The sequence below is a fragment of the Silene latifolia genome, chromosome 11 (assembly GCF_048544455.1).
Source record: "Silene latifolia isolate original U9 population chromosome 11, ASM4854445v1, whole genome shotgun sequence".
Classification (NCBI taxonomy): Eukaryota; Viridiplantae; Streptophyta; class Magnoliopsida; order Caryophyllales; family Caryophyllaceae; genus Silene; species Silene latifolia.
In genome coordinates this window covers 52690024-52762112 of record NC_133536.1, presented here as the reverse complement: position 1 = coordinate 52762112, position 72089 = coordinate 52690024, and the positions used below count along the sequence as shown (strand labels likewise).

The window sequence follows — 72089 nt, the reverse complement described above, 5'->3', positions numbered from 1 at the left end:
CAGAGCCCGACTTACAGGAACTCATGTTCAGCATACCTCAGGCGATCGACTCCCTTGTGTGGTCGATCGACCAAGCCGCTATTTCAGACGTGAATTAAAGGATCGAGAATAAGAAAGCCCAATGTATTGTAGGTTTAGGAATAAGTTGTTACGTTAGATTCCTATATAACGTAACCTGACATTAAGCTTTAGGTATTCAGTTTTTAGAGCTTTTCATCCAGTTTAAATTTATCATTAATTAGGGTTTGGTTTCGGAGTTGAATCATTCAATACAATTCCTTTCGTTCGTGCTTTTCTTCCTGCAATTCTTCTACTGGTATTCCTTTGTTCGTTATTTCAGTTTTATTGCTTTATTTCGTTTGTAGCTAGAATTGATAGATTAGTTTCCCGAAGCCATAATTATCGTTTTATCCTAATCTTTTGTTCCGTTAATTTAAGCATGAATTCAGTAGTTTATTTCGTTAATCTTGTTTTTGTTTTTACCAATAACATGAGTAGCTAAATACCTCGTGCTAGGATGTAGGGGAACTGTAGATTAGGCGGCAGTAGAATAGTACCACCTGAGTCGTGCTACGGTCGATCGACTGGCCACGAGAGGTTTTGCTTCGTTTTAATTGATTTAAATTCTATATTTGACGAATCGAGTGCACGCGACTAGTTGAATGCTTAGTAAATGACCGACCCATTAGATCGAAAGATAGGGAAAGTTGTTAGACTACCAATTAAAATGACTAAACTATGCTAAGATCGAAAGATAGGTAAAGTTTAGAATTTTAGTCACTTTTCAAGACGAGAGTCAGTACTAGTGATATTAGGGACCCGTAGCGAGATCGAAAGACGCTACTTGTTGAGAGTGGACCGAGAGGACCTCTTGTTTTCCCGCCTCATGTGTTTATTTCATACCTACTTAGTATGCTGCTGCCGAAATTGCAGTGAACCGACCATCTTAGTGCCCCTTTTATATTTGATTTTATACATTTCTTTAGTTTATTACTCATTAGTTATAGACCAATTCAAAACAACCCCCACATAATCGTTACCTTAGACTGAAATTAGACAACTAATAATTACATCTGCCTCTCTGCGGTTCGACCCTGCTACCGCTATCTATAGTTGTAGTTAGGAATTATAAATTTATCTTTGGTGCACAATGACGGGCATCAAATTTTGGCGCCGTTGTCGGGTAGGCAATTGTTCTAATTTTTTGTTGTTTTATTTTAGTCTGTTTCTTAGTTTAAGGGACATTCGTTCCTTAAGCTATTCTCATATTCTTTTTGTAGTTTCTTCTTATGCGCAGGTCACAGGGTGGTGAATTACTACCGTTCAATCCTGAGATTGAGAAGACTTTGCGCGAGTTGAGATGATCATCTAGGATATTGCCGACAGAGGAGGAGCTGAGTACTCTGTCTAGTTACTACGAGAACGAGCTCTTTGAGGAAGATCCACCTTCATCTCCCATTTCCACTTCATCAGCTGAGACCGTCACATCTCCAGATTTTCTAGAAATGGCTGAAGAAGCGACTTTAGCAAGTCACTCTGAGCCGACAGCTGCTAATCTATATAAGGGGTTCGAATTACCGGGAGCTGATAGAAAATTCGAACCGAAGCCTTCTTATATCAACTTGGTTGAGAGAAACCAATTCGGGGGAGCTGCAAATGAAGATGCAGCCAAGCATATGGAGATATTTATTGATTATTGCTGCTCTATACCCCCCCCCCCCGACCGGTGTGACCCAGGAACAGGTAAAGGAGACTATGTTTATATTCTCACTCCGTGATGTTGCAAGGGAGTGGTATAGAGACCTGGATCGAGTTGCTAATGGGATCACCGACTGGAATTCTTTGGCCTTGGCATTCTACAAGAAATATTTCTTTGCCTCGAAGACAAATGCCATTAGAGCTCAGATCACGAGCTTTAAACAAGGTCCTGACGAGAACTTTCATGAGGTGTGGGTCCGTTTCAAGAAGCTGGTGCGAACCATTCCGCATCATGGGTTTGAGAAATGGATCCTATGCAATCAGTTTTATAATGGGCTCTATGACGATCAGAGAGCTATCCTTGATGCGGCAGCTAGTGGCAGATTCTAGGAGAATATGGGGGAAACTAAGGAGTAGAATATCATTGATGACTTGGCCACCCATAAAGCTGAGTATGGAAATTCCAGGGGAAATCAAAGGAGAGCTGCTGAATCTCCTTCTGTACCTGGATTAGAGGCTCTCACGGCGAGATTTGATAAGTACGAGTTGAGGGGAGCTTCAAAAGGAGGGATTTACCATATAAATGCTGTTTCAGACGGTCCTTTCGTCTGTAAAATATGTGGAGCTGAGGGACATGTTTGAGACAATTGTCCTAATCCCTTTGAGTCTGTCTTTGCCTTTCAACATTATAGGCAGACAAACACTTACTATGAGCCGAATGTCCATCCGAATCCGAGGTGGAGCAGCCAAAATGTCTTGAATCCGACTCAACCTCCACAAAGACAAAGAAGCCCGAGCAGCAGCAGTGAGAATTATGTGCCCCCTCATAAGCAACAACAGTTCAAAAGCCTCCATATGTCCCTCGGCGGAACAAAGAATCCCAAAATTCTGAGTTTGCCGAACTGAAGAACTTGTTGCTGAAGGAGTCCTAAGCTAGAAAGGCCGGGATGAAGTTGTTGGAGAGCCAAATTGCCCAATTGGCTAGCAAGAATACCACTCGAGCTCCGGGACATTTACCGACTCAAACTGATCAAAAGGAGACCTTAAATGCAATTACCTTGAGGAGTGGGTCTACCCTTGATGGGCCCGCTATGGTTGAGGATGTCGCTGAAAAAGATGAGGCGGAACCAAGTCAAAAGAAAGCTGTAACGATTAATAACAAGAAAAAGACGATCAGCAGGTATGTCAGTCGATCGACTGACATACCTAGTCGATCGACCAGTCCGCGCAAAGAGACAGCTTCTGGAACTGTAGAACTCAGTCGATCGACTGAGCAACATGGTCGATCGACTGACCACGCTGCTGAAGGTGATTCCTTTCGTCCTCCGATGCCCGATAACTTGAGGGACCACTTGTTTCGGGGTACGATTGCCCCGAAAATGTTGAGGCAAGACCCGAATGCTGATGGGTCCGTTCCAGTTCCGAAATACGACCCTTTGTCGATTAATGGTTTACATTTGAGACGGTCTGAAGAAGGGTCAAGCTACAACAAGGAGAAGGTTGTGGACTTTCAGCCTAAGTCCACCGATGTCGGCATAAGAAATTTAGAAGAGAGTGCTAAGTTACTTCTTACAGCCCCTTATCCATAGATATTAGTGCCGACGAAGGAACAGGTATCGTTTAATAAGTTTGAAAATGTTATTCGTAGCTTAAACGTACAAGTCCCTTTTCTTGAGTTAGTCAATCAAGTGCCTGCTTATATGAAATTCATGAAGCAACTCTTATCTAAAAAGAAGTCACTTGAAACTGTGCACACTGTCGCACTCACTGAGGAGTCATGCTCTTATTTGACCCACACTGCGCCCCATAAACTAGAAGACCCGGGTAGTTTTTCAGTTCCATGTAGTATTGGCACCTTTTCTATTGAGAAGGCCTTGTGTGACCTAGGAGCCAGTATTAGTGTAATGCCCTTGAGTCTTGCTAGGAAGCTCAAATTGCCTAGGTTTACAGTTACCAACATGACAGTACAGATGGCTGACCGATCTGCGGTCCAGCCAATAGGAGTTTTAGAGGACATTCCTGTGCAAATAGGAAAGTTTTTCTTCCCTGTTGACTTCGTTGTACTAGATATGCCCGAGGATGCCCACATTCCTATTATATTGGGTAGACCATTTCTCGCACACCGCTTTGTGCGATTATAGATGTTGGTTCAGGGACTTTGACCTTTAAAGTAGGAAAACACTCTATTGTCTTTGCCCAGACTGCTAAGAAGAAAGACCTCATGTGACCGATAACTTGTAATACGATTTCTGAAAAGAAATCTTATTTTGTACTTCCTGATATACCTGTCTCTACGCCTATTCCTGTTGTAACCCCTCCGCCCCAGATTGGGAGCGAATTGGAGGAAGATTCGTCTATTTTTGACATTGCAGGAGCTGGTTTGGGGAAGGAAGAGCCGCATGTTGCTCCAGCTGTACAGGAGCCAATCGTCTCAAGAGGCGGCTTAGGATGTCTTAGCTATGGCACTGATGAGGAGCTTGAAGATGAGCCAGTCAAAGTGAGGGAGTCCGAATTGGAATTTGATGAGCTAGAGGAGGTCATTGAGTGGGAAGATGTCCGGCTTGTTGATCCGTTGAGTCCTACAGATGTCGGAGTTGAGAAGAGTGCAGCTGAGGAGATGAGCACTGTTGAGGCTACCTCTTGTAGCCAGAAGCCGACCAATTAGGCCATTCCGTGGCCATTCTTGATCAACTATTAGTTGATCACATGCTTTTTCAAACTTTCATTTTATTGCTTTTTAAGACTTTTTATTGTTTTCGTGTGCGCGAGACTTCGCATTTTAATACGTTTGCTTAGGATTTTAAACACTTTAGTCGGTTACTTTGGGTTTTGCGCAATTTTGGGCGCGTTATTATGTGCTTTTACAGGTATATATACCTTATTAGCTCAAGTTAGTGAGCTAATTCGAAGAAATCAGAAAGTTGCAAAGTTAGCTAATCCAAATCGATCGGTAGTCTGTATGGTCGATCGACCGGCCACACAAGATGCAGGAGCTTTTGTTCGACATTCTGGTCGATCGACCGGGTGAGGTGGTCGATCGATCGTTGCCCGCTCTTTGTACTGTTTTTCGACCTTTCCCCTGCTGTGTTTGGTCGTTTTGCGGACTTAAGGGAGTCTTCTCTCCTCTTTATTTTCCGCCATATTTTTGTTTTTCTTCCGTTTTAATTTTTGCACATAATTACCGCGTCCACTTTGTTTTATTGGTTTTATGCGTGGTATTTGTTGTCTTTTCAGGTACTTATTGGTAGCACTGCTAGCTACTGAAACCTCCTAGCTCACGCTGGTTTGGGGAATTCTTTTTGTTGCGCTTAAAGTCTTGTGAGTTTCCGAGTTCTTACTTCATGCCTTATGTAGCTAATTTACCCAAATTCCCGTTTTCCTGTTATTTAATTATATGATTTTGCACAATGGGGACATTGTGCGATTTGGTTTGAGGAAGGGTTTTGCGTTTCATTTCATTTGCTTGCATTCACGTTTACATTTTTTGTCTTGCATTGTTGTTTATTTTCCTTTATATATACAGAAAATTCAAAAAAAATTGAAAAAAAATCAAAAATGCACGTTTATTTTAGCATATAGGTCGAGTCGAAACGGTAGTATTTCAATGATGACATTGCATTTGCATCTGTTTATGCCTAAGCCTTGCTAATCGACATGTTATTAGTAGAATCAAATATGCATAGTCTACGAGTTTTTGTTAAATTATTTGCTGGACTTGAAACTTGACTTTGATTTTTGGCAAACTACATCACTTTCTGAGATTTAGAGCCTATAACTGGTGACATCCATGACCAGTTTATCTAGGATTGTGAGTAGTTCTCCTTATAAGACATGTTACATAAATATGCATAAATATGAACTTGATCTGCTTAATACCTGTATGCATTCGGTTTGTGGTTAGTTGACACATGTGATAGAGGTTTTCCTTTATTCATTTTGCCTATAAGCTCCACACTGCCAAAAACAGCCTTTTTGTCCCATTACTACATCCTACATTTAGCCTGCCCTTGTCAAGCTAGTAGTTTACGTTCTTGGGGTTGTTACTTCGTTTTTGGTGGCGTATGCTCATTTTGAGATGAAGTTGGGAAGTTGGAAAAAGGAAAGAAAGAAAAAAATTGGAAAGAAAAAAAAAAGAGAAAAGAAAAATGATTCGAAAAAGAAAGAAAAAGGAGAGTACTGTACTGTAGACGTGGTCGATCGACTGACCATCCCCGGTCGATCGATCGATCTTAGAAAGGAAAAGAAAAATCAATTCGCATAATTCAAAGTCTTTATTATATGGCGATTTTTGCTCCCATGTTGCATTTGTATCTTATGGGGAGTTAGTTGATTGATTACTACGGAGATTGTGAGTTTTGTGCTTGCTAATAGCACCGGTTCCATCGAATATTTTGAGCAAGAAGTTGGATATTGTCATATGGTTTTGTTAGGGTACTAGCTTGATCACCTGTACCTCCACCTTCCCATAAATGTTTTGCCTCTTCCTGCCTATTACCTCACATATCCTTATTTACCTCGGCATGTGTCATGGTCATTTGTTTGGTTGGAATGCGTATGTACCGTTGTAGAGATCATTTTTATATTATATTGCAGGCATGTTCTTATAGGTCGTAGTTAGGTGAGAGTCACTACAAAGTAAATTCTTTCTATCTTTTACATATACTCACCTGTATTTATTAATTGATTTGAGCGACCCGTGAGAGTCCATATTGATAAGTCTCTATCGTTGACGGTTCAGCAGTTTTTGACAACTTCATAACTCGTTTGCATGATTCACATTTCTAATTGATTGTTGGTTGTTGCATTAAATTGGTTTAGGCCTTACAGTTTGCATTTCGCTCTGAGAATGAACTCGTTCCATTAGGTTTTAGGATTGAGTCTAGTTCTTGCTTGGGGACAAGCAAGGGTTTGGTTTGGGGAAGTTTGATGCGTGTCTTAAATATGATGTTTTACACCCCATTTTACACGCATTTCAGAGCTCATTTGTGTAGTTTATGCTACTATTTGCCCCATTTCATCTACTTTCGTATTTTTATGTAATATTGCATATTTATGTGGAAATGAGTAGATATTGAGCTAAATCCGTCCCTGAGTACCTTGCATCTTCATGCTCGAGAGTTGAACTTGGTTAGCGTTTCGAAGCTTGAAAGACAACTTTATGAAGAATTAAAAGCGGATTATCAGCTACTCTAGTCGATCGACTGGATCCTATGGTCGATCGACCAGAGCCCGACTTACAGAAACTCCTGTTCAGCATACCTCAGTCGATCGACTGCCTTGTGTGGTCGATTGACCAAGCCGCTATTTCAGACGTGAATTAAAGGATCGAGAATAAGAAAGCCCAATGTATTGTAGGTTTAGGAATAAGTTGTTACGTTAGATTCCTATATAACGTAACCTGACATTAAGCTTTAGGCATTCAGTTTTTAGAGCTTTTCATCCAGTTTAAATTTATCATTAATTAGGGTTTGGTTTCGGAGTTTAATCATTCAATACAATTCCTTTCGTTCATGCTTTTCTTCCTGCAATTCTTCTACTAGTATTCCTTTGTTCATTATTTCAGTTTTATTGTTTTATTTCGCTTGTAGCTAGAATTGATAGATTAGTTTCCCGAAGCCATAATTATCGTTTTATGCTAATGTTTTGTTCCGTTAATTTAAGCATGAATTCAGTAGTCTATTTCGTTAATCTTGTTGTTGTTTTTACCAATAACATGAGTAGCTAAATACCTCGTGCTAGGATGTAGGGGAACTGTAGATTAGGCGGCAGTAGAATAGTACGACCTGAGTCGCGCTACGGTCGATCGACCGCACACCCTGGTCGATCGACTGGCCACGTGAGGTTTTGTTTCGTTTTAATTGATTTAAATTCTATATTTGACGAATCGAGTGCACGCGACTAGTTGAATGCTTAGTAAATGACCGACCCATTAGATCGAAAGATAGGGAAAGTTGTTAGACTACCAATTAAAATGACTAAACTATGCTAAGATCGAAAGATAGGTAAAGTTTAGATTTTTAGTCACTTTTCAGGACGAGAGTCAGTACTAGTGATATTAGGGACCCGTAGCGAGATCGAAAGACGCTACTTGTTGAGAGTGGACCGAGAGGACCTCTTGTTTTCCCGCCTCATGTGTTTATTTAAGACCTACTTAGTATGCTGCTGCCGAAACTGCAGTGAACCGACCATCTTAGTACCCCTTTTATATTTGATTTTATACATTTCTTTAGTTTATTGCTCATTAGTTATAGACCAATTCAAAACAACCCCCACATAATCGTTACCTTAGACTGAAATTAGACAACTAATAATTACATCTGCCTCTCTGTGGTTCGACCCTGCTACCGCTATCTATAGTTGTAGGTAGGAATTATAAATTTATCTTTGGTGCACAACGACAGACATCAGTCATACAGTTCATAACCAACTTGATAAATTGTGCTGGGAAGCCTAGTGTTTTCAATAGATCACCCACAAAAGCCCATTCAACCGAATCATAAGCTTTTTGCAAATCAATCTTCATGAGCACTCTAGGAGAACATGTCTTCCTTTTGTACAATATAACCAAGTCCTGACAGATAAGAATGTTTCCCACTATATCCCTTCCTTTGATGAAGGCTCCTTGTAAAGGACTCACAATATCAGGTAAAATTGTACTCAGTCTATTACAGATAACCTTGGAAATACACTTGTATAAGGTATTGCAACAAGTAATAGGCCGGTACTGCATCACATTATCAGGAATAACTAAATTGGGCACCAGAGTAATTATGGTATTATTACTCTGCTTAGGTAAATTTCCAGTTTGGTACACATTTTTCACAGCATTAATGATTGACTGCCCAGTGATATGCCATGTATCCTTGTAGAATTGACTACTAAACCCATCAGGTCCAGGAGCCTTGTCCCCTGGTATATCAAACATAGCAGCCTTTAATTTCTGAATCAGTTAAAGGAGCCAACAGGGAAGTAATATGTTGTGGCTCCAAACATTCCCAGCTCTAACAATACCTTCATTCAACCTCTGCACAGGTTTGGATGACCCCACAATATGCTGATAGTATAGCTCAAAAGTTTTTTTAATATCCTTATAGGAAGTACATAGATTATTATGCATATCTCTAATCTGGTACACCCTATTCCTGGCCCTTCTCCTCTTAATACTTGTATGGAAATAGGCAGAGTTCTCATACCCATCCTTTATCGATTTCTCTTTAGATTTCTGGTTAAGAAACTTGGCTCTAGCTTCCCTCAGAAACCTCAGTTCCTGAGAACATTCTTTCTCAGCAATAATAAGGTCCTGATTTAAAGAACCAGTACTTAGAAGAGTCTGAAAATGTTTTAAAGACAATTCAGTGACATGAGTAAGGTTCTCCACATCACTGAATTGATCTCGATTGAGCTTTTTTAGATCTTTCTTCAGCATTTTCAACTCAGTCACTACTTGGAACATAGGAGTTCCCTTTATAGTACCAGACTAACAACTCTTCACAATCTGATCAAAGTCAGGGGCCATAGACCACATGTTGATGTACTTAAAAGGGATATTCCTGTTAATAAGCTGCTCCTCAAAATGAATCACACAAGGGCAATGATCAAATAGCCCTTCAGGTAAGAAATTAGCATACCCCCCAGGATACTGATCAAGCCACTCATCATTTATAAAGGCCCTATCAATCCTGCTATAGACCTTGTCACCAACCTCATGCTTGTTTGTCCAAGTAAAAAAAGAGCCAGTTGCTTTCATATCATGCATATTACTATCATGTAGAAATTTTTGCATAGGAAGGATGTCAGATCTAGACACACTAGTACCTCCAATTCTTTCAGCCACACTGCAAATAGCATTGAAATCACCACATACAAGCCATGGTGCATTAACTCTTAGATGAATACTTCTAAGCTCCATCCATAAACTCTCTCTTTCAGCTGCTTTATTAAACCCATACACAACGGTGAAAAACAAAATTTTATTTCTGACTTTGTCTATCACTTTAGTATGAATGAGCTGAGCAGCCACACTTTTAATGTCAACATCAAAAAAATTAGGATCCCAAATGAGCCAAATTATTCCTCCCTTATGACATCTAATGTTAGTGCAAACACACCAGATATCACAGAGATTATTCTTAACTTTATTCCAATTACTACTACTAATCTTTGTTTCTAACAAACCAAATAATCCCAACTTATTATGATTCAAGAACCATTTTATTTCATTTTGTTTGTTAGGATTATTCATACCCCTTACATTCCAGAAACCGCAGCTACCCATTTTCAATCCTACTGCTACTGGTTTCACCTTTTTCAGTACTTCTATTCAACACAAAATTAGCTTTCTGCCTTTGGATGGAATGACTGAGGGCATCCATAAAAGAGAATCCTCCTAGAGTAACCACACGAGGCCCCTCACTATCATTCCCCATCATTCGAGACAGGATTCTTTTGGGCAATGAAACATCCACTTCAGCTAGTTTGGATCTCACCACAGGCGTGTCAACCTCAGTCACAATCTTAGGGGTGGCAATAGGTTTAGACTGATGAGTCCTCACCTTCCCTGGCACCACCTTAGTTTGCACAGGCACAAGGGCCTGAACCTTTGGTTTCCACACCTTTTTGGGCTCCACACGAGGTTTACCTTTCCTGCACTGGTCTGCAACATGACCCATGCCTTTATAAGCAGAACAAGACAAAGGCAACCAGTCATATTAAACCCTAACAATCTGCAATTTACCAATTTCATCCAGAAATTGAATATCCTTTGGGAAATTCTAACCAATATCAACTTCCACCATGGTACGTGAAAGCCCAAAAACATTTTGTGGGAGGTGGCATCATCGCTTTTGATGTATCTACCAATCTCACCACTTACTTTCCCCAGGCAACCTGCACCCAAAACTTGACATCTAAACCATACATCTTAATCCATATAGGAACCTTTTGGACACCGTGTTTAATTAATTCAGAATCAGGTTTTCATTCCTTAATTATAACCGGTTTATTGTCAAAAATCAAATGACCATTATTCAAAACCAGTTGTTGTTGTTCCTTTGTCTTAAATCTTACTAGAAAAATGCCATTCGGTAAGAACGAAAGCTTATCAACACTATATCCATACCGTACTCTCTTCACTAAGCCAGTAATTACCTTGCTTGGAGGGTTTGCACCCAGTATGTAACAGAAAACAGAGGATGACCGGTATTCGATCTCACCTTCAACATCCGCTTTATCCAGTTGGAGAATCGGTTTCGGAGCTGTAGTTTCCTCCACCAATTCCACCTGTTCTTCCTCATCTTCAACAATACTATCGAGATCAGCTCATACTCCAGAGTAGAAAAACTAAGTTTACGATTATGCTTAAGGGATTCAATATTTAGATGAATTCCATTATTATTATTTGATTGAGAATTAGTAGCTACATTTTTTTGGGATTTTTGTGATGAATTAGTCGTAGGATTCTTTGCAACAACCTTGAAATGTGTCATTGCTTGTGGTTCAAGCTTGTTTTTAGAAAAAAGGGAGAATTTTCTCTCACTTCTTTCTCTCTCATCCTTTTTAGAAGTTCTACGGTTTTTATTTTCAACGATAGTGTTTTTGAACTATTATACAACCATTGTTTAAATCGCGTAATTTGCTAAATGATATAGACAACTATTGAACTTCGATAAAAAAAATGTAAAAAGCTATACTTTATTTATGTATACAATTAAACATTTTAAAAAACAAACAAGGGATATATTATACAATTATTGTATCCTTTAATTTCTATTTACATTATTGTTTTTATAAAACTAGGTTCTTTGTTTAACTTCTTCAGTCTGCATCTGAAAGCGACATATGTTCAATTTCAGGAACCCAGTTCATGTCCTGTGGCCGTGTAGTACTCAGCTTTTAGGTTTGTGTAGTTGCGCTGTATCAGTTGCATCTCGTAGTAGTTGAAAACAAGGGCATCGAATCCATATAAGTTTCTTAGAAATTTTATAGCTTTTCTTGCACAATTTTGATTAGATTGTCCTACAAGTTTTGAAGATTTTCCGATAATTTTTAATTTCTCGGAACACGAGCAACTAATGATTTACGGTTCTGTCATTCTTCATGTATTTTAATGGTTCTACTCTTTGTATGTTGTAAAACCTTCATCTTCATGTCTTCCGTCTTTCTTGTGCTCCGCATCATCATCTTACCTCCATCAAAAGTAATTCATTAACACTATCAACCGAAATTAATTACCATATTATTTGATTGACACCATATTATTTCATTCATCTATTTCAATCATTTGTACTTACCATTTCATTTTTTTTTCATTTTATATGTTTTTATCATTTTAGTTTTTAGTTTACTTTGTCTGCTTATTTTCAACATTATTCAACTTCAATCACCATAGTCTATACAGCCCGGATTTATTAGTTCTGACGAATTGCCGAGACACATTTACCTGCTAAATCGAACAAAAAACAAATAAACATTAGGTGAGATCATCCAAATCTATTTCCTGATTTCTTTTTTAAATAATGTTTTTTTTAGGAGTAGAGAAAATTGTGCTTATAAGTTTATATGAGTTTCGGAGTTTTCATAGTTATTGATTTCTTAGCAGAATTGTCTTACAAATATGCTTATCAAGTATTCGATGATTTGCCATGCACAACGAAAAATCAAATGCTATTTATATCTTTTTGGGTCCATTTTACACATAGCTTTAGGTAATTCAAAATTTTACGTATACGATGCTCAATGTTGTTATAAAAATAAAGTGTTATGTAGCTTCTTTTACATATATTGAGCTGCCGAAAATCGTTGTTAACTATGGTTAACAGCTAAATGTCCTTTTTTTTGCTTTAAAACATGCTAATCAATCAAGTCTTTCATACTGTTTACTACTCACATATCTGAATTTCAATTGTGGTTGTATTGGTAGACTTGACCTGGCATGTTGCTGAGTAGTTATTTCGTTGCTAAATATAAAGCTACTTATGTCAATACTTTAGCTTATTGTTTCACATATGAACCATTGATATTGTCATGTAGTACTCACAAGATTATAATAAAGATAACTTTGATTGGTAATTACGTTAAACTTGCATGTGCTTAGGAAATCAGCATCTCAAGTCTTGTACCCGTCATAAGCGTGTGACGGATATATTGCTATAAAAGACAATGTAGATATACATTTAGCAAAGACAGGAAGTATAATACTCCCTCCATTTCTTTTATTTTACCCCATGAATTTGTGTGTTGTCTGTGCAAATTATATAAAGGAATGTATATCGACGATACGGGCAAAATGTATACGGTGGAAGAGACGGATGATACAATAACAGGGAAGGAGGAAGCTTAGTGATTATCATTTTGTAAAGCAAATAAAAATCATTCACCTCTAAATCATCTTTAACAACGGTTTTCGGTAGTTCAATATGTAAGAAAAAATGCACAACAATTCCTTGATATACCAATATTGAAACCGTGTCTATTTTCGCTATTTTTCATTAGTATATTAACTTATTATCAACTTTTCGCAAAACAAACAAATTACTGCAGGAAGGAGCACAATGGGAGTACATCAGTAAACTCATAAATTAAAGGAACAGTCACAAATACAAGCACCACAATAAAAGGAAAACACGCACGCAAACACACACACAAACACACAGCAAGATAGACCAAGAAAACAACCCGACTCGAGTGACTTGATCCAAGACACGAACGAAGGAAGCACAAATTACCAGACAAACACACCCTCCAGCTTATTCATCCTTCAAGCAAAGTATACGAAAGACATAGCAATTGATTTTTTTTTTGTCAATTCATCAAACATTTAGTGAGCATATTTGTAGGACAAATTACGCTAAGAAATCAATAAGTACGAAAATTCCGAAATTCATATAATCTTATAAGCTTAACTTTTTTGAAATTCCCAAAAAAAATTCTCAGGTAATAGATTTGGAAAAACATAACCTCAGCTGCTGTGCATTTTATCTTGTTCGAATCAAAAGGTATATGTATGCTTCGACAATCAACTGGAATTGAAAGCAACAAAATAAGCAATCCGGTCTGTATAGTGTTCTAAGCTGAATAATGTAACAGAAAAATAAGCTCAGAAAGTGAATAAACGAAAAACCGAAAATTATAGGAACAGAAAGAATGTTAAGGGAGTGTGCCAACTAAATTGTGAGGATGAGAGAGAAAGCTTAGAGAGAGAAACCTCCCTTTGCGTTTCTGTTAGTTTAGCTTAATCTTCAAGCAATGGTTAGATCTAAAAAAAAACAATAAAAATCCTCAAAATTCAACGATTTCACATCAAAAAAACACAAAAAATTCAAAAAAATCAGATGATTTCAGTCTGAATTCATCATCTAAGAAAGGAAAATCACACCACAGACAGTTGCAATTTTCTTCACAAGAACTTGAAGATGACTTAGAGATGATACTAGAGGAGGAAGAAATTGATCATGATGAACCAGTCCTGCAAATTCCAGCAACAACAAGCGTCCAACCAACGATCCAAATTACTAAGGAGGATGTTGTCGGGGAGATAAAGTTCTGGTCATCCTCTGTTTTCTGTTACGTGCTTGGTGCGAATCCTCCGAGTTCAGTACTCACTGGTTTTATCAACCGCGTATGGAAAGCTCAGGGTATTGATAAAATTTCTTTTATGCCTAATGGTATTTTTCTAGTCAGATTTAAAACTAAAGAGCAACAACAATTTGTGTTAAACAATGGACATTTACTTTTCGATAACAACCCTGTTATTGTTAAGGAATGGACACAGGATACTGAGTTAATCAAGCATGATGTCAAATGAATTCCAATTTGGATGAAATTATATGGCTTAGATGTCAAGTATTGAGGATTAGAGTGCCTGAAGAAATTAAGTGGAGTGGTAGGCAGGTTCATTAAATGTGATGATGCTACCTTTCACAGGAATTTCTTAGGGTTTGCTAGAATAATGATTGAGGTGGATATTGGACAAGAGTTCCCTGATGTTATTACTTTTATTAATGAACATGGAATGTCTAAACAGCTTAAGGTAGTGTATGGCTGGCTCCCTTTGTAGTGCACTGCTTGTAAGGGTTTAGGACATCTGACTGCAAACTGTAGGAAGGGAATGACTAAACCTGTGGCTAGGAAACTCTGGAAACCAAAGGTAGCATCTGCGTATAAGCAGCAGAAATCTGCTCCTAAACCAGTACATAAAGCACCTGTACAGGTTCCTGTGCAGGACCCTATCCCTAGGACTCCCAAGACCACTGAGGTAGTTATGACTCCGGTTGTTGTGCCTACAATCCCATTGGTGGAGAGCTCCCTCCCTAGGAGATTCTTAACTAGGCTGATGAGGAATGATAGGGGTGAAAAGAGGACATTTATATCAAGTGTTCTCACACCAGGAGGAGTGTCTATTATGGAATCATTATCACAATCGTTGCAGAAAATAAGATTGGGGATAACTGAGAATAGATTGTTTGAAAAAGGTGGTTCTAGCAAGTCTTACGTGGACAATGGATAGGTGTTGCATATGGAATGTTAGAGGAATTAATAACCCTACAAAACAACAAGAAATAAAGAGAAGCTTATTATTAAATAAAGTGGGGTTATGTGGTTTGTTCGAAACTAAAATAAGAAGTAGTAATGGAAATAAAGTAAGGAATAGCTTAGGTGATCAGTGGGCTATTTGCACTAATAATAATTTACATAGAGGGGGACGCATTTGGCTTCTGTGGGAGCCTAATGCTTATGATATTAATATTCTGGATGTCCAGATTCAGAGTATTCATTTTCAGGTGATTGATAAAATTAGAAGGCAAAAGTTTTGGATGACTGTTGTGTATGGATTGAACAAAGCTGCTGAGAGGATTCCTTTATGGGAGAGCTTAAGAAATTATCATAGTATGATTAAGGGTCCCTGGATTGTTGCTGGGGATTTTAACTCTGTGATGGCAATTAATGAAAGGATAGGTGGGGCTCCTATTTCTCATGCTGAGATAAGGCCTATGCTGCAGACTATTCAGGACTGTCAGTTGTCTAATCTCAGTGCAAAGGGGGCTTTCTTCACCTGGAATAACAAGCATAAGCATCATTCAAAAGTTTATAGTAGATTGGATAGAGTGTTCATTAATGCTGACTGGATGGACATCTTTTCTGATAGTTATGTTCATTTTCTACCTGAGGGAATGTTTGACCACTGCCCAGGTCTCATTTACCTTGAGGAAGAAAGACAAAAGAAAGGGAGTTCGTTTAAGTATTACAATATGTGGTCATTGGCCCCTAATTACAATGATATTGTTAGGACTGCTTGGCATCAACTAGTGCAGGGCACTCCTATGTTTAGAGTAGTCCAGAAGTTGAGAGGATTAAAAGCTGGGTTAAGAATGTTGAACATGGAGCATTTTGCTGACATTGAAAACCTCATTCATGTAGCTGAGTTGTCTCTGAATCATTTCCAACAATTGTTGATTGATGACCCATTAAATGAGGATGTGTGTAACTCTGAGAGAGAGTGTGCAAGGGATTTAGAGGATCTACTGAAGGCCAGGGATCAATATTTGAAACAGAAAGCTAAGGGAGATTGGATGCAGTATGGAGATGATAACATGGCCTACTTCCATGCTAGCATTAAACATAGAAGGGCTAAAAATAGAGTGTATCAGGTGAGGGATATTAACAACCAATTATGCTTTATCCCTGAAACCATCCAGAAAGCCTTTGAGGAGTATTATAAGATTATGTTAGGATCCTCAAAAAATGTGAAGTCTCTCAACAAGAGGATTGTCAAGTATGGGAATTGTTTAACTCCTTAGCACTGTTCTCTCCTGACTGCTCCTGTCACTGGGGAAGAAGTCAGGCTTGCTATGTTTAGCATCCCAGGAACAAAAGCCCCAGGGCCTGATGGGTATAGTAGTCAGTTCTTTAAGGACAACTGGAGTGTTATTGGAGCTGATGTTCTATCTGCTATTCAGAGTGCCTTCCAGACTGGGAAAGTTTTGAATAAATGCAATGCCACTATCATTACTCTAATCCCAAAGGTTCCTATACCTGAGAATGTTATGCAATTTAGGCCTATAGCTTGTTGTAACACGATATATAAATGCCTCTCAAAAGTGAAATGTAACAGATTAGGTAAGGTTTTAACTCATATTATCAATCCCTCTCAAAGTGCTTTTGTGAAGGGAAGGGATATTGTTGGGAACATTCTGATTTGTCAGGAATTGGTTAGATTGTACAAGAGAAAGAGTTGATCTCCCAGAATTTTGATGAAACTGGACCTACAAAAGCCTTATGACTCTGTGGAATGGGCGTTTGTAGAAGATATGTTGAGAGCTACTGGTTTCCCTGATCAGTTTACCCAGCTCCTGGTTCAGTGCTTCACCACTCCCTAAATCTCTTTGTCTATAAATGGAGAAAGTTTTGGATATTTTAGAGGCAAAAGAGGACTTAGACAGGGGGATCCTCTTTCCCCCCTGCTTTTCACTCTTTGTCTAGAATATCTCAGTAGAATTCTCTTAGTGACTCAAAAGCATAGCAAGTTCAAATTTCATCCACTTTGCAACAGAATTAATTTGTCCCATTTGTGCTTTGCTGATGATCTCATCCTCTTTTGCAAAGGGGATAGAGCTTCTGTAGGACTGATGCTACAAGCTTTCAAGCTGTTCTCAAATTCTTCTGGTCTATCCATGAATTGCAGCAAGTCAAGCTTATATTATAATGGTATTGATGCTCAGTTGGTGACTGAAATTGAGAGAGCCACTAGTATGAAAAAAGGAACTGTTCCATTCAAATACTTGGGGGTAACAGTTTCCCAAAAACGATTGTCAGTTATGGACTGCAATGTCCTGGTGGATAAGATTGTTGACAGGATAAGGAGTTTAGGGTCTAGGAAGCTTTCTTATGCTGGACGGCTTGTCCTGATAAAAGCTGTGCTCAGTTCCTTGCACAGTTATTGGTCTAGGATTTTTATCCTTCCCAAAACTGTTATTGGCAAACTGGAGGCTATTTCCAGATCATTCTTATGGTATGACAATGATAACAAGGAGAGTCCAATGCTGGTTTCCTGGGAGACAGTCTGCAGAGCAAGAAATCAGGGGGGCCTAGGACTAAGAGACTTTCATGCTTGGAATCTTGCTGCCATAGGAAAATATGCTTGATGGGTGGCCAAAAAGACTGATCATCTTTGGGTAAAATGGGTGCATGCCATCAACATCAAGAATACCTGTTGGAATGACTATGAACCTGGAAGTGGCAGCAGCTGGGTTTGGCGTAAAATATGTCAGGACAAACATTTACTTAAAGATCACATATTCAAAGCTGATGTAGAGCATTATAACAGTCAGATAGGATATCAGTTGCTGAAACCATAGATGGACAAGGTAACCTGGTATCCATGGGTGCTAAATCAGTGGATCATCCCTAAACAGTCTTTCTTGTGTTGGTTGATTGCTCATCAGAGATTAACAACATAAGATAGGCTGGTTAGGATGCACATCATTCAGAGTAATAGGTGTTTCCTGTGTGGATTACAGGAAGAGTCCCATGAGCATCTCTTCTTTTCCTGTGTTTTCAGTCAAAGATGCAGAGATTTGGTTGCTAATTGGTGTTTGATTGAGCTTCCATGTCTAGAGGTGATCCAGTGGTGGGTACATTTACGTAAGCATAGTGCTTGCTAGAAGAAAATCATTGCTGTGATTTTAGCAAGCTTAATGTACAACATTTGGAATGCACGAAATGTCAGCAGGGTGGATGGTTATGTCAGCAGGCCTGGTTGCATTCTGCAACGGGTTAAGAATGAGGTGAACATGAGAATAGGGCAGTTACAGCTCAAAAGTAGAAATGCTAGTGCTCTAATTTGGATTGATTACATTAGACAACATTGACTTTTATGAGTTTGTATGAAATGAATACTTTGTAATTGTATGGGAAACCATTGATTCTAATGAGAAGCTTACCTTTACCCAAAAAAAAAAAAGAAAGAATGTTAAAAAGAGAATTAAATGATAAAGTACTAATAATTGAAATTGCTGAATGAAATAATAAGGCGGTTAATTTCGGTTGATAATGTGAAACAATTACTTGTGACTGAGGTAAGCTGATGAAGATGATGCTGATGCGCAGCAGAATAAAACGAAAAAGGCATAAAAGTTTGAGGTTTTAAGATACAGGGAGAAGAAGAATTTAAAAAAAAAAAAAAAAAAAAAAAAGTGGCAAAAATGTAAATAGTGACGTCATCAGGGGACAGAAGCACACTAAAATATGTGTCACAACATCATCCCATTTTTGTATAAGGTATAGATTAGCCCATTCACTATAAATACTACCGCATATACATGGGTAGGGCAACAAAAATAGACAGAGGGGATTCACAAAAAATACACCGAGAGATCATACCAATCCCAAAATATTTATACTCTTATACTCCGTCTCAAATAACTATCCCAGTTTCAAATTAAACCATTCACATAAATTGTCCCAGTTTTCATATAAGCGCATAGGAGTCATTAATTTACGACAAAGTCGAAATTCATTAATAGTCAACATCCACATAAGCCTGAGGGTACCAAATCAAATAAGTTTTCTTTACTCTTTTATTTCATCTTTTTTTTATTTTCTCTATTTTATTGTCTTTTTCGTATAATTATATATAAACTAACCTCGTCACTTGTCTTGTAAATAATTGTATAAAATTTATTGTTTCTAAATTTCTTTTGTTTGTCTTTTTATCGTCAAATATATAATATTACAAATAAATAGTAGAGGCCGTCAGTTTGATGGGCGGTCCAGGTGCCTAACACCTTCCCTGACCGTACCTTTACCCCGGAATTCGCAATCTTTGGTTCAGACCGGAGTGACGGATCAGTCCCCATTCCAGGGATCAAAAGGGACTTTTTCCGTTAAAACTGTTTTTGTATGTTTTTTTATAAAACCTACTGGCGACTCCATATTATTAATTATTTTCAAAAAAGGAGATTTTTTCAGGAATCTCACAGTGACAACTCCGCTGGGGACTTACTAAACGAGTAAGACTTGAAAATTATTTATGATATTATGTATTTGACGTTAATTTTCTTTCGGTTTTGAAAGAAACAATATGACCTTCTATCTCCATAATCACCAACACGCTTTTCTAATATTGTTGTCATTAAGACATAGTGCGCATTGAAATTTGTAGAAATCAATTTGCTTTTTTTTTATGGATTTTTTTTAGATAAAGATGTACTATTATAAAAGCAGAAATGGAAATTACATAGGATTCAGATACACAAACCAACTAGAGAACAAACACAGGCCAGTAGAGGGGCCTAAGTTACTTGAAACCCATGATACCATGGTAAAATTAGAAACGAAAGAAGACGATAGACGACGTTTCTTGACTAGTGGATGGTAATGGTTATCGAACTGAATTATGCGAGCGTCCTTTCTTTTATTCCTCTTGCCTTCGGCAACCGTCTTAGTGTACCTGCAAAAAGAAGATAAAAGCTCGACAGATACCAAAGAACGTTTCTTCAAATTACCAGTAGCCCGTGACATTTGACCGCGACCGTTTGTCCGCTCCACCTTGCAACCTTTCTTGCTTAACTGCTCTTTAACTGCCGTAAATTCAAACTGAGTCGTGGAGACTTAGCTAATAGTAGATGCATCAGACGTTAGACGTTTCTTCTTATTGATATGAAAAATAGAATCGTCTTTCACCAACTTGACATTCCCCGAAATCGTAAGATTTGGAATTGAACTAAGATTCTCAGTTGAAGGACCGGAAGAGGGAACTACTGCTTCCCTTGAAAAATCTTCATGGGGAATTCCCGTCAAAGTTTTCTTTTTAGGAAGGTTGTGAGCTCGTACAGTCATTGTAGTTAAAAGCTTTTGCTGGTGAACATAAACAGTCTTACCCTCAAGAAGGTTTTTATAAGAGTTGGTGTCAATCCTAAGGTTGGAATTATTGCCACCACTTCTTGAAAGTGAAAAAACGATCCCCTTGAACCTGATTGGAACCAGGTTCCATGTCGACATTTAAGACTGACGTACAACCAACGTCATTACTATCACAATCGGTACTACCCAACTCCTCCTGATTGGAGCACGGTTCCAAGTCGACATTTAAGGCAGAGGTACAACAAACTTCATTGCTAACACTGTTGGTACTACCTAACTCCATAGCATCTAAAGACGATACAGCATCATTACTAGAATCCGACATTAATGATGAACAACTTGTAATGTCGGCAGCCGAAATTACCACCACATCAACTTCTTGTAAACGGAGAGAAGAACCTAAATTTTTCTTGTGCTGATCAGATTGATTAATAAAGAGAGAATTCCTAACTTCCTCCAACTGTTCAATAACATCTCTATTATGCGGTTCAATCAGGTTTGCCTTTTCCAAAGCACACTTAGCCTCTGGTAATCTATTCAAACCTCTAAGAGCTACAGCTGTACGGAAAAGAGTCTTAACATTGCGAGGGAAGAAATTTAAAACCATTGAACAGATTATCAGAGCCCCATCAAAAGCGTGAAGCTTATTAGCACAAGCAGCTAAATTAAGAGATAAGGAAACAGTCAGCATTGTAAATGATTGCAAATCACGATCCATTTTACCAGAGAGAGCAGAATACAAAAGACGACAAGCTTTATCATAGCAGTCAGCCGCAAAATCAAACTGATGCTGTCTAAAAAGGTTATTACCAAAGTCTTTAAGGGCATTAATCTTAGAAAGAGGAGAAAAATCCACCTGAGAAAGAGCTTTATGAAAAACAGCATCATCATCCACCAACGGAGTACAACCATGGACAAAAACAAAGCAACGAAGAAATTCTGAACCAGATTTGGAAGCCATATTCGAAACAAACCAACAAGGAAATCCCAAACAAAGAAACCCAACCAAAGCTAACAACAGATCAATCGGTTCCAAAGAGCAGACGGAGTTTAAGATCAAACGGACGATCAATTGGAGTCAGTGATCTGATAAAGGAAAAGAGGGATATACTCAAAAAAGCGAAGAAGGAGATAAAAGCCTCTAGTCGGCGACCTATGGAGGTGCGGTAAGGTCGCCAGCGAGAAGGCGGTTGAGTTTTTGGGGATTTTGGGGGTTTTTAGGGTTCGTCGCCTTTTTGGTACCTTTTTTAATTGAGGTCGCCAGTTTATGGATTGTTATTGTTGATGTCCTTACTTTCACATATTTTCACTTTTGCATCTTCGTGTATACATACAATAAACGTCGAATGTAAACGGCGGTGATGCTTGCAATCCGTATTATATGATGCTGACAAATTCTATTATTTTGACTACGCGTCTCATGCTTAGCAAAGGTTGGCAAGATTAAATTGCTACCATTCTGTTTTTCATATACATGCGAAATCTCATGCTTGAGTTGCTTTTTTGTTAATTGTATTACTATTAGAATATTTACTGGAAAAGACAAGAGGTGTAGGCTCTCCGTAAGCCAATATATATATATATATATATATATATATATATATATATATATATATATATATAGAGTGAGCATCCCATGAGTCTAGCATCTTAGATGAGTCTAGCATATCAATAAGAACCGTTGGATCTTATTGATCCAACCGTCCTGATTATGACACGTGTGTTTATTTAAAAAAAAAAAAAAAAAAAAAAAAAAACTAGGCACGCTGATATATTAAGAACGACACATTCATTATTCATCATAAATTCACTTCCTTTTCTCTCTCTAAAACGCCTGTATCTCCCTGTACAAACCGCTTCACGTTCTTTTTCTTTAGCAGTTAATTCACTAAACCATAAATTTTTTCCGTAAATTTTATTACATCAAGCAAAATCGCACTAATCAAGTGAAGATCATTATTATATTTACTCAGAACAATCGTTTCGAAGATGACGAAGAGGTATAAAATCGCTCTATTTCATTATATTGTTTTTAAACTTATTTCGCCACTTCGTGTTGTTGCTGTTGCTAATGTTGTTGTTATTGTTGCTGTTTTTAGTGTTAATTATACTCTTTTTTCTTCAAATAATCATCGACTTAGGGTTCCTATTTTGCTCAAAGCAGGAAATTGATTTTTCCGCAAAAAATTAGGTTATTATTGTTGTTGTTGTTATTCTTGTTGTTGTTAGTCTTGATTATAGTGATTTGAAGTGTTTATTAATTGATCGAAGAAAGAAATTGAGTTTTCAGTAAAAAATTAGGTTATTACTGTTGTTGTTGTTGTTATTGTTGTTGTTCTTAGTCTCGATTATAGTGATTTGAAGCGTTTATTAATTGATCGAAGAAAGAAATTGAGTTTTCAGTAAAAAAAATTAGGTTATTACAGTTCTTGTTGTTAATGTTGCTGTTGTAATTGATTTAGGCTAACTGTTTTGCTCAAGAGAGTAACCGATTTTCTCGCGTTCTAGTTTTTCGCTTCAAAATTAGGGTTAATGATTTGTAATAAATGAGCAATTAATGTGTATTACCGTTCTGCTTTCGATTGATTTATTTGTTCGTCGTGTTGAGTTATTTGTGATTTGCGGGGAATGTTCATTTTCCTGAAGTTAATAAAATTTCGAACAAATCTACAAAGAATAATATTACAAAGAAAACTGTCATAGTAAAAGTGTATCCCCTATCGTTTTAAAGAGTAGCAATTGCTTCTATAACACTCATTCGTAGTTTTATATTAAAATAATTGTTTGACAATACTTTGTAACACTAACACTTGTCTCATTCTCGTGAGGATACTATCATTCTTATTCCATTCCACATTCTTTCTAAGACTCGTCCACCATCATTCCTCTTCGCTTTAATATCTCGTAATTGTTTTAGTTTTAATGTTATTCTGTTTTGGTTTTTTGATAAACAATCTCGGAAAGCAGAGGTAGTACTGAAAAATCGACGTCGATAAGAAGGCCAAAGTGGAAGCATCGGAAAAGACAAATGAGCAAAAAAGTGCCGACACGTGAAGCCTTCCAAACCGTCGGCCAAAGAAAAAACGTCGAAGCATCTCATGCTGATCAAGATGTCCCTATAACTCTTCGTCGTCTTTGAAATGATTTGCATGAAATGTCCCTTTTCCCGAAATTAATAATATTTCTCAACAGATCTACATTAACAATGTTACTGAACACTATCAGAGTAAAAGTGTATCCCATATCCTTTTCAAGGGCAGCAATTGCTTCTCTAACAGTGTTACTGTAGTTTTATATCAAAACAATTGTTTGACAATACTGTAACACTGTCTCATTCTATGAAGATACTATCATTCTTGTTCCATTCCACATTCTTTGTCGACTCGTCCACCATCATTCTCACGCTTTATTTAATAGTCAATTGTTTTAGTTTTAATGTTATTCTTTTTGCTTTTTTGATAAACAATGTCGAGAAAGCATTTAGTAAACCGAGAAATCTGCTTTGTCGAAGAAGAAGGCTAAAGTGGAAGCTTGGAAAAGACAATGAGCAAAAAGCGCCGACACGAAGCCTTCCAAAATGCCAAAGAACGAAAAACGTTGAAACATCTCATGCGGATCAGTATGTCCCTATGACTCTTCGTTGTGTTGAGTTGTTAGTGATTTGCATGAAATGTCCCTTTTCCTAAAGTTTATAATATTTCTCAACATATATACAATAACAATGTTACTGTAACACTGATACAGTAACAGCGTATACTACCTCCTATCCTTTTAAAGAGCAGCATCATTACCTATCAGTGTAGTAGCTGTAATTGATTTACTTTTAATCTTATTCTGATTTTGATTTTTGGAAAAACAATGTCAAGAAAGCGGAGGTGCCCGAGAAATCACCATGACAAAGAAGGCAAAAGTAGCAAAGATCGGAGAAGACACCTAGCAAAAAGGTGCCGACACGAAGCCATCAAAACCAACAAAGACACGAAGGAAGTCGAAGCATCTCATGCATCTGAGTATGTGTCTACAAATCTTTGCTCGACCGCAAGTCACTACTATTAGGGTTTATGATATATTGTCTCATTGTTATAGTAAAACAGAATCAATTGATCTTTAAAAAATTATTCGACCGCCATTATTCGTATTCCATTTGTCATTTCTTCAATGACTTGACTACCATCATTCCTTTTCAATTTAATAGTTGTCTGTTATATTGTTATTGTAAACTTCTGATTTTAATTTTTGAAAATAACAATGTCAGGAAAGAAGAGGTACCTGAGAAATCATCTCCCACTAAGAAGGCTAAAGTGGCCGCATCAGAGAAGCCACAGAGCAAAAAGGTGCCGACAGAGAACGTGCCAAAGCCGACTAAGAAGATGCAGACCGAAAAGCCGTCAAATCCTACAGCTGAAAAGGCGATGAAGGTGCCTACAGAGAGTCTACGCTGTGCAACACCGCTCCCTTCAAAAAAGGTGCCAAGAAGGAAAGTAAGGTGCCTCACGAAAAGGTGCTTAAGCCACCAGCAGCAGTACCAAAGGAGCAGGCTGCGAATGTTCCGATCCAGCAAAGTAAAAAAGAAACCAATGTGCCGAGGAAGAAGGCAGCAGAAAAGTCGTCGCATGTATACCACTGTTGTCGAAGGAGCAATCGGTGCCCATTGAGAAGCAAGCAAGTGCACCTCCTCAAAAGGCAGCAACTGTGCCAACGTCAAAGGCAGCGACTAAGCAATCAAAATCGGTTGCAAAGGAGACAAAAGAAGAGGTGCCCAAAAAAGTTACTGTAACAAAGGGTCGGACCCAAAACAAGGCAACGGCCAAATCTGCAGAGTTGGTGACAGAAGAGGTGGCAAAGAAGGTGCCCAAACAAAAGATGGCGGAGAAGTTTGTACCAAAAAAGAAAGTTTCAGCGGCAAAAAAGAGCCAATAGCAGAAAAGCTAGTAAGCAAGAAAGAGAGCGTGAAGGTGTCCAGAAAAAGAAACCGACAAACGCAGTGCAAAAAAGGTGGCGAAAACAAAGAAACCAAGACGAGTAACAAAAAAAGAGACCTAGAGATAAGCCCATGTCATCTGAAGATGAAAGTGATAGAGATTATGAGGTTTCGGATGACTCGAGCGTCAGCTCCAAAATGTCGAAGAGGGCTAAAACAGAGAAGAGACCAGCCAAGACGGTGGTGAAGGCTGAAAAAGAAGAGGTCTTAAAAAAGTATGTGTCTTTCTAGTGGCCAAAACTTGTATGTTTAAACTTTCGATTTGATTTTGATGTTACAAAGAATAACACCTATCTTTAACATTTTTATGTTGTTTAAGTGCTACTTTAATGTATGTCTTTAACATTGTCGATTATACTTGTTTGTTAATTGATCTTAGAAGGAAATTAATTTTCCATTAAAAAATTAGGTTGTTGTTGTTCTTGTTGTTATTGTTGTTGTTTGTGTCGATTATACTGATTCGTAATAAATTTAGCCTAACTGTTTTGCTCGAAGTGAGTAATTGATTTTTTGCGTTCTAGTTTTTCGATTCAAAATTAGGGTTAATAATTTGTAATAAATGAGAAATTAATGTGTGTTACCGTTCTCCTTTCTATTGATTTATTTGTTCGTCGTGTTGAGTTGTTTAAAGTTTCGATTATTACAAAGAATAACTTTATCAGTATCCTTGTTTTGTTGCTTTCTTCGCTGGTTTGTTGGCATAAAATAGTGTCACACTGTTTAAGCAGTGGTGCTAATTTACACTTCCTTAATACAAAGGATAAATACCCAACTAAGTGCGGGGCCCGATCGTTGGTCGATGTTATGAGCAAGTTTACCATAAAGCAAAAGAAAGCCATTAAAGAAATTGGTTTTGGAGGACTATTGAAGATGAATATATCGTAGTCCCTTCCGGCTAACAGACTTGCTTGTTGAGGCTTTTGATTGCGATTTTTGAAGGTTCATGAATCAAACAGAGGAGTTTGTCTTTGTCACAAGATGATTTTCATGACCTATTTTTACCGGTGAAGGGTAATAATGTGGTGCTGACCGCGACGGTCGCGATCCCATCTTTGAGGACACTGAGTTAAAAAACAAATGGAGAAGGAAGTTCAACATCTCTACAACAGAAACATCAAGCTAGATTTGGTGACTAGTTGGTTTAAGAATAACAAGGGTGGCTGCGGTGATGAGTTCAAGCAGATGTTCGTTCTTTATGCGCTCTCCACTTTTTTAGCGCCGACTCCAAATTATTCTGTTGATTTCAGATCTGTTGAAGGTCAGGACGATGTTGAAAAAATAAAAGGTTTTAATTGGTCAAAGTATGTCTATGAGAAGGTAGTTGAGGGTGTCAAGGGGTTGAAGACAAGAACGGTTAAGTGTCTTTGTGGGTGTATTGTGGTGCTGCTGTTGGCCTACATTCACCGGTTTGAGTTCCATGGCGAGGTACAACCAACCGACTTACCTCGATACAAAGATTGGACAGATGAAAGTCTTTCAAAAAGAGTCAAAGACGAAGGAAAGATTGGCTATCTAGGAGCTAATGAGATGTCGAAACCTGTCGATCCTATTTGCCTTGGCAAGGGATCCCAAATTGAAGGTAATGTGGCACTCGTGTAATATCGTCACTTTAATATGGTCACCGTAATATCGTTCTTCGTAATGGCTTTACTATAATAACATTATCATTACCTTACTATATTGTTAATTATTAATATTAATTACTAATTACTAATATGTTTTTGTAAATAGGATGGGCGAGAATCGATGAAGGTGAGGATGACGAGCGATTTTTCTTAAGAGTAGTGAGGGAAGGGAGTACATCTTGATGGAGAAGCTTCCGGCATTGAAACAGATCTTAGTTGAAGGAAAAAGTTGTTGATGTGAGTTGTTTTTATAAATTTAATTGTCTGCAATTGTTACAACTCCCAAATCTGGTATCTAATTCATTTCTTTCTGTCTGGTTTATTAACTTAGGAGACCGACCTGATGTTGCTGATGTATAGAAGGGATTCCAACCTTGTTCACGAGAGATTTGCTCAGCGACTAAAGGTTTTCGAATCAAAGCGTAAATGCAAATCACCACTAAAGCCCGAATACCTTAAATATGCCGAAGATGTTGTGCGAAAGGTCAATCGTTGAAGAGGAGGGCGAATGACTTTCCTAATATACAAGGTCCAAAGTCAGTAGGAAGTTGGAACCATTTCCAACAGAGAAAAGTCCTAGGACGATTAAGTCGAATCCCCGGTAAAGGAAGTATTGAGCAATTTAAGTGAGCAACATCATGAAGAAGATGATGAAGAGGATGAGGAGGTTCATGACGAGGACATGCAAGATGAGATGGAGGACGGCGTGGAAAGTGATGATGAGGACGGGACTGATGATGCAGAGGATGATGATGATGGCAACGATGATGACGGGACTGATGATGATGAGGACGGGGATGACGATGGCGGCGATGTTGAGAGTCGTCTTAAAAACAAGAGGCTTCAAGAGGGTGGCACGGACATAGATAACGATGAAGAAAATGCCGATGAGGAGGAAGACGATGAACAGGATGAAAAGGAAAAGGAGGACGAAGAGGAAGAAGACCAAGAGGACAAAGAGGAGGATGTAAAGGATGCTGAAAGCGAATCTGGTGAAGGTAATAGATCGAGTAACAGTGTTATTTATTATTATTACTTTTAGTTATAGTTTTACAATAACATCATTCGTAATATTTTATATATATTAATAGTTAGTAATATAATATTCAATTGCTTACTTCTGATGCAGATGAAGAGGATGATGCAGAGGAAAAGGATGATGCAGATGAAGACAATGATGCAGATGAAGAGGATAAATCTGGAAAAGGTGAAGAGGATGACGGAGATGAAGAGGAGGAGGATGATAAAGAAGAAGAAAATGAAGACGACAAAGAGGGGAGTGGCGAGGATGATAAAGATGCATCTGATGAAGGTAATATAAAACAATTCTACAATAATCTAATCACTTGCACTAACACTATTACATGATCGCTGTTATAGAGTTTTCATTTTACAAATAATTACTAATAATCAATTACTTTCCTTTTAGATGAAAACGATGATGCTGATGAATATGATGCGTCGGGGCGGTGGTGACAAAACAACTAGCGAGCCGTAAGATGGATCCGGTGAAGGTAATAGTGTAATCTTTGTTATAGGCTTTACATTCGGGGTACTTTTTTAACAAACAATTTAGTAATATATTTTCATTCATTATCTGCTACACAGATGACAAGGAAGATTCCGAAGGTGATGCATCAGGCCAGCCTGAAGATAACCCAACTAGTGAGGCAGGTGAAGAGGCATCTCCTGAAGGTAATTGATGAATATATTTAAACTCGTTGTGTCAGAGGATGTAACTGTAACAATGTTACTGTGACGTAATTTTAACAAATTTACAAATGTATCTATTGTGCCTTTTTTGGTTCAAAGAAAAATTGTTAATATATATTGAATCCAATTACCTGTGACACAGATGACGAGGAAGAGGCGAAAGTTGATGAATCAGGCAAGCCTGAAGACAACCCCGCCAATGAGGCAGCTGAAGAAGGATCTCCCGAAGGTAATAGAGAAATCTATTTGCACTCGTTGTATTAGCTGATGTAATACTATTAGCACTGTTATTGTAACACTGTTATAGTAACGTTGTTACTGTGTCGTAGTTTTATCAGAAGTTTACTGTGATATATATATTCAATTATCTGCTACACGATGACAAGGAAGAGGCGAAATGATGATGCATCGGGCCAAGTCAAGAGAACCCAACGAGTGAGGCAGTGAAGAGAAGGATCTTCAAGGTAATTGAAGTAGCAAATTTACTGATAACACGTTAGTATAACTATGAGGCATTGTTGGTCCGAAAAACATTATTAATTTATATTCAATTCAATTACTTGTGCCACGTATAACAAGGAAGAGGCCGATGATGATGCATCGTGGCCAGGTTGATGACCAACCAACCAGTGAGGGAAATGAAAAGGAAGATGACGATAAAGATGAAGAAGAGGATGGGAATGAAAAACCGATGAAGAGAACGATGATGATAAAGATGAAGACAATCTTTGGCGATATAAACAAAGATAACAAAGAAGTAGGATGAAGCAACTGGTAATGAAGACGCCGATGGGAATGATGAAAAAGGCGAGGAAGGAGAAAAACCCAGGGCCGATGATGAGACAGTTTGGCGGCGAAGAACCAATAACTACTCGGTGCGGTCAGTAGCGAGAAGATGATGACGATGATGAAGTTGATATTGTCGATGATTGCGATGATGAGATCCTGTATGACAATTACAACGAAGATACTGGCGACCACTATTTATTACATGTCGAAACAACTGAAGACTGGATGCGCGTGATGGATCCTCGCTACGGCTGCACAATCGAATGTGGCCTACCAGCTCCGGATCTAACACTTGTGTCCAAGAGTATGATAAAACACAAGGAGATAATGGCGCCTATTCTTGAAGTTAGGAAAGAAACAATTGACTATTGTTTTATCGACGATGACGAGAACCTCTCGTATACGTGAGTACTATATTTACTCTTGCACCGTGATAAAAAAAACGTTTTACTTTGCAAATGAATACTTTTTTCAACTGAATAGTTGTTACTTTAAGTAGTCGTTATTCTATTAAAAGGTGTTCTGACTATTACATCTCATTGTCCAACAGGGAAAGGCTTGTCTCGTATGGGAAGTATCACTTCATTCCAAGGGAAGATTTGATTTCATTGGCTCCTGGTGAGCTTATTTATATAATGGTGACTGAATGTTGGTCAATGTTGCTCAATGACCTCATCTCCGAAAAGGTAGCAAGTGATACACCATTGAGGATCTTCATGGGCTTGGGTCAATCAGATGTTACTTGTAATAAATAAATTTTTATTCTTATTGATTTTGTGTTTCTATAATGTTTATTGACTTTGTATTTATATTTATTTTTGTAGGACGCATTAGCAACTATGTCTGTTGGAAAACCCGTTCAAAACAGGACATTTAGAAAGTGAAGTTTTTTGTCCTTCACACAAAGGGATCAAATACAACCCGAGTCCACCGAATTTCGATCGTGATATGGTAAACCACATTACTGTTAATAATTTTTTTTTTATTCTTATATAAGTAGACTGTATAGAAGTTCTGTTTAGCAATGATATATATCTGCTTAATTGTAGATATTCATTCCACTCATTATGGAGGACCACTTTTTCTGTGCTTGCATAAATTTCATGTCGAAAACCGTTGACTACCTAGACAACAAACCCTTGTATGCCAGATCCCGAAAAGCAAAAATGGCAAGAAATGCGGTAAGTTTCTCTACTTACAGTAACAATGTTATACCTTTAAATTTCCATTAAAAAATTTGGAAATCATTGTTACAATAACATAGGTACAAAGAATAAAGATATTACTTTTTGCAAAATATCATGGGGAAAATGTTGTTAGAAATGCAAATTGCAAAAGGCTCCAAAGTGGAAAGTTTCCCACTTCAGAATGTGAAATTTAAATGGCAGAGCATTGCAAAAAGTGTGGATTGTGGTGTTTTCATGATGATGCACATGACTTTCTACACGGGGAAGGTTTTTGACTCTGAGCTGGGGGATGAACGAAAAAGAATGTTGTACCGTGCTGAAATATGTGTAATACTTGTTCTTAACGACTTGAATCAAGTACGAAAAGAGGTGCAAGGGAGGATATCAAAATTCAGGAATGAAAGGGAACAGCTGAAGGAAAAGCTGCTGCAAAAAAGAAGGCTGGAAGAGAAGAAGGAAAAAAAGGAAGAGGAAAAAAAGGAAGAGGAAAAAAAGGAAGAGGGAAAAACAAAGAAGCCACAGGAAAAACAAAAGGAGGAAGAGCCCAAACAGCCGAGGGTGAAGTCGGTTGCTTACAAGCGTTCTCCTAGAGCAATTGGTGAAGATGAGGAGATAATTTTTAAATTTCATAAAGATGATGCTATGGGATGTTCTCCAGGTCACGGTGAAATTGACGGTGATATATTCCTAGTCTCTGAATTTATGAGAGCAAATCGAAATCGTTGTCCAAAGACAACTAATCCGAGAAGGCACGTTCTTGATTATGCGTTTATGGATGATATCGACTTCCACAAAAGGTAAAATACTTGTTGTTACTGTGAAAGTGTTACTGTTACACTGTTTCTATAAAAGTGTTTTTTAAACACTGTTTATGTTACACTGTTTCTGCGAAAACTCTTGAGTAATCCGACTCATATGGTTCTCGAATGCTGAGATCCTGGCTGCGTTTGGAGACAACAGGAGGTTGACAAGAGCTGATATACTCTCACTACGTCCTAGGAGTCACACCAATTGGATGGTGTTTGAATGCTGGTCTCTACTCTTGAATTATGTCGAGAACAAACAAAAGAGGCACAAGGGCAAAGCAGGCCAACCATACTTTACTTAGGACTAGGTCACATGGTAAGTTGCATCGGTGTTAAATGTCCGTTTCTTACATTCAATAACATATGATTCTTTTACAAGGGAAATCTAACCCTTACATTTTTTTTTTTTTTTTTTTTTTTTTAAAACTACAAAGATGCTCTACTGGGCCGTGATGCGGAGGATAGTGATTAGTCTGATATAAAGAACGAGTTGTTTGAAATTTGGGATAATTTCATCAACGCGAGCAAGGCAAATTACAAACTTGATGCCGAACTTATTTGTATACCTTGTTTGGCTGGCTATCACTACTTCTGTGTGTGTATTAATTTCCTCAACAAAGAGATTAGTGTGATCGACAAATCAATCGTATGCTAATCGGGAGTCCTCATTCACTTACGACATCGCAATGGCGTGAGTAAGTCCCTTGAGTTGTCGAATTGTATGTTTACGATTTGATTTGATTTCAAAGTTACGATGTCATATCTTTACGTAACATTATTATGTTGTTTCATGTTACTTGTTACACATATCTTGTAACATTGTTGATTAATCAGATTTCTTAATTGATAGTAAAAGGAAATTAATGTTCTTTTCGACAGGGCGGTTGCATGAGTGACTACCTGGACACAAAGGGCGGCGTGAGGGTAACCGAAATGCTCCGCTATCCTGTGGTAAATGTGAAGTTTAAATGGCGAAACGGGCTTCCGTATTTGAAGAGTCACCAGTATCACTATGACAACCGTCTCCAATTTTTTGGGATATGCAAACAAGTCTTCTTTGCTCAACAACACATTTTATCGGCGGGCATGTGCTTCCCAAATTGCTGCATGTTTGCTCATGGTTGACATCAACAAAATACGGGCTGAATTGTTGGACGCTGTTGAAATCTTCAAAAATCAAAGAAAACAATCGGCGAGATATAGCCGCAAGGAGGGAAGCCACTAGAATGCTCAAAGGGAAGGCAACGGAAGATGAATTGTCAGACAAAGAAGCACCGATTGAGAATGAACCGAAGCCACTCAACACCGAAATGCCTGTACTTCGTTTTAAAGTGAAAATCAAGTGATGTACTCTAAAACAATGTTATCAGAATAACGTAATAGTGGATGTCATAGACAGTGGAACATATTTTCGAATATTTTGGAATATATTACAAATAATTTTGTTCTTTATGAATAAAGAACTTATTATATGCAGAATTCATTAACTATGTTATCAGAATAAAGGTGACAGATTTCAAGAGTGAAAAGAGAAAACATAATTTGACGTTTTGAATTCTTCACTCTTGCAGCTGTTATAACTGCACTTCATAGGGAATACGAAACATGGGTTGGATAAATTTCATGTCTTATTTTGTCTTTTGGAATTCAAAAATTAACTGTTTTTTTAAAGCATTTAATTTTGAAAACAGTTTTTAAAATGTTAGTGTTTTTTTTTAAACAAAAAAAGTCGAGACAAAATGAAAATAATGTTACTGTAACACTGTGATGGTGATAAATGAAAATTATAATAAAAGATTTTGACGCTTTGAATTCTCCACTCTGTGCAGCATTTATAACTGGATTTAATTATGGGGAACATGCACGTGGTTAACATCAATCATCATTTAAAAACAGTTTTCAAAGCGATTAATAAAAGTGGTTTTTAAAGCGATTAATTTTTTTTTTTTTAAAAATAACTGCTTTGTTTTTTTCACAATTATCTATAAATAATCTCGTTTAAAAAACACAATTATGTTATCAGAATGACGTTTTTGACGCTTTGAATTCTACAATCTGCAGCAGTTATCTTTCTAAAACAGTTTTGCACTTTGTTCAAAGTGACATTTTTCAAGGCAGTTATTTTTTTTTTTTTAAAACTGTTCTGTTTTTTTCAATTATCTATAAATAATCTCATTTTCATTCATCATTTACACTTCATTTTCTAAACAAAAAAATAAGCCAAGACAAATTCAAAGGTTTTTCATGTCTAATTTGTTTTTAATCTTTTGTAATATTAAATATCTATAAAGATTATGGATGGTTTAATATTACAACTGTTGCTAAAATGTCATTTATTATATGACTACCTTGCTCTAATTGAGGGAAAACAGTTTTTTGTTTGTTTATAAATAGATTTTGTTTTCTCTAATTTAGGGAAAACAGTTTTTTTTTTTAATAGGTTTTTTTTTTTTTGCAAGAGAGAAAAATGGAACGAATTCAAAGGAAACTAGAAGACACCAAGTTTGAACTGGAAGAAATGACAAGGCATAGAGATTCATTACTTGAGCAGGTTATATCATCTGATAGTAAGGTAATAGAAATGGAAGAACGAGTACAAGTGCTTGAAAATGACTTGAACAATGCTTAAGCTCATATCAAGTTTCTGATGGCGGAAAACAAGTGTATTGGGAAACAGCTAGAAGAAAATAAGCTGAAGAAATACACCGAAACTGATTTAGACCGTCAATTTCTCCTTGGTGTTACAGCTCTTAGGGAGTCATATGCTAAACTCAACCCTTTGATTAACAGGAAGTGGCCTCTTGTTGTCAAAGCTATTGAAGAGATGGAAGGTTACAGGAAGAATCTGAAAAGGGAGTTACTAGAGGGCGAAAGCAGCGTTCATTCTCCTCCTGTAAATAAACGACTAAGAAGGGAGTAAAAGATTTAATATTTCCTTGACTGTTACAGTTTATGATTACTGTGACAGCTTATATTTAAGTTAACTACTGTAACTATTTCTAAGTATTTCGTTTGTAATCAGTGTTTGTAACACTTGTTTTTAATGAATGACATCTTAATTCGGTTAATTGTGCAATTTACTATTAGAGGTGTGGTATATTAAATTGAACAACGATTATGTAACTATGTTTAAAATTCTCAAAAAAAGCTCCTAAAACGGGACGGAAAAGGGTTTAGGGTTGGATTACGCGGCACCGCTTCACGGAGCCGCGTAATCCAACCCAAAACCCTTTTCCTTAATAAATCGTGGTGCAAAAAAACCAAAACTAAACCCTAGGGAAGGACGGGTGATACCCTGTCATGGACGGGATTTAAATTTGGGGAAAAACGCTCCTAAAACGGGACGGAAAAGGGTTTAGGGTTGGATTAGGTGGCACCGCTTCGCGGAGCCGCCTAATCCAATCCTAAACCCTTTTCCTTTAAAAATCGTGGTGGGAAAAAACCAAAACTAAACCCTAGGGAAGGACGGGTGATACCCTGTCGTGGACAGGATTTAATTTTGGGGAAAAACGCTCCTAAAACGGGACGGAAAAGGGTTTAGGGTTGGATTAGGCGGCACCGCTTCGCGGAGCCGCCTAATCCAACCCTAAACCCTTTTCCTTTAAACATCGTGATGCAAAAAACCAAAACTAAACCCTAGGGAAGGACGGCTGATACCCTGTCGTGGACGGGATTTAAATTTGGGGAATAACGCTCCTAAAACGGGACGGAAAAGGGTTTAGGGTTGGATTAGGCGGCACCGCTTCGCGGAGCCGCCTAATCCAACCCTAAACACTTTTCCTTAATAAATCGTGGTGCAAAAAAACCAAAACTAAACCCTAGGGAAGGACGGGTGATACCCTGTCGTGGACGGGATTTAATTTTGGGGAAAAACGCTCCTAAAACGGGACGGAAAAGGGTTTAGGTGTTGGATTAGGCGGAACCGCTTCGCGGAGCCGCCTAATCCAACCCTAAACCCTTTTCCTTAAACAAAGGTTGTTCGTAGTACAACGGTGTTACAGTAAAACCAAATTTAAACCCTTGGGAAGGACGGGTGATACCCTGTCGTGGACGGGATTTAAATTTGGGAAAAAACGCTCCTAAAACGGGACGGAAAAGGGTTTAGGGTTGGATTAGGCGGCACCGCTTCGCGGAGCCGCCTAATCCAACCCTAAACCATTTTCCTTAAACAAAGGTTGTTACAGTAAAACCAAAACTAAACCCTAGGGAAGGACGGGTGATACCCTGTCGTGGACGGGATTTAAATTTGGGGAAAAGTGCTCCTAAAACGGGACGGAAAAGGGTTTAGGGTTGGATTAGGCGGCACGCTTCATGAGCCGCCTAATCCAACCCTAAACCCTTTTCCTTAAAAAATCGTGGTGCGAAAAAACCAAAACTAAACCCTAGGGAAGGACGGGTGATACCCTGTCATGGACGGGATTTAAATTTGGGGGAAACGCTCCTAAAACGGGACGGAAAAGGGTTTAGGGTTGGATTAGGCGGCACCGCTTTGCGGAGCCGCCTAATCCAACCCTAAACCCTTTTCCTTAAACAAAGGTTGTTACAGTAAAACCAAAACTAAACCCTAGGGATAGACGGGTGATATCCTGTCATGGACGGGATTTAAATTTGGGGAAAAACGCTCCTAAAACGGGACGGAAAAGGATTTAGGGTTGGATTAGGCGGAACCGCTATGCGGAGCCGCCTAATCCAACCCTAAACCCTTTTCCTTAAACAAATGTTGTTACAGTAAAACCAAAACTAAACCCTAGGGAAGGACGGGTGATACCCTGTCGTGGACGGGATTTAAATTTGGGGAAAAACGCTCCTAAAACGGGACGGAAAAGGGTTTAGGGTTGGATTAGGCGGCACCGTTTCGCGGAGCCGCCTAATCCAACCCTAAACACTTTTCCTTAATAAATCGTGGTGCAAAAAAACCAAAACTAAACCCTAGGGAAGGACGGGTGATACCTGTCGTGGACGGGATTTAATTTTGGGGAAAAACGCTCTAAAACGGGACGGAAAAGGGTTTAGGGTTGGATTAGGCGGAAACCGCCATGAGCCGCCTAATCCAACCCTAAACCCTTTTCCTTAAACAAAGGTTGTTCGTAGTACAACGGTGTTAAATGATAAACCAAATTTAAACCCTTGGGAAGGACGGGTGATGATACTCGTCGTGGACGGGATTTAAATTTGGGGAAAAACGCTCCTAAAGCGGGACGGAAAAGGGTTTAGGGTTGGATTAGGCGGCACCGTCTCGCGGAGCCGCCTAATCCAACCCTAAACCCTTTTCCTTAAACAAAGGTTGTTACAGAAAAACCAAAACTAAACCCTAGGGAAGGACGGGTGATACCCCGTCGTGGACGGGATTTAAATTTGGGGAAAAGCGCTCCTAAAACGGGACGGAAAAGGGTTTAGGGTTGGATTAGGCGGCACCGCTTCGCCGAGCCGCCTAATCCAACCCTAAACCCTTTTCCTTAAAAATCGTGGTGCGAAAAAAAACCAAAACTAAACCCTAGGGAAGGACGGGTGATACCCTGTCGTGGACGGGATTTAAATTTGGGGAAAAAACGCTCCTAAAACGGGACGGAAAAGGGTTTAGGGTTGGATTAGGCGGCACCGCTTTGCGGAGCCGCCTAATCCAACCCTAAACCCTTTTCCTTAAACAAAGGTTGTTACAGTAAAACCAAAACTAAACCCTAGGGAAGGACGGGTGATATCCTGTCGTGGACGGGATTTAAATTTGGGGAAAAACGCTCCTAAAACGGGACGGAAAAGGATTTAGGGTTGGATTAGGCGGCACCGCTGCGCTGAGCCGCCTAATCCAACCCTAAACCCTTTTCCTTAAACAAAGGTTGTTACAAGAAAACCAAAACTAAACCCTAGGGAAGGACGGGGTGATAACCTGTCGTGGACGGGATTCAAATTTGGGGAAAAACGCTCCTAAAACGGGATTTTGGAAAGGGTTTAGGGTTGGATTAGGCGGCACCGCTTTGCGGAGCCGCCTAATCCAACCCTAAACCCTTTTCCTTAAACAAAGTTTGTTACAGTAAAACCAAAACTAAACCCTAGGGAAGGACAGGTGATACCCTGTCGTGGACGGGATTCAAATTTGGGGAAAAACGTTCCTAAAACGGGACGGAAAAAGATTTAGGGTTGGATTAGGCGGCACGCTCGCGAGCCGCCTAATCCAACCCTAAACCCTTTCCTTAAACAAAGGTTGTTACAAAAAACCAAAACTAAACCCTAGGGAAGGACGGCTGATACCCTGTCGTGGACGGGATTTAAATTTGGGGAAAAACGCTCCTAAAACGGGACGAAAAAGGGTTTAGGGTTGGATTAGGCGGCACCGCTTCGCGGAGCCGCCTAATCCAACCCTAAACCCTTTTCCTTAAACAAAGGTTGTTACAGTAAAACCAAAACTAAACCCTAGGGAAGGACGGGTGATACCCTATCGTGGACGGGATTCAAATTTGGGGAAAAACGCTCCTAAAACGGGACGGAAAAAGGTTTAGGGTTGGATTAGGCGGCACCGCTTCGCGGAGCCGCCTAATCCAACCCTAAACCCTTTTCCTTAAACAAAGGTTGTTACAGTAAAACCAAAACTAAACCCTAGGGAAGGACGGGTGATACCCTGTCGTGGACGGGATTCAAATTTGGGGAAAAACGCTCCTAAAACGGGACGGAAAAAGGTTTAGGGTTGGATTAGGCGGCACCGCTTCGCAGAGCCGCCTAATCCAACCCTAAACCCTTTTCCTTAAACAAAGGTTGTTACAGTAAAACCAAAACTAAACCCTAGGGAAGGACGGCTGATACCCTGTCGTGGATGGGATTTAAATTTGAGGAAAAACGCTCCTAAAACGGGACGGAAAAGGGTTTAGGGTTGGATTAGGTGGCACGGCTTCGCGGAGCCACCTAATCCAACCCTAAACCCTTTTCCTTAATAAATCTTGGTGCAAAAAAACCAAAACTAAACCCTAGGGAAGGACGGGTGATACCCTGTCTTGTACGGGATTTAATTTTGGGGAAAAACGCTCCTAAAACGGGACGGAAAAGAGTTTAGGGTTGGATTAGGCGGACCGCTTCGCGGAGCCGCCTAATCCAACCCTAAACCCTTTTCCTTAAACAAAGGTTGTTCGTAGTACAACAGTGTTACAGTAAAACCAAAACTAAACCCTAGGGAAGGACGGCTGATATCCTGTCGTGGACGGGATTTAAATTTGGGGAAAAACGCTCCTAAAACGGGACGGAAAAGGATTTAGGGTTGGATTAGGCGGCACCGCTTTGCGGAGCCGCCTAATCCAACCCTAAACCCTTTTCCTTAAACAAAGGTTGTTACAGTAAAACCAAAACTAAACCCCAGGGAAGGACGGGTGATACCCTGTCGTGGACGGGATTCAAATTTGGGGAAAAACGCTCCTAAAACGGGACGGAAAAGGGTTTAGGGTTGGATTAGGCGGCACCGCTTTGCGGAGCCGCCTAATCCAACCCTAAACCCTTTTCCTTAAACAAAGGTTGTTACAGTAAAACCAAAACTAAACCCTAGGGAAGGACAGGTGATACCCTGTCGTGGACGGGATTCAAATTTGGGGAAAAACGTTCCTAAAACGGGACGGAAAAAGATTTAGGGTTGGATTAGGCGGCACCGCTTCGCGGAGCCGCCTAATCCAACCCTAAACCCTTTTCCTTAAACAAAGGTTGTTACAGTAAAACCAAAACTAAACCCTAGGGAAGGACGGCTGATACCCTGTCGTGGACGGGATTTAAATTTGGGGAAAAACGCTCCTAAAACGGGACGAAAAAGGGTTTAGGGTTGGATTAGGCGGCACCGGAGCCGCCTAATCCAACCCTAAACCCTTTTCCTTAAACAAAGGTTGTTACAGTAAAACCAAAACTAAACCCTAGGGAAGGACGGGTGATACCCTGTCGTGGACGAGATTTAAATTTGGGGAAAAACGCTCCTAAAACGGGACGGAAAAGGGTTTAGGGTTGGATTAGGCGGCACCGCTTCGCGGAGCCGCCTAATCCAACCCTAAACCCTTTTCCTTAAACAAAGGTTGTTACAGTAAAACCAAAACTAAACCCTAAGGAAGGATGGGTGATACCCTGTCGTGGACGGGATTCAAATTTGGGGAAAAACGCTCCTAAAACGGGACGGAAAAAGGTTTAGGGTTGGATTAGGCGGCACCGCTTCGCAGAGCCGCCTAATCCAACCCTAAACCCTTTTCCTTAAACAAAGGTTGTTACAGTAAAACCAAAACTAAACCCTAGGGAAGGACGGCTGATACCCTGTCGTGGATGGGATTTAAATTTGAGGAAAAACGCTCCTAAAAACGGGATTTTAAAAGGGTTTAGGGTTGGATTAGGCGGCACGGCTTCGCGGAGCCACCTAATCCAACCCTAAACCCTTTTCCTTAATAAATCTTGGTGCAAAAAAAACCAAAACTAAACCCTAGGGAAGGACGGGTGATACCCTGTCTTGTACGGGATTTAATTTTGGGGAAAAACGCTCCTAAAACGGGACGGAAAAGGGTTTAGGGTTGGATTAGGCGGACCGCTTCGTGGAGCCGCCTAATCCAACCCTAAACCCTTTTCCTTAAACAAAGGTTGTTCGTAGTACAACAGTGTTACAGTAAAACCAAAACTAAACCCTTGGGAAGGACGGGTGATACCTTGTCGTGGACGAGATTTAAATTTGGAGAAAAACGCTCCTAAAACGGGACGGAAAAGGGTTTAGGGTTGGATTAGGCGGTACCGCTTTGCGGAGCCGCCTAATCCAACCCTAAACCCTTTTCCTTAAACAAAAGTTGTTACAGTAAAACCAAAACTAAACCCTAGGGAAGGACGGGTGATACCCTGTCGTGGACGGGATTTAAATTTGGGGAAAAACGCTCCTAAAACGGGACGGAAAAGGGTTTAGGGTTGGATTAGGCGGCACCGCTTCGCGGAGCCGCCTAATCCAACCCTAAACCCTTTTCTTAAACAAAGGTTGTTACAGTAAAACCAAAACTAAACCCTAGGGAAGGACGGGTGATACCCTATCGTGGACGGGATTCAAATTTGGGGAAAAACGCTCCTAAAACGGAACGGAAAAAGGTTTAGGGTTGGATTAGGCGGCACCGCTTCGCGGAGCCGCCTAATCCAACCCTAAACCCTTTTCCTTAAACAAAGGTTGTTACAGTAAAACCAAAACTAAACCCTAGGGAAGGACGGCTGATACCCTGTCGTGGACGGGATTTAAATTTGGGGAAAAACGCTCCTAAAACGGGACGGAAAAGGGTTTAGGGTTGGATTAGGCGCACCGCTTGCGAGCCGCCTAATCCAACCCTAAACCATTTTCCTTAATAAATCGTGGTGAAAAAAAACCAAAACTAAATCCTAGGGAAGGACGGGTGATACCCTGTCTTGTACGGGATTTAATTTTGGGGAAAAACGCTCCTAAAACGGGACGGAAAAGGGTTTAGGGTTGGATTAGGCGGAACCGCTTCGCGGAGCCGCCTAATCCAACCCTAAACCTTTTTCCTTAAACAAAGGTTGTTCGTAGTACAACAGTGTTACAGTAAAACCAAAACTAAACCCTTGGGAAGGATGGGTGATACCCTGTGGTGGACGGGATTTAAATTTGGGGAAAAACGCTCCTAAAACGGGACGGAAAAGGGTTTAGGGTTGGATTAGGCGGCACTGCTTCGCGGAGCCGCCTAATCCAACCCTAAACCCTTTTCCTTAAACAAAGGTTATTACAGTAAAACCAAAACTAAACCCTAGGGAAGGACGGGTGATACCCTGTCGTGGACGGGATTTAAATTTGGGGTAAAGCGCTCCTAAAACGGGACGGAAAATGGTTTAGGGTTGGATTAGGCGGCACCGCTTCGCGGAGCCGCCTATTCCAATCCTAAACCCTTTTTCTTAAAAAATCGTGGTGCGAAAAAACCAAAACTAAACCCTAGGGAAGGACGGGTGATACCCTGTCATGGACGGGATTTAAATTTGGAGAAAAACGCTCCTTAAACGGGACGGAAAAGGGTTTAGGGTTGGATTAGGCGGCACCGCATTGCGGAGCCGCCTAATCCAACCCTAAACCCTTTTCCTTAAACAAAGGTTGTTACAGTAAAACCAAAACTAAACCCTAAGGAAGGACGGGTGATACCCTGTCGTGGACGAGATTTAAATTTGGGGAAAAACGCTCCTAAAACGAGACGGAAAAGGATTTAGGGTTGGATTAGGCGGCACCGCTTTGCGGAGCCGCCTAATCCAACCCTAAACCCTTTTCCTTAAACAAAGGTTGTTACAGTAAAAACAAAACTAAACCCTAGGGAAGGATGGGTGATACCCTGTCGTGGACGGGATTTAAATTTGGGGAAAAACGCTCCAAAAACGGGACGGAAAAGGGTTTAGGGTTGGATTAGGCGGCACCGCTTCGCGGAGCCGCCTAATCCAACCCTAAACCCTTTTCCTTAAACAAAGGTTGTTACAGTAAAACCAAAACTAAACCCTAGGGAAGGACGGGTGATACCCTGTCGTGGACGGGATTTAAATTTGGGGAAAAACGCTCCTAAAACGGGACGGAAAAAGGTTTAGGGTTGGATTAGGCGGCACCGCTTCGCGGAGCCGCCTAATCCAACCCTAAACCCTTTTCTTAAACAAAGGTTGTTAAAGTAAAACCAAAACTAAACCCTAGGGAAGGACGGGTGATACCCTGTCGTGGACGGGATTTAAATTTGGGGAAAAACGCTCCTAAAACGGGACGGAAAAGGGTTTAGGGTTGGATTAGGCGGAACCGCGGAGAGCGCCTAATCCAACCCTAAACCCTTTTCCTTAAACAAAGGTTGTTCGTAGTACAACAAGTGTTAAATAAAAAACCAAAACTAAACCCTAGGGAAGGACGGCTGATATCCTGTCGTGGACGGGATTTAAATTTGGGGAAAAACGCTCCTAAAACGGGACGAAAAAGGATTTAGGGTTGGATTAGGCGGCACCGCTTTGCGGAGCCGCCTAATCCAACCCTAAAACCTTTTCCTTAAACAAAGGTTGTTACAAAAAACCAAAACTAAACCCTAGGGAAGGACGGGTGATACCACTCGTGGACGGGATTAAAATTTGGGGAAAAACGCTCCAAAAACGGGACGGAAAAGGGTTTAGGGTTGGATTAGGCGGCACCGCTTCGCTGAGCCGCCTAATCCAACCCTAAACCCTTTTCCTTAAACAAAGGTTGTTACAGTAAAACCAAAACTAAACCCTAGGGAAGGACAGGTGATACCCTGTCGTGGACGGGATTCAAATTTGGGGAAAAACGTTCCTAAAACGGGACGGAAAAAGATTTAGGGTTGGATTAGGCGGCACCGCTTCGCGAGCCGCCTAATCCAACCCTAAACCCTTTTCCTTAAACAAAGGTTGTTACAGTAAAACCAAAACTAAACCCTAGGGAAGGACGGCTGATACCCTGTCGTGGACGGGATTTAAATTTGGGGAAAAACGCTCCTAAAACGGGACGAAAAAGGGTTTAGGGTTGGATTAGGCGGCACCGCTTCGCGGAGCCGCCTAATCCAACCCTAAACCCTTTTCCTTAAACAAAGGTTGTTACAGTAAAACCAAAACTAAACCCTAGGGAAGGACGGGTGATACCCTGTCGTGGACGAGATTTAAATTTGGGGAAAAACGCTCCTAAAACGGGACGGAAAAGGGTTTAGGGTTGGATTAGGCGGCACTGCTTCGCGGAGCCGCCTAATCCAACCCTAAACCCTTTTCCTTAAACAAAGGTTATTACAGTAAAACCAAAACTAAACCCTAGGGAAGGACGGGTGATACCCTGTCGTGGACGGGATTTAAATTTGGGGTAAAGCGCTCCTAAAACGGGACGGAAAATGGTTTAGGGTTGGATTAGGCGGCACGCTTGCGAGAGCCGCCTATTCCAATCCTAAACCCTTTTTCTTAAAAAATCGTGGTGCGAAAAAACCAAAACTAAACCCTAGGGAAGGACGGGTGATACCCTGTCATGGACGGGATTTAAATTTGGAGAAAAACGCTCCTTAAACGGGACGGATAAGGGTTTAGGGTTGGATTAGGCGGCACCGCATTGCGGAGCCGCCTAATCCAACCCTAAACCCTTTTCCTTAAACAAAGGTTGTTACAGTAAAACCAAAACTAAACCCTAAGGAAGGACGGGTGATACCCTGTCGTGGACGAGATTTAAATTTGGGGAAAAACGCTCCTAAAACGAGACGGAAAAGGATTTAGGGTTGGATTAGGCGGCACCGCTCGCGAGCCGCCTAATCCAACCCTAAACCCTTTTCCTTAAACAAAGGTTGTTACAGTAAAACCAAAACTAAACCCTAGGGAAGGACGGCTGATACCCTGTCGTGGACGGGATTTAAATTTGGGGAAAAACGCTCCTAAAACGGGACGAAAAAGGGTTTAGGGTTGGATTAGGCGGCACCGGAGCCGCCTAATCCAACCCTAAACCCTTTTCCTTAAACAAAGGTTGTTACAGAAAAACCAAAACTAAACCCTAGGGAAGGACGGGTGATACCCTGTCGTGGACGAGATTTAAATTTGGGGAAAAACGCTCCTAAACGGGACGGAAAAGGGTTTAGGGTTGGATTAGGCGGCATCGCTCATGAGCCGCCTAATCCAACCCTAAACCCTTTTCCTTAAACAAAGGTTATTACAGTAAAACCAAAACTAAACCCTAGGGAAGGACGGGTGATACCCTGTCGTGGACGGGATTTAAATTTGGGGTAAAGCGCTCCTAAAACGGGACGGAAAATGGTTTAGGGTTGGATTAGGCGGCACCGCTTCGCGGAGCCGCCTATTCCAATCCTAAACCCTTTTTCTTAAAAAATCGTGGTGCGAAAAAACCAAAACTAAACCCTAGGGAAGGACGGGTGATACCCTGTCATGGACGGGATTTAAATTTGGAGAAAAACGCTCCTTAAACGGGACGGATAAGGGTTTAGGGTTGGATTAGGCGGCACCGCATTGCGGAGCCGCCTAATCCAACCCTAAACCCTTTTCCTTAAACAAAGGTTGTTACAAAGAAAACCAAAACTAAACCCTAAGGAAGGACGGGTGATACCCTGTCGTGGACGAGATTTAAATTTGGGGAAAAACGCTCCTAAAACGAGACGGAAAAGGATTTAGGGTTGGATTAGGCGGCACCGCTTCGCTGAGCCGCCTAATCCAACCCTAAACCCTTTTCCTTAAAAAAAGGTTGTTACAGTAAAAACAAAACTAAACCCTAGGGAAGGATGGGTGATACCCTGTCGTGGACGGGATTTAAATTTGGGGAAAAACGCTCCAAAAACGGGACGGAAAAGGGTTTAGGGTTGGATTAGGCGGCACGCTCGCGAGCCGCCTAATCCAACCCTAAACCCTTTTCCTTAAACAAAGGTTGTTACAGTAAAAAAAACCAAAACTAAACCCTAGGGAAGGACGGGTGATACCCTGTCGTGGACGGGATTTAAATTTGGGGAAAAACGCTCCTAAAACGGGACGGAAAAAGGTTTAGGGTTGGATTAGGCGGCACCGCTTCGCGGAGCCGCCTAATCCAACCCTAAACCCTTTTCTTAAACAAAGGTTGTTACAAGAAAACCAAAACTAAACCCTAGGGAAGGACGGGTGATACCCCGTCGTGGACGGGATTTAAATTTGGGGAAAAACGCTCCTAAACGGGACGGAAAAGGGTTTAGGGTTGGATTAGGCGGAAAGCCGCTCGCGGAGCCGCCTAATCCAACCCTAAACCCTTTTCCTTAAACAAAGGTTGTTCGTAGTACAACAAGTGTTACAGAAAAAACCAAAACTAAACCCTAGGGAAGGACGGGTGATACCCTGTCGTGGACGGGATTTAAATTTGGGGAAAAACGCTCCTAAAACGGGACGGAAAAGGGTTTAGCGTTGGATTAGGCGGAACCGCTTCGCGGAGGCACCTAATCCAACCCTAAACCCTTTTCCTTAAACAAAACAAATCGTATAACAAATTGTATAATACTGTTACTGTAAAACTTAGGAAATATGCTCCTAAAACGGGACGGAAAATGTTTCTAAAACAATATGTATTGTTGTATAAAATGTTGTAAGTGCTGTATAAAATGTTAACTATGATGTAGGAAAATCGAATGACTTTTTACTGTGACATGTTATTGCCACAGCAACACACAATTCTACTTTTTATTTTTACTGTGACATATTATTGTCACAGCAACACAAAATCCTACTAATTATTGCTAAGGTCACAATGTTACTGTAACATCATAACAGTATCAAACTTTTTTCTTTTTGGATGCTTTCTCAGTAGCTACATCAGCTATGCGAAGAGGGCATGTTCTCCTGTCGTGGGTAACTCTTTCTTTCCAGTATGCACATAGCCTCTTTGGCTTGGCTGCTTTTTCAATGGCCTGTTGTTTAGCTGACTTCAATCTTTTTCCATTGCCCTTGTTGCGTGCTTGTTCCGGAGGGTGGATAGTGACTTCAGACGACGAGTGCGCAGCCCAACAACAAAGATCTCCATCTCTTCGTCTTTTGTAAGCGGTTCAATACATAACTTCTGCCGGAACTCAACTAGGAGGGATGCTAACTCTTCTGTGTGTTCAACAGGTAAAGTTTTGAGAACACCAACTATCTGACGGAACTCTGACCATACGTTGCACAAATGATTGTTATCAGACGTAGCCATATATGAACCCTCAATGACATTCCCATTCGAATCAAGCCTGGAAGTAAAACAGCAGGTTACTGTTTATCATGGTGACAATGTTACTTTAAGAAATTATGGTTACAATGTTACTGTAAAACAATTACTGTAACAAGTCAAAACTGTCACTGTAATAATGTTTTCGAATCAAACATGTTCGCTGCGTGTGTGTTATTTAGCCAACAATCTACAATGTACTTGCTTGGTATTCGCCCAATTCATTTGCCCTTGTACACCCACAAAATATGCCTGCAGAGTAATCCAATTCTTTCGAACAGTTTACACTCGCATACTGCATCTGTGCTTCTAAGGTCCAACCTCACCTTGAAAATTCTGTCTGTCTCAGCATCGATTATATGAATTATGCGCACATGCTCCTCCTTCTCAAAGTCATCAACACCACATGAATCGGCCGCCATTACTTCTTCTTGAAACACCTTGAACATGGCATGTGTGTATATAATAGCGCCATGCTTTTCTATAGGTAATTCTGTCTTAAGCTCAGGGAATGAGTGGTCGCTGTTATAATCATCGCACCTTCGTGTATAGCGCTGCTGGTCCATAGCAGTTTGGAACCTGGTTTTAATGCAACAAGGATTCGGCAACAAATTATTTATGTAACAATGAAACAATGGTACCGTAACATACACTGCTCCCGGCATCGTAAGGAATGAAAAAGAGTTGTTTACCTCATCCAAAATTCGACCAGTGTACCAAAGTGATTCTCATAGCGCTTGAAAAACGAATTTGTACTTTCTGATCGCTGTGTTGTTCTTAATATGCAGCCCAAGGCAAGGTCACGATGGTAGGCAGGAATCCAATGGTGTCTGTCGTCGAACATTGTAGTCAACCAATCATTATCTTCCAGCTCGAAATCTGAAATGACCTTCTGCCACTTCTCTTCGAACTCCGACGGCTCCATATCAGGGTCCCAAACAACAGCGTTGAAGCGAGCAAGGAAGTCCGTGTCTCTGCAGAGTGCTGAACCAACTTTGTCCGTGATCTTTTGTGTAATATGCCACATACAATAACGATGCCTAGCAGTCTTGAAAACAAATCTTAAAGCCTGTTGTATGCCGGGCATAATGAAACAAAAAGTCGAACATGATATTGACCAGTGATAGGGAAAGAGCAAGTGAGTAAATTATATGTTAGTAATTTAGTTACAGTAACATTGTTATTGAATAACCGTGTAAAAGAGGAAGAGATGGAACAGTGGTAGTTGGAGGCAGAAAGTTGTGGTACAATAATCTTAAGTAAGTCTGTTACAATAACATTGTCACACTATTACCTTCTTTATGCCAGGGCATTGATCCGTGATCATGAACTGCGGCTCTTTTTGTCCCATGGCAGTCAAGAAATGCTGAAAGGTCCATTGGAAGGAGATGTCATCCTCGTGTAACAGGAGACAACCGGCAAACAACACCGACTTTCTGTGGTGATTAACACCTGTGAATGGTGTAAAAACCATATCATACTTGTTGGTTCCGTAAGTAGGGTCGAAGCTAACAGCATCCCCAAAGAATGAGTAGTGTCTAATACATGTAGCATCAGCCCAAAAGAACTTTGTTAGATGGTTTTGCGGATCAACATCATAGGCGAAGTAGAACTGGGGTTGGGTCGCTTTGAGTTTCTCGAGTCGATCGATGAAAAGGTCAGCATCTCTTAACCCAATGTAGCACTTGATATCTCTTTGAAAGTTCTTAAAATCTATCAATGTAGCATCGATATTTTCATACCCATTGACAAGTTCCTTAACCTGTCTAAAGGTCAATCCAGCGCCAATATTCAACTTGGAGTTGTCCAAGATAAGCGTCTTCTGGAACATATCAAGGGATCGTGAAACGATGATTGTGGACTTCAGAAAACTCGTCAATCATAGCTGGGCCATCAAGGCCATGTAGAAGGGCAAATCCGACGTACGCTCGGCATCCAATTCTTGTGATTTTAACTCGCCGTGTAACTGTAATAGCTGTGGACGAACCATCACCCATATTCTCATCATCCTTGGTTCTGGGACGCTGTTTCGGTTTAGATTCCCTGAACCCTTGACGGTTGCAGACTACGAATTTTTGGTGTGCAACACCACCTCGTAGTGTTTTCGTACTGTGCTTCCGAGGGGTAAATCCGCATGCCCGAGCATAAACCTCGTAGAACTTGATTCCAGCCTCAAGAGAGGCGAAAACTGCACCAATGGTAGGTCTAAACTTGTGCTCAACCACACGCATTCAGCGCTCACCTCCATTAGGCGTGTGAGACAGAACAAGCTGATTATTTGGTTGAGGATTGGGTTGCTCTTGGACAATTGGCGTAGAATGGGGTTGAGTGACAGTACTTGAGTCTGTAATACAAAAAGGAAAATACGAGTATTAGTGACCTGAAATACAACGGTAGTATTACAAAGAGTAACATTGTTACAGTAATTAAAGAGGACATCCAGAAGTGGTACAACATATGTTATATGTGAAATGGAAAATGAATATATGTGATTGTGTTACAGTAACATTGATATTGTAACAAGCTGAGCCTGTAAGCATTGACAAAGCAGAAAGAATATACGACAATGGGACAGAATATACAAAACAGGAAAAGAGGTCAAATATAATAAAATTTGACCGAATTTGAACGCGAAAATCAACAAATACAAGGATATTTGACCTAATATTTAAGACAAAAGCAAATACGAGTATAATCAAAGGAAAGCAGACCGTAAATTGAAGTAGAAGTGAACGAATTTCATTAAAATTGAAGCAAACATAAAATCGATTAACCTTAAAAACTGAAAAGCAACAGAATAAAGACAAATATAATCAAAATTGACGGAATGTAACGATAAAGCAACTAATGAATGTTACAGTAACAGTGAGTCTGCTACAATGTGGTGACATTAGCATTGACAGTAGAACAGGAATATTCACACAGGTGGAGCAGAGAGAAGAGCTCAAAAGCAAAGGAGTATTGAAAATGTTTTGCAAAATTAATATCAGCGTAGTAGCGTATTGCTAATTTCAACGGGAAAACCAAGGACGATTTTAATCTACGGAAAGAATAAAGCAAATTTGCAGAGAAACACGATTACAAATCAAATTCGATCGAATTTGACGGAGAACAACACCGATGATAATGAAAGCAAAGGATAAAGCGAAATTGCAAATTCAAGAAAGAAAACAACGATTATAATCAAATCCGATCTAATTTGACGGAGAAAACTAGGACGATTAGAAGCAAAGCAAAGAAAAAAGCGAATTTGCAGCAAAAACATAGATTATAATCAAATTCGATCGAATATGACGGAAAACAACAACGATTATCATGAAAGCAAAGGATAAAGCGAAATTGCAAATTCAAGAGAGAAAACAACGATTCTAATCAAATTTGACAGGAAAAACAATAACGATTATAATCAAAGAAAAGGATAAAGCAAAAACAGCAAAGTGATTACTGCGCGCAAACTATTTTCGATGAGAATCGGCATCCATAGGAGTATCAACCATCAAGCAAAAACTCGAGAACGATTGAACTCGTAGAAATAATTGAATGATGAATTGAAAAGTAAAATTATTTCTGTATATTTTTTTGCTGGATTTGTTTTATGCGAGAACGAAGAAAAACAGAGGGAAATTCGTAGAGAGAGAAAAAGTGTGAATGAAGAGAGAGAAAGTCAAACAAATTGTAAGGTTAGCAAATGAAATCCGAGCCTTATATAGTCTAATTATAATTTTTGAGATTTAATCTCAGCCGTTGATTAGGAGTAGATCTAATGGATGAGATTAAAATGCTAGACTCACCTAAGATACCTAGACTCACTTGATGCAATATATATATATATATATATATATATATATATATATATATATATATATATATAAGAGTTTTTTCAAGCGATTTGAGAGCGTTCACATCATCAAAAATCTATTTTGGAAAGTATAATTTTTTATGTAAAAAATAAAGTGAAAAATCTTTTAATTATTATAATTTGGTTATTTCCTAAATTATATTCAAGTTATATTTCCAATTTTTATATCAAACATTTACATTTCATTTGGAAAAAAATATATATAAGAGAGTTTTTTCAAGCGATTTGAGAGCGTTCACATCATCAAAAATCTATTTAGGAAAGTATAATTTTTTATGTAAAAAATAAAGTGAAAAATCTTTTAATTATTATAATTTGTTTATTTCCTAAATTATATTCAAGTTATATTTCCAATTTTTATATCAAACTTTTACATTTTATTTGGCAAAAAAATATCGTTAAAAAAATTATGAAAATAATATAATTAGCTTTGTATTAAAAAATGATATCATTAGAGTATAGATTTCATAATATTTGCACATATTAAAGATAGTGTACTTCTTAATACGTAAAATTATGTACTTTTTAGTATATTTTGTCCCACATTGGAAAATAAGTAGGTGTGGTGAATACACTAATATAAATAGTAGAATTATCCCACATCGAAAGATTAGTATAAGGTGATGTGATACTATGATTATAAATAGGAGGCATATTTGGAAATTATGTATCCACCCAAATTTTTTTGAGTCTTATAAATATTGTTTTAAAGAGCTCTTAAGATTTTCTATCATTATCTACGATATGATATAAAAAGTAAAGTGGAATCGTTGGGAACTATTCGGGAAAGAGTTAAGAACATGACCAAGAAAACCAAAAAATACAAAACTAAAGGTTTTACTAATGGCAGTCTCCTCACACAGTACAAAACTAAAGATTTTACTAATTGTTGTCTTCTGAATGCAGTAATAGAGCTTTAGTGAGTCGTTATATGTACGATGTAGAGGTCCTTATCTAATGATCGAGACTAAGTGGTTTTATCTTCAAATAAAAATAATATGTATATAGTAGACAATAGTGGTTTTTATAAAAAGAGACATGTATTTCTTGGTATGGTATATTTTTCATAATGAAAAATAATGTCGGCATGATTAACATATTACGTCTAAATAATTAAATTATGTATCTCACATTGAAATAAAATTATACGATAGGGTGATTTTATAAATATAAATAGGAGGCATCCTTGAAACTTAAGTATTAACCCAACATTTGTTGATATAAAAGATATGTACTTTTTAGTCTGTTATATGTACCACATTGAAAAATAATGTAGGTGTTGTGAATATATTATGTATAAATAATTGAACTGTCCCATATATATACATTTTCTATATTATATTAAAGTGATGTTTATAATTTTGATATAAAAACTTTATATTTCATTTGACAAAAAATATCGTATGAAAATTATATAATTAGATTGTGACAAAAAAATGTTATCATTGAAGTGTAGATTATATTGTATTGTATTTTCTCATTATTAAATCGGGTTGATGTCAAAGTAGGTGCCAAAAAAATGGTGTACTTAGTATGTTATTTGTCCTACATTGAAAAGTATTGTAAGTATGGTGAATATACTATGTATAAATATTAGAATTGTTCCACATTGAAAGATTACCATAAGGCAAGGTGATCTGATGATTATAAATAGAGTCCTAACCCAAAATCTTTTGATTCTCTTAAGTATTGTCAGTGAGAGCTCTTAAAAGAGTTTGTATTACTGTCTCTACAATAATGATTTCTAACCTAAGTTAATATTTGGAAAATCTTTTAGTTATTATAATATATACCCTGTATTTCTTATTTTATATTCAAGTGATGTTTCTAATTTTTTTTATATAAAAAATTTTATATTTTATTTGATAAAATAATGTCGGTAAAAAAATTATGAAAATAATATTATTAGATTCATAGTATATATAGATTTCATATAATTTGCGCATATTAAAGATGATGTATTTCATAGTATTTTATATGTCCCACATTGAAAAATAATATAGGTGTGATAAATATACTACATATAAAAGATAGAATTTTTCCACATCGAAATATAGCATAAAGTGGATGATTCTATGATTATAAATAGGAGGCATCCTTGGAACTTAGGCTTCAACCCAAAATCTTTTGAGTCTTTTAAGTATTGTCTTGAAGAGCTCTTAAAAGATTATATCATTATATTTTCTACCTATAGATTTTATATGTCCCATATTGAAAAATAACGTAGGTGTGGTAAATATACTACGTTTAAATAATATAATTAGAATTGTGTTAAAAAATATTCCATCATTAGAGTATAGGTTCCTATCATTTGCACATATTTTAATTATGATAAAAAAAAAATAGAAAACAAACGTCCATGGTAGCATGTGTAATCTATCAAAGTTCAAGGTTACCATGAGAAATTTCCAATATTATAATGATATAGTTAATTAAATTTTCATTTAAAAGAGAGAGATATCCGTACCAATAAAATAATAAAGGGGGTATTATTTTTTAATTGTTATTTTATTGTCACGGCATTAAACTTAACGTCCATTTAACAATCTTTACATTAGGGGGTACCATAGGCAGATTCTTAAAAGTAGGGGTAACATGGAAAATATGACAAAACTAAGGGGTACCACGGGAAATTTCCGTATCTCAATTATGTTAATTTTTTTTTGAGGAAATACAACGTACAAATATTAATGGAGAGTACTTGATCATATTATTAAATTTAAATATAGCTATTAGATATAATGAGTAGCAATTGTCTGTATTCGTTATTCGAGATCTGATTCGTATCGAACTAAGTGCAAAAAAATGGTGTAATTCTGAGTATGTTATTTGTCCCACATTGAAAAACAATGCGGGGTTGATGAATATATATTACGTATAAATAGTAGAATTGTCTCACATCATAAACAAAAATCCAATTTTGGTGAATATATTACTTATAAATAGTAGAATTGTCCCACATCGAAAGATTAGTATAAGGTGAGGTGATTATATGATTATAAATAAGAGTTAACTCACGTATATATTAATCTTTTATTTTGTTTGAAAGAGATATTTTAATAATATGTAAAAAAATCATAATACATAGAATGTAAACATTAAACCTTTATAACATTTTTTTTTTTTTGCATTATAAATAAGTTAATTATCCCGTTGCAACGCACGGGCATTCAAACTAGTATTACGCTATTTTAAGCTACCCTAATTTACCCTCGGTAAGGTACGTTGTATACTTAGAAGGTCCATTCGACCGTCTAGGCCTTACATGTATTTTTCACCTCATGATGTCGTGTTTTGGCAACTCGCTTGGTCCATTCGTTTGGGTGAGCACAAAAGCGAAAGATACCCTCGTCTCATCGCGCGCTCGCACCGCGGATGTAATGGTATTTTAATGTTGTGAGTACCCAATTTCCAACCCGTAAACCTAACCATAGAGCCCGAAGAACCTTTAACTAGAGTAATATATGTTTGATCTGTATCAAGTTTTGTACTCGGTATATTTTATTCTCGCTTTTTCTAGACATACTATGAGTCTATCGTCAAAAAAAAAAAAAATTATGTGCTTGTGTGATCATACGTCAATTCTTCCTATAATAAGGTCCTCTAATTCATTAGTGTTTTTGTCAATTCCTATGACCATGTGTGCCAAAAGAGCTTTTAACTAATTACCATGCATAATGGGTCTTGTAAATACATGTACATATTACGTATCTGGTACTTTAAGCTGATCATGCATGTAAGAATAGGCAATTAGCTACATTCATGCATTAGCATGACCTTAATTTTTTCATATGTAAATAAAATCGATATAGAGCATACCGGTGTCGTCATTAATTAGTCTCTAGACCATTCCATTCTGTTGATCATTGAATTGCCTTCAGTCACATGCATTTTCGTCATTTTGCCGAACTAAAATAAACGCCTCTATATTAATTAATATTGAAATAATAATGTGAGATCACTTGCATAATTAGCATTAGTCATCATACAATAATTTCCAAAAAAGAACAATACAGTTTTTTTTTTTTTTAGACCAAGATAAACTAAGGGGCTATCCATAGAGAGAGATAACATGAGAGAGAAACACTCTCAATTTCCCAAGAATTGAAGTAGATCTGGAAAATATTTCCTTGACCTTCTTCCCTAGCCATTCCTTTCTTAGCTTCAATCCCCTTCTTCACAACTATTTTTTCTCATCTTCATCTTCATGGTTGTTTAGATTTCTTGTTTTTTTAGTCCTTTAATTGAAAAATTTTCAGCTTTCTTTCTTGATTTTCTCCTTCTTAAAGACTAGACTTTAATTTACTCTCCAGTTTAGCCTAGGAGAGTTTATTCTAGTCATTTGTCTGAGTTAATGAAGGTTTAAATCAGGAGATAAAGCATTATTTCAAGAATTTTTCTTTGCACCTAATTAATTCATGGTTGATGACTTGATGATAGAAATGTAAGTATATGATGATCTGGTTTGGAACTCAGAGCATTTACGTTTTGGATTCTAAGATCTGGAAATTTTTCTATTAAATCTAGATTTTTTTTCCAGTAACCCTGGAAGTATTTGTTTAAGTTTATTTTTTATTTTATTCTTTGTTTGGGGAGTTAATAGTGAAATTCCTTTTGAGAGTTTCCTCTCTGGCACCCTTTTTTATGCTTGATTCATGGTAATCTGAAAATCTTTGATTTTCTTTTACCTTTCTCATCCGCAAGGATGTTATAGATTGATTTCGATCAATCTAGTTTCTTTACCTTATAAAAAAAAATACAGTTTTTTTATTTAGGGGTCTAATTTTTTTTAAAAAAACAAAAAAAAAATATTTTAATTTTCTTTAACAATTTTCCATTTTTCTTTTTTAAACTCATGTGTGGTCCATGTAGAAATCTGTATAGGCTGTCTTACACTCTTTGAGTCTTACCATCGGTTTCCAAAACAACAGTAGTACTCCCAGATTTTCCCTTATAAAGTCATATCAACCAGTTTCGAAAAAAAGAGTAACCACAAGCATGTCAATAAGACCAGATAAATCACTCTTACAGTCAGTCTCATCACTTTGTTGTTGACATTACCAAATAACATGTAGCTTACAATATTTAATTTAATAGGACCATCTTAGTCCTCTTTGAGTTACATAAATAAACAAATAAAAGAGCATATGTCATTTCTATTAGTCACTTGTTCTAGTTTTTACCCTTAGATAGTAGAATAGACTTGAAATACTTTAGGGCGTATCTCTTTAGTGTAGATCAACCGACCTCTTAGAGTCAGCCTGAACGAGGGTGTGCATTTGACCATCTTTTCCATCTGTGTGGTGTGATAATTCCTTGATCAAGGTGTCTCTAGCTAGGTGACCTCCAGGTTTGGAGATTTTATCTTTATACCTAATTTGTCAAATTCTTCATATTTCATATGACTACCAATCTAAATGAGCACAACTCTCTATCTACTCGATATGTCAATTTCACATATTTCAAATGATTATTTTATGAGTACAAATTGCTTTCTGCCAATTTGTCAATTTCCCATATCTCAAATGACTACCAAATGAGCACAATCTCATACGATCGACCAGTTTGTCAAATATTGTCTTCCATTCCAGTTGATGTTAGAAAACTAGCTCAAAAATATTCAAACCAGGTTCTCAGTGCACCCGTGTCCAAACATACCAAATAGACACGGGAGAGCGCACTCCATGCTATTAAAACAAGAGAGGTGACCACTAGTCCCTTAAAATGAACTTAAGATGTGAGTCCAAGTACCAATACAACCTCAAAATTACTCACACCAAAGACTCTCATAAGTCAACAAAAATTCCAGTCAAAGTTGCAATCAACTCTAGTGACAGAAGTCTCAAAAAGTTAGACAAAAAAAAAATGATCTCTAATAGGTACAAATCCAGCGACAGAAGTCTCAAAAAGTCAAAGACAAAAACATATGATCTCAAATAGATACAAATCCAGTCTCAAAAGTTCATAACACAAAAAATTTCCAATCCAAGTTGCAATTAAAATTGCAAGGTAGTCATTTTTCATTTCTCAGAAATTTGCAATCAAACTGCAGAGTAGTCATTTTCATTTCTCAGACGAGTCAATCCACAGTTACATTATCTCCATTCCTCTTGGGACGTTCCTTTCATTTATTTAGGTGACTGAGAAAGGGACACAGGTCTCCAGTGTCTTCTAACACCATAGAACCTTCTACTCCGTTCCATTTATCACCCTCGTTTAGCATCTAAGACGTCGGGGGATGTACACTAAATTTATACGGTCATAAAAGTATTTTGTTTCTATGGTATTAGTTTCGCTTAATTAGTAGAACTTGTTACATTAAAAAGGGCAACACTCATCAATATATAACTCAAATTAACATGTCAAATAAAAAAAATGATACAATTATTCTCCACACGAGAGAATATGTTAGAAGTTACTTCCAGAGTAACAGTGTCCAGTCTTTCTACTTGGATCACATTTGGGTCAGACCCCATCATTTTCAAAATATTTTATAAAAAAAGAATTTCTTTCAATACTCATTTCAAATGTTTTAAAAAAAAATTCCAGTTTTTGCATTCATCATACATGCATTATATCTAGGACATACATTTGCATCTTAGATGGCACATTATTCTCAGTTGACTACTTTGACCATTGTCTTCCTCAGACTAGTCCAAAGTGGGGGCCTCTTATAATTAAGTCCCGCTCACCCGCGAAATTATTTTAAATCTAGTTTCGTTCACCTGCGAAACTAAGCAATCTAGTTCCGTTCACCCGCGGAATCATTTTAAAACCAAGTCTCGTTCACCTGCAAGACTAAGCAAATCCAGTCTCGTTCGCCTGCGAGACTAAGCAAAATCCAGTCTCGTTCTCCTGCGAGACTAAGCAAATCCAGTCTCGTTCACCTGCGAGACTAAGCAAACTCCAGCTTCGTTCACCTGCGAAACTAAGCAATCCAGTCTCGTTGACCTGCGAGACTAAGCAAAATCCAGTTTCGTTTACCTGCAAAACTAAGCAATCCAGCTTCGTTCAACTGCGGAGCTAAGCAAAATCCAGTTTTGTTCACCTACAAAACTAAGAAAATTCTCGGTCGGCGGGCCCTGAAACGCATTCGAGCTTGTGAAATCAGATTTTGCAGGTTCACTCTACCAGATCCAGACCAGTGAAACAAATTTTCGCTCTACCAGATCCAGAAAAGCTAAACAAAGTTTAGCTATACCAGATTCCAGACCAGCTAAACAAAGTTTGGTTATTCCAGATTCCAGACCGGTGAAAAAAAGTTTTGCCATACCACTTACAAGATTGGTGAAACAAAGTTTTACCAGCTTTATTCCAGATTAGTAAAACAAAGTTTTGCTAAGCCAGTTCCAGATTCTAGCTACTCCATACAGGTAATGTAAGAGGCTCAGGTACGTTTCTTATCATTTATCAGTCCCGACCGGACTACTTTTGTAATACTACGGTTTTCCTAAGCCTGGTACTCGGCCGAGTATGGCCTACTCGGTCGAGTAAAGTGTGTCGTGTATCCTGTTTGGCTAGTGCCCAGGAACACTCGACCGAGTATGTGGAATACTTGACCGAGTAGAGGGTACTCGACCGAGTATCCGGTCTGACGAGTGTTTTTCCGCGGTTTGATTTGGAGATGGTTAGAATTATATAATACGCGTAATCAGTTTCTAATTATATTTTTACAAAACCTAAACACTCAACGACGCTCTAATCCTCTCCAAATCTCCCCCTATTGTGTGGATCGTTCGTGAGTCTAGTTCACTTTTCCTTGCGTCGATTATGTCGGTAAGCCTCTGATTTCGTAAATTCTATTATATTGTTTTCTTTAGGTTTTTTGCCATAAATTGTGATTTGGGGGAAAGGGGTTTTGGCATGTGGTAATTGGAATTATGTGATTATTGTGTGTAGGTGACGGTGTCATGAGGAATTGCTATTGGTTGCTTGTGTGTGCTTGGATTGCGAAAAGGTAGGGTTTCCCTACTCAGTTGTGTTTAATTAATTTGAGATGTTGTGATTGTACTGATACCGTCGTAGAGTACCAAAGATAAATTTAAATCCAAACTACTACTATAGATAGCGGCAGTCAGGGTCGAACCACAGAGAGGCGATGCGATTAATAGTTATCTAATGGTAGTCTAAAGTAACAGTTTGAGGGGGGGGGGGGGGGTTTATTTGAACAATTCTATGACTAAAGGTAACAAAATTTAAAACTAAACTAAGGCAGGTAAATGAGCAATAGATGAAAATATATGAAATCAAATATTAAAGGAATGCTAAGATGGTTGGTTCACTGTAGTTTCGACGGCGGCAACTCTAGGTAAACTGTCTTAAGCATGTTAGACGGGAAAATAAAAAAGTACTCTCGGTCCAATTTAACAGGTAGCAACCTTTCGGCCTAAGCTACGGGTCCCTAATCTCACTAATACTAACTTTCGTTCTTGATTAATGAAACTCAAAATCTAAATTAACTTATCTCTCGATCTTATTAATTTAGTCGTCTTAATTAAGTAGTCTATTTTCCTCCCCATCTTTCGATCTTGTCGGGTCGGTCAATTCCTAAGCATTCAACTAGTCGCGTGCACTCGATTCGTCAAATATAGCAATTAAATTAATTAAGTCGAAGCAAATCTAACACGCTCTGGTCGATCGACCATGTATGTCGCCGATCGATCGACCCTGACAAAGAGTCACCTACGTCAAAGTCGTTTAACCTACAGATCCCCTACATCTTAACACGAAGGATTTAGCTACTCATGATAGTGATAATAACAGCAATAAAATTAACTAATAAAGCAAACGAATTCATACTTAAATTAACTAAATAAATAACTATCATGAAACGATAATTTGGCTTTGGGAAATCTAAACTAGCAATTCTAACTACGGAGGAATTAAAGCGAAAAACTGAACAAAGGAACAGAATAATACCGTAAGAAGAATTGAACAGGAAAGACCAAAACCAAACGCGGAAAGTAAACTTTATTGACGGAGAATTAAACTAAACTAATTAAAAGTTCAACCTTTGTTTGATGAACCCTAATTATTTCCCTAAAATTCGATGATGAACCTCTGAAAACATCAGGTTACGTTATATAGGTAGTCTTAGGTAACTTATTCCTAAAACCTAATTACATTGGACTTCGGAATTCTCGTTCTTTTAATTCACGCTAGAACCACGGTTTGGTCGATCGACCACTAAGACCAGTCGATCGACTGAACCTCGCTGAACAGTAGCTTTTGATCTATTTCAGGAATCGCGCTCTGGTCGATCGACTATGAAGGTAAGTCGATCGACTGCTCTAGCTGGTACTTTGCTCAAAAAGCCTCGTAAAGTTGTCTTTCAGGCCTCGATACGCGCACCAAGTTTGCTTCCCGAGTCTTTACTCCATGTCAAATGCAATGCTAAGTACTCGGGGACGGATTTGGCTCATTTCCCGCTGGATTCTTCACATTTCTCCAATATTACACAAAAACACGAAAGTAGACGGAAATAGGGAAAATAGTAGCATAAACTACATAATTGAGCTCTGAAATGCGTGTAAAATAGGGTGTAATACATCATATAAATGACACACATCAAACATCCCCAAACCAAACCCTTGCTTGTCCCCAAGCAAGAACTAGACTCGAACCTAGGACCTAATGGAACGAGTTCAATCTCAGAGAAAAATGCAACTATAAAGCCTAAACCAATTTAATGCTAAAAACTAAGAATCAATTAACAATATGAATCATGCAAATGAGTTATGTAGTCATCAAAAACTGCTGAACCATCAACTATAAAGACTTATCATTATGGACTCTCACGGGTCGCTCGTATCACACATAAGCACAGGTGAGTATATGTAACGATAGAAAGAAGTAAATGTAATGACTCTCACCTAACTACGACCTATAAAAACATGCCCGCAGTCTAATATAAAAATGATCTCTACAACCGTACATATGCATTCCAACCAAACAAATGACCATGACACATGCCGAGGTAAATATGGATATGTGAGGTATGGGCAGGAAGGGGCTAAGACAAATTTGGATAAAAACATAGTTAAAAGCCAAGCTAGTAACTAAGGGAACCAAATTAATAACAACATCCAACTTCTTGCTCAAAATTCAACAATAAAACAGTGCAGATTGTAGCACACAAAATCACTAATCACCATAAAATTGTCAACTCCCCATAAAATACAAATATAACATGGGAGTATAAATCATCAACCCAATATCTTTCACTTTTCCGCATATGATTTTTTTCCTTCTCGAATTTTTCCACGGGGTTCAGTCGATCGACCATTGTTTCCAGTCGATCGACTGCCCTTCTACAGTACAGCACGAATTTCCTTTTTTCTTTTCTTTTTTTCTCTTTTTTTCTTTCCCTTCAATCATTTCACCAAGTTCTCATAAAGAGCAAATATAGCCAAAATGAAATAAACATATTCCCGAACGATTACCAATACTAGCTTAGCAAGGGTAGGCTGAATATGGAATGTAGCTTATGGGACAAAAAGGGCAAATTTGGCTTTTGTGGGGCTTATGGGTAAAATGGATAAAAGGGAACCTCTACCACATGTGTCAACAAACCACAAACCGAATGCATACAGGTATTAAGCAGATTTAGTTCATATTTATGCATATTGATGTAACATGTCTCATAAGGAGTACTACTCACATTCCTAGATAAACCGGTCATGAATGACACCAGTTATGAGCTCTAAACCTCAGAAATATAAGTATTTTGCCATAAATCTAAGTAAAGTCTCAAGATTCAGCAAGATATTTAACGAAAACTCGTAGGCAAATGATTCTACTAATAACATGTCAATTTAGCATGGCTTAGGCATAAACAGATGCAAATGCATTGTCATCATTGAAATACTACCGTTCCGACTCGACCTACATGCTAAAATAAACGTGCAATTTTTTTGAATTTTTTGAATTTTTGAATTTTTTGAATTTTTGTATAAATATAGGAAATGAAATAACAAATGCAAACTGAATTGCAATAAACGTGGAACAGAAATGCAATAAAACATGTGAATGCAATGCGCAAAACCCTTCCCCAAACCAAATCACACAATGTCCCCATTGTGCAAAATCATGTAATGAAATAAAAGGGAAACGGGAATTTGCGATAAATTAACTAAATAAGACATGAAAAGGACTCGAAAACTCACAAGACTTTAAGCGCAGCAAAAGGAAACATCCCCAAACCAGCGTGAGCTAGAAGGTTTCAGTAGCCAGCAATGCTACTATAGGTACCTGAAAAGAAACAAAAGTACTGCGCGTAATTCCGAGAAGCAATTTACGAAACGCAAAATTACGTGCAAAATAAGAAAAATAGAAGAAAACAGAAATGGATCGGAGAATAGTGGAGAAAAGCCTCCCTCAACTCCGTAAATCGACCAAACACAGCAGCGGAATGGTCGTGAACAGGTAAAGCAGCGGAAGGCGGTCGATCGACCATATAAGCCAGTCGACCGACCAGGGTGACAGGAATAGAAGCTCCTGTAGCTGCGGCACAGTCGATCGACCACCAATGCCAATCGATCGACTGAAATACATGCTGTAAGTTTCTGATTTCTTCGATTTAGCTCAATAAATTGAGCAAATATGGTCTATGAACCTGCAAATACACATAATAACGCGCCCAAAATTGCGTAAAACCCAAAGTAACAGTCTAAAGTCTTTAAATCCCAAGCAAACTTATAAAAGCGAAGTCTCGCGCAAACAAAAACAATAAAAAGTCTAACAAAAGTAATAAAATGTTTTAAAAAGTCTCAATCAACTAATAGTTGATCAAAAATGGCCACGGGATGGCCCACTTGCTCGGCTTCTGGCTACAAGAGGTAGCCTCTACAGTGCTCATCTCCTCAGCGGGGCTCCTAACGACTCCAATATCCGCAGAACTCAATGGATCAGCATTTCTAACATCTTACCAATCAATGACCTCGTCTGATTCATCAAAATCCAAATCGGGCTTCGTCACCTTAACTGGCTCCTCATCAGGCCCCTCATCAGTTGCATAGCTCAGACATCCTAGGCCACCTCTTTGAATGATTGGCTCCTTCACAGCTGGAGCAACATGCGGCTCTTCCTTCCCCAAACCATTTCCTGCAATAGTCAAAACAAAAGGATCTTCCTCCAATTTGCTCCCAATCTGAGGCGGAGGTGTTATAGCAGAAACATGCATAGGGGCAGGCATATCAGAAAGTACAAAATAAGATTTCTTCTCAGAAATCATATTACAAGTGACTGGCCACATAGGATCTTTATTCTTAGCGGTCTGGGCAAAAATAATGGACTGTTTCCCTACTTTAAAGGTTAATGTCCCTGAGCCAACATATATAATCGCACCAAATAGGTGTGCGAAAATGGTCTACCCAAAATGATAGGAATGTGAGCATCCTCGGTTATATCTAGTACAACGAAGTCAACTGGGAAAAAGAACTTTCCTATTTGCACAGGAATATCCTCTAAAACTCCTATAGGTGGACCGCAACGATCACCATCTCAGACTGTCATGTTAGTAACTGCAAACCTAGTCAATTTCAATTTCTTAGCAAGACTCAAAGGCATAACACTAATGCTAGCTCCTAGATCACATAACGCCTTCTCAATTGAGAAGGTACCAATATTACAAGGAACGGAAAATCTACCAGGGTCAGCTAGCTTATGAGGTGCAGTATGAGTCAAATAGGAACATGACTCCTCAGTTAATACGACAGATTGCACAATATCAAGTGACTTCTTTTTAGACAAAAGCTGCTTCATAAACTTCGTGTAAGCAGGCACTTGATTAACTAATTCTAGGAAAGGAACTTGCACATTTAAACTACGAATAACATTTTCAAATTTGTTAAACGATACCTGTTCCTTTGTCGGCATCAATATTTTCCCTGGATAGTGGGCTGTAAGAAGCAACTTAGCCCTCTCCTCTAGATCTCTCATACCGGCATCAGTGGACTTAGGCTAAAAATCCACTACCTTGTCCTTGTTGTAGCTTGAACCTTGTCCGTCTCATGAATGAACCATTGACCGTCAGGGGGTCATACTTTGGAACCGGAACTGACCCATCAGCATTTGGATCTTGCCTTAATAATTTCGGAATCGTCGTACCCCGAAATAAGTGGCCCCTCAAGTTATCTGGCATTGGAGGACGAAAAGGTTCACGATCAGCATATCTTCAGTCGATCGACCATGTAGGTCGATCGATCGATCGCTTCCTCGAGACCGAAGCGATGATCTTTATTACGGCCGGTCGATCGATCGACCATGGGTGTTAGTCGATCGACCGACATACCTGCTGATCGTCTTTTTCTTGCTACTGTTCACTACGGCGTTTGTCTTGCTCGGTTCCGCCTCATCTTTTTCAGTAACATCTTCGACCATAGCGGGCCCATCAAGGGTAGACCCACTCCTCAAAGTGATCGCATTTCGAGTCTTTTTTATCCGGTTGCGACAGTAAATGCCCCGGAGCTCTAGTTGCACTTTTGCTTGCCAATTGGGCAATTTGACTCTCCAACATGCATTTTTGTAGAAGTCTCTCTAGCTAGAGACTCCTTTTGCAGCAAACCCGACAGATTCTGAACCATGTTTTTCAATTCAGAAATATCAGAACCTTGAAATTGCTGTTGTTGAGGCACATAGGGAGGCTTTTGATACTGCTGCTGCTTATGAGGGGGCACATAACTATGCTGCTGCTGTGGACCCGGATTAGGGACATTCTAGTTAGTCCACCTCAAATTGGGGTGGACATTAGAAGGATCAGGATAAGTACCCGTCTGCCTATAATGTTGAAAGGCAACACATGTTTCATTCGAACTGGTACAAAATTCCGAAACATGTCCCTTTCCTCCACATCTTTTGCATGTAAAGGGACCGTCTGAAACTGCATTAACTTTATATATCCCTCCTTTTTGGGATCCCCCAAAATCTATCTTGTCGAATCTCGCAGTAAGGACTTCTATTGCAGCTACAACAGGAGATTCAGCTGATCTTCTCTGATTTCCTCTAGAATTTCCATGCTCAGCTTTATGGGTGGCCAGATCATCGATGATTTTCCACCCCTTTGTCTCACCACTATTTTCTTGAAATCTCCCATTAGCTGCAGCATCTAGGATAGCTCTGTGATCATCATACAGACCATTATAAAATTGGTTGATGTGAATTTTACAGAAGCGGGAATCTCGTGATTTTGACTCGTCATTGTAATTTTTGTATTTTTTTTGAGAATTGGAAATAATGGGAAAAGAAAGGATATTTGTCGTGATTAGACCTATAACCACGCCAATATTTGAATTGTTCGATGCTCATCAAACAACTCGACTTAAACTCGGGATCACGTCCCTTATTTAAGCAAGGTGCGAAATCGCGTTTCGACCTCTTGAGCCAAAGTACTTGTGTGACAACACAAATAACCAAGACAGGAATTTTGAGAATTAACTCGATTTTTATAAAACAACATATGAAAAATAAAACTCACCATCTAGGCCTTATATAGCCTCCCTACACGGTTCACCAAGAGGGCATTAATGCCTTCTTTGAACCATAATTCCAAGGCTAATTTATTCTATCCTAGTTTTTCTACAAATTATTTTTAATGCTTATGGAAAATTTAAACTACAACAAAAACTAGAAGAGAATACAATTAACTAGGCAAGGATTAAATGGAGGTGCATTGATCTTTTTCTTCTCCTTTTCCCACCCTTGACCGTGTGCCTCAAGCTTCCCTCCGTTTTTTTTATTTTTTTTTTGCATTTCGTGATACGGTATTTTTCGTAGAATTTTTATTTGAAGCTTCGCACCGTATTCACATCAATTCCTCCTTCTTTTAGAAGAATCGTCCCGATTCTTATACCTTCAAGTGCCGAGGAGAGATGCTGTATTGAGTTCCCCCTTTGCTGCCCAATGCCCGGTTTGAACACCCTGGATGACTGTTGCTGATTCCACCCACAAATTTTACAGTCCCGAAACTTGCAGCGTGAAGGGTTCAATCGTGCTCTATAGCTCCGAAACATCTTCTGCCCGAAATGCTTTAAATCGCGAATTGATCTTGGAGCATCATTAGAACCGTGAAAATTAAAGGTGTCACTCACCATGACCTTCAAATGTAAACAATAGCATACCGAACCGAATAAACACATAGGTTCAAAATTAACTCCACGATTCTCCTGGGCTGCCCATTTTGTTTCCGACGTTGCTCTCTCCTTCCTCCTTTGAATCACTCCCTTCGAAACTCTTGCTGCTGGTGTCGTCCTCTCCCAAGAATTCAGAGTAATTCGTTGATTGCAATTGATAGCGCCATCGAATATAGAAGGCACATCGAAATTGACTGCAAGTTTATCCTCGTTTGAAAAACCATCGCGCAAGAGTGATGTAACATCATCTTTGTACACATCAAAAACAGGTGGTAAACTAGGATCAAACTCCTTCCCCTTCCCCTTAGGATCGTCTTGGTTTAAGGAAATCAAGAGCCGAAGCTCTGATACCACATTTGATGTGAATTTTACGGAAGCGGGAATCTCGTGATTTTGACTCGTCATTGTAATTTTTGTATTTTTTTTGAGAATTGGAAATAATGGGAAAAGAAAGGATATTTGTCGTGATTAGACCTATAACCACGCCAATATTTGAATTGTTCGATGCTCGTCAAACAACTCGACTTAAACTCGGGATCACGTCCCTTATTTAAGCAAGGTGCGAAATCGCGTTTCGACCTCTTGAGCCAAAGTACTTGTGTGACAACACAAATAACCAAGACAGGAATTTTGAGAATTAACTCGATTTTTATAAAACAACATATGAAAAATAAAACTCACCATCTAGGCCTTATATAGCCTCCCTACACGGTTCACCAAGAGGGCATTAATGCCTTCTTTGAACCATAATTCCAAGGCTAATTTATTCTATCCTAGTTTTTCTACAAATTATTTTTAATGCTTATGGAAAATTTAAACTACAACAAAAACTAGAAGAGAATACAATTAACTAGGCAAGGATTAAATGGAGGTGCATTGATCTTTTTCTTCTCCTTTTCCCACCCTTGACCGTGTGCCTCAAGCTTCCCTCCGTTTTTTTTATTTTTTTTTTGCATTTCGTGATACGGTATTTTTCGTAGAATTTTTATTTGAAGCTTCGCACCGTATTCACATCATTGGTTGCACAGAAACCATTTCTCAAACCCATGGTGCGGAATAGTTCACACTAGTCTTTTGAAACGGACCCATACTTCATGAAAATCTTCATCAGGACCTTGTTTAAAGCTCGTGATCTGAGCTCTAATCGCATTGGTCTTCGATGTAGAGAAATATTTCTTATAGAATGCTAGGGCCAGCGAATTCCAATCAGTAATCCCGTTATCAGCTCGATCCAGATCTCGGTACCATTGCCTTACAGCATCACGAAGCGAGAATATGAACATCGTCTCCTTTACCTGGTCCTGGGTCACACCTGCTGGTGGGGGTATGGAACAACAGTAGTCAATGAATGTCTCCAAATGTTTAGCTGCATCTTCATTTGCAGCTCCCCCAAATTGGTTTCTCTCAACAAAGTTAATGTAAGACGGTTTTGGTTCGAACTTCCTTTCCGTCCCGGCTGGCAATGCGAATCCCTTATAGAGATTTTCGGCTTTTGGCTCAGAGTGACTGGCTATACATGCTTCTTCAGCCATATCTGGAGATGTAACGGTCTCATCTGAAGAAGTAGAAACAGGGGACGAAGGTGGATCCTCCTCAAACAGCTCGTTCTCGTAGTAACTGGACAGAGTACTCAGCTCTTCCTCTGTCGGCAATACTCTAGATGATCGTCTGAACTCACGCAAAGTCCTTTCGATCTCAGGATCTAACGGTCGTAATTCACCACCCTCTGACCTGCGCATAAGAGGAAACTACAAGTAGAATATGAGAAGAGTTTAAGGAACAGATGTCCCTTAAACAAAGAAAAAGACTAAAATAAAAACAACTAAAATTAAACAATTGCCTCCCCGGCAACGGCGCCAAAATTTGATACCATCGTAGAGTACCAAAGATAAATTTATAATCCAAACTACTACTATAGATAGCGGCAGTCAGGGTCGAACCACAAAGAGGCGATGCAATTAATAGTTATCTAATTTTAGTCTAAAGTAACAGTTTGAGGGGGGGTTTTATTTGAACAATTTTATGACTAAAGGTAACAAAATTTAGAACTAAACTAAGGTAGGTAAATGAGCAATAGATGAAAATATATGAAATCAAATATTAAAGGAATGCTAAGATGGTTGGTTCACTGTAGTTTCGACGGCGGAAACTCTAGGTAAACTGTCTTAAGCATGTTAGATGGGAAAATAAAAAAGTCCTCTCGGTCCAATTTAACAGGTAGCAACCTTTCGGCCTAAGCTACGGGTCCCTAATCTCACTAATACTAACTTTCGTTCTTGATTAATGAAACTCAAAATCTAAATTAACTTATCTCTCGATCTTATTAATTTAGTCGTCTTAATTAAGTAGTCTATTTTCCTCCCCGTCTTTCGATCTTGTCGGGTCGGTCAATTCCTAAGCATTCAACTAGTCGCGCGCACTCGATTCGTCAAATATATCAATTAAATTAATTAAGTCGAAATAAATCTAACATGCTCTAGTCGATCGACCATGTATGTCCGTCGATCGACCAGAGCCCGACAGCAGGTCACCTACGTCAAAGCCGTCTAACCTACAGATCCCCTACCTCTTAGCACGAAGGATTTAGCTACTCATGATAGTGATAATAACAGCAATAAAATTAACTAATAAAGCAAACGAATTCATACTTAAATTAACTAAATAAATAACTATCATGAAACGATAATTTGGCTTTGGGAAATCTAAACTAGCAATTCTAACTACGGAGGAATTAAAGCGAAAAACTGAACAAAGGAACAGAATAATACCGTAAGAAGAATTGAACAGGAAAGACCAAAACCAAAGGCGGAAAGTAAACTTTATTGACGGAGAATTAAACTAAACTAATTAAAAGTTCAACCTTTGTGTGATGAACCCTAATTATTTCCCTAAAATTCGATGATGAACCTCTGAAAACATCAGGTTACATTATATAGGTAGTCTTACGTAACTTATTCCTAAAACCTTATTACATTGGGCTTCGGAATTCTCGTTCTTTTAATTCACGCCAGAACCATGGTTTGGTCGATCGACCACTAAGACCAGTCGATCGACTGAACCTCGCTGAACAGTAGCTTCTGATCTATTTCAGGAATCGCGCTCAGGTCGATCGACTATGAAGGTAAGTCGATCGACTGCTCTAGCTGGTACTTTACTCAAAAAGCCTCGTAAAGTTGTCTTTCAGGCCTCGATACGCGCACCAAGTTTACTTCCCGAGTCTTTACTCCATGTCAAATGCAATGCTAAGTACTCGGGGACGGATTTGGCTCATTTCCCGCTGGATTCTTCACATTTCTGCAATATTACACAAAAACACGAAAGTAGATGGAAATAAGGAAAATAGTAGCATAAACTACATAATTGAGCTCTGAAATGCGTGTAAAATAGGGTGTAAAACATCATATAAATGACACGCATCATGTACTGTGTATGATTGTTGTCTGCTGATCATCAGAGTGTTGGTGTGGTGGTGGTGTGGTGATTGTGATGGTTGTGGTGGATTCACTTGCGGAAGTGGCTTCACGCCCTAGTTCGCCCTCCGTGTAACCCGTCACGGGAGGAGATGTGCACATTAAGAGATATGGTTATCGCTCGTTGATGAGCGGGATTTTGGTGGGGATTGGCTGCGGTCCCCCACTGGCGACGTGGGCTACCTATTGCGATGGGTAGTCTGGCAGGCCTACACACCTCGGCGTGTAGTCGGTTACAGTGTGAGATTGGGAGACCGGGGACGGAGGATGATCAGCTGGTTACTTTATGCACTTGTCTTATTTTAATTATGCAGAAATGACCCCGTTGTTGTTTTGTAAAATCTGTGGTGATCCATTCAGGGATGGTGAGCAGATTGTGACAGGTGATGGAGTTCTTTAGCTATGGGACATTTATGGGGAGTCATCACTCGAGTCTAGCTTCCACCGACAAGAGATTTAGTTTTCATTTATAGTTGTTAGACTTTCACCGTTGTAATTTGTCTTTTGGTTTTGGAGAACATGTAAACTTTATTCATTATACTTCAATAAATGTTGTTTGGAATTGGTAACTTTGATATACTAACCTCGGGAAACCGAGATGGTAACAGCCTTTCATGCTAGGGCAGTCCTTGGTAAGGTACCTTGGTATGAGGGGGTGTTACAAATTGATATCAGAGCCGACAATTCCGGTACCTAAAACTAATGAACCCAGTGAACTTAGGGAGCCTAAATAAAATGAACCCGGGGAGAGTTGTTTGGAGCTACCGCAAAGACTTGGGAGACGTCCCGAAGTCGTATTGAGGCCCTTACGATCTCTAACCGGTCACATGGGGGAGTCTTGGAAACTGTTGTATGTCGAGTCATATGTGTGTAGTACTTGTGGCATGAGTGTTGTGCATGGTTGAATGAAATGACGAAGGAAGTGGAATGTGATAGTTATTGAAAGATGTATCGAAAATTTGTTGATGTTAAACTTTGAGCATGAAATATGATTGGCATGTTAAGTGTTTATCATGTGGCTTTCAAAAGGGTAGTGATACATGTGTATATGATCATGTTGATGTTTATGTTTGGTTTGTTGGTAGTAGCATGTGATTAAGGTCATCCATCTATATACATGAATGTCGTGTTTAATATGAATGTGGGTATGATAAAGGTCCATCTATGTACTGGTTTCTTGAAGTATTGGGTCGTTATTGTTTGGTTTATTCATGTTTAAGTTGTTTTGTTAAGGAAATTCATTTGTATGAAAACCGATCTTGGAAGGGTTGTCTTAAAACTGTCATAAGTCGAGTTCTAGAAATGTTATTGCTGGGACTTCAATTGGAGGTGATAGCTTGTCTTCTTACGATTCTAACGATAGGTTACACGCCCGAAATGACCAAGTAACGAGTGAGATATGACTTTTTTACGAAAACTGGACGGTGCTGAGAACTGTGCCGATACTCGACAGAGTAGGCCCTACTCGGCCGAGTATCTTTCATACTCGACCGAGTATCCCATATTCGGCCGAGTAATCTGTCTGTGATAAGTCTGTTCAGCTTTTGGAGTCGTGAACTCGGCCGAGTAATCTGTCTGTGATAAGTCTGTTCAGCTTCTGGAGTCGTGAACTCGACCGAGTAGTCTCAATACTCGACCGAGTACCCTGTACTCAACCTAGTATGCCATGTACTCGACCGAGTACCTCTGTGGGCGGCCATTTTGGGTCGGTGGCTATGTTCTTACCATTGTTTTGAGTCGGTGGCTATGTTCTTACATTGTTTTGAGTCGTAGGGTATGTACACATGTATGCTTTGGGTCTTAATGCGTTCTTTTATATATGTGACGATCTTGATACGTAAGTTACAAAAGGCTATGATAGGGAGAATGCCGACTTTTGAGGGACATGTGTTGGATAAGGAAGATATGTATTAATATGGTTGTGAGGGATAGTGGAAAAAGGAAATAGAAGAATGATGAGCTAATCGAGGTAAGGAACATGTTTTGTGAGATATGAGGAGTGATATAGTCGTGGGTTGAGTAGTATAAAAGTAAGTATATATGGGCAAGGGTGATGTAAGTGTAAAGAAACGTGAGAATGAAAGATTGAGATAAGGGATACGAATAGTGCCATATTGGGATGTGTAAGGATTTATGGAGGGAGACGGTTAGGATTGAGTTGCTTAAGGATATATGTAATGAAAGGTTGTTGTAGAGGGATAGAGAAGAGGGGTATGTAGTGAACTTAGATGGAGTATGCGGCGACGTCAATTTGTAGATAGTGACTGAGTTTGGTAGTATGGATTATCAGGAGGTGAGCCTAGTGTATGATTCTTTGGACAATTAACGGTTTAGGGTGAATGGTTGGTTTTCTAGGGATACGAAAGAGAGATACAACTAATTAAAGGGTAACCGTTAGTTGTGGGGACTTGAAGGTGACAAGTGTGAGTGAGTAGTATGATGAGAGGGGATGAGTGATAAAGAAGAATAGGAAGATATTTATATGAATTAATGGAAATTAAGTTGTAGAGCAACAAGAAGGTAATCGGAGTACTAAAGAGTTAGATAGAAGAAGAAAGGAGATGAATTATTAATTGGTATTATTGAGTGAAAAGGGGGAAAGAGGGATGGAAGTAAGCTCAGAAAACGTTGACCGGAGTTAAGGAGCATGAAAGTAGGAATCGTGGAGAGACACTGATATAGGATTCTTTTGTGCCACTTTTCCCCTCTATTTTAATGCTTTCCGACTCCATTTGAGTCGGTTTTATATGTTCTTGCTTGCAATTCATGCCCCAATTCCCGTTCCTATGATATTGTACCTCCCTTGCAGGAATTGAGGCGGGAATAGGAGAATTGAAGCCAAAGGACGAACTCATTGGTCTAAGCATCGAAGAAGGAAGAAAAGAAGTTGAGAAGCACTCCCAGCCGGTAGGCCGGTCAGCCGGTCAGCCGGCTGGGAGCACCAAGTGTGTACAAAAGAGTTGAGATTAGGCAAAGGGAATCCCCAACCGGTAGCCCGGCAGACGGCTACCCGGCTGAAAAAATAATGGAGCACAATTTCAAGGAAAGTTACAAAAACTTCCCAGCCGGTCACAGGCCCGGCAGCCGGTCAACCGGCTGGGAGTTCACATGAAGCATAGAAGTCAAGAGGAAGTCAATGCACTCCCAAATGGTCAAGGCCCTAAGAGCCGGTTGCTGGTGGAGCCACCGATGATGCAAATTAAATTCAACTTTCCAGAACTTCCCACCGGTCACACAGTCCGGCAGCTGGCTTGACCGGGGGAGCACGCACCCGCATTTCAAGCCCATATACAAATCCTACCCTAATCTTGGT

At 38.9% G+C, this 72089-nt stretch overlaps 3 protein-coding genes across 3 annotated transcripts in view; 1 reads left to right on the top strand and 2 right to left on the bottom strand.

Annotated features, from left to right (window-relative positions):
* Positions 1 to 47601: 47601 nt before the first annotated feature.
* LOC141613409 (protein FAR1-RELATED SEQUENCE 3-like) lies at positions 47602 to 48150 on the bottom strand. Its single transcript, XM_074432142.1, has one exon. The coding sequence runs from the start codon at positions 48148 to 48150 to the stop codon at positions 47602 to 47604; it is 549 nt and encodes a 182-aa protein (XP_074288243.1).
* Position 48151: 1 nt separating this feature from the next.
* LOC141613408 (protein FAR1-RELATED SEQUENCE 5-like) lies at positions 48152 to 48550 on the bottom strand. Its single transcript, XM_074432141.1, has one exon. It carries the CDS (start codon positions 48548 to 48550, stop codon positions 48152 to 48154), a length of 399 nt encoding a protein of 132 aa, XP_074288242.1.
* Positions 48551 to 71884: 23334 nt separating this feature from the next.
* LOC141613407 (uncharacterized) overlaps positions 71885 to 72089 on the top strand; it is a 1539-nt gene continuing 1334 nt past the window's right edge. Inside the window, exon 1 of the mRNA XM_074432140.1 lies at positions 71885 to 72005. Within this exon, the coding sequence (XP_074288241.1) occupies positions 71885 to 72005 (121 nt within the window). The remainder of the gene's footprint in view (positions 72006 to 72089) is intronic.

What these genes read in the sequence shown, in the direction of transcription:
- LOC141613408 (XM_074432141.1), bottom strand. Translation starts at nt 48,550, where the DNA reads ATGCGTGTGGTTGAGCACAAGTTTAGACCTACCATTGGTGCAGTTTTC.
- LOC141613409 (XM_074432142.1), bottom strand. Translation starts at nt 48,150, where the DNA reads ATGTTCCAGAAGACGCTTATCTTGGACAACTCCAAGTTGAATATTGGC.